Source organism: Phascolarctos cinereus, unplaced genomic scaffold (assembly GCF_003287225.1).
Source record: "Phascolarctos cinereus isolate Bilbo 61053 unplaced genomic scaffold, phaCin_HiC Scaffold_5;HRSCAF=322, whole genome shotgun sequence".
In the NCBI taxonomy this organism is placed as follows: Eukaryota; Metazoa; Chordata; class Mammalia; order Diprotodontia; family Phascolarctidae; genus Phascolarctos; species Phascolarctos cinereus.
In genome coordinates, this window is record NW_027555958.1 from 34,348,143 (window position 1) to 34,417,177 (window position 69,035).

Below are 69,035 nucleotides of genomic sequence, written 5' to 3' on the forward strand. Positions count from 1 at the left end.
ATTTAACCTGCTCCTTTTCTGACTTGGGAGAGATCACCCTTCTTTGGGCAACTTTGTAGCACCTTGTTCCCAGGGACTCACCATGTCAAGGCCAAACTTAGCACTGCATAGCCCGGTGTAGCTCAGAACTCCCAAGCTCAAGAATCCAGCCTCCGGTCGGTAGGATTACAGACACGGCCAATGAGTTTTAAATGCCAATTCCAAGGGCATTTTCTCCTTCTTAATCTTGATCCTTCTTAACCTCCAAGCAGGATTTGACACTATTGATCACCTTTTTTTCTCTAAAGGTTTTTGTGACTCAGCTCATCTTGGTTCTCGTCCTCTCTGTCCAACAACTGCTTCTTGTCCTTTGCTACATCTTCATTCAGGTCATGTCCACTGCGAGTATCCCACAACAGTCTGTCCTGGGTCCCCTTCTTTCCTCTCTCTATTTTATCTCACTTGGTGATTTCATTAGCTCCCATGAGTTCAATTATAATCTCTACACAGATGATTCCCGGCTCTATAGTCAACCCTAGCTTCTCCACTGAGCTAATCATCCATCTCCAACTGGGTCTTAGATATCTTGGGCTGTCCCACAGGTATCTCAAACACAACAAAACCAAAACACAATCCATTTTGTCTCCCCCCTTCTAAATGTCCCCATTACATACACTGAGGCTACCAACAACCTCCCAGTTACCCAGGTCCTCCCTCTCAGTCACCCCACCTATATTATCCATTGCCAAATCTTATTGTTTCTACTTTCATAATATGTAACACACTTCTCTAATATGTCTCCTCTTCACTGACACAGCCACAACTCCAATTTGGGCCCTTACCACCTCCCCTCTGCACTAAAGCAGTAACCTTCTAACTGGTCTCTCTGCCTCAAATCTTTTCCTACTCCAATGCATCCTAACCTGCCAAGGTGATTTTCTTACATTGCAGATAGGAAAATCTGTCATTCCTCTGGTCAATGAGCTTCGTAGCTCACTATTATCTTCAAGAAAAAATATAAAATCTGATATTTAAAGCTCTTTACAACCTGGCTCCTTCCTACCCTTCCAGCCTGTTCCTCCAAGGATTCTAAAATCTAGCAGCTACACTGACCTAATTGTAGTTCCTCAAACAAATCACTCAATTTTCCATCTGTCTCCCCTCTGGGGGGCAGCCTTTGTAATTGCTGTTCCCCAGACCTGGAATGCTGTCTCCTCACCTTTTCCTCCTAGTTTTCTGGTTTCCTTCAAGACGCAGCTCAAATCCCATCTTACAAAGGAGACTTTTCCCAGCCGCCCCAGCTGCTAGAACCTTCTTATTTCAGGTTACCTCTACCTACTCTGTAGTATCTTGTAGTATTAGCATACCTAATTATTTACATGTTGCTTCCCCAAATAGAATGCACACTCCTCGATGGCAGTTTTTCTTTTCTTTGCATCCCCACCACTCAGCACAGTGCCTAGACCATAGTAAGTCCTTCATAAACGTTAACTAACTGGCTGATCTCTCTGGGCTTACTAGTTCCTAACTAGACGAGCCAAGCCAACATCTTGTTGGTACAGTTTCTTGAACGTATCTCCCCTATTAGACTGGGAGTTCCTTGAGGTCAGGGACTAGGGATTTGGGGATTTTTTTGGCCTTTCTTTGTAACCCCAGCACTCGGCACAGCCTGGCACACAGTAGGCGCTTAACTGATGCTGAGCGCTGGGGATGCTGATGGTCACGTACAAACGAGATCAGAGAGGTCTGGGCCTGGCCTCCTGTACCATTTAAAGGTCCCACCCCCCTGCTCCCTGCCCCAGCCCAGCGGTGTGAATAACTTTGGTCAGGGCAGGGACCACGACCCCCGGCTGCTTCGGGGGCTGCCATCCCCGGCACAGACGCTGCGGACGGAGGCTCGGAAACATCGGGCTGGGGAGGCCCCCCCCACCAAGGCGGGCCGACACCTGGGGAGGGGGAGGCAGCCGCTCCCCCTCCCCGCCACGAGGCCCCCTTTCCGGGAAGCCGCCCCCTCCCCGCAGGAGAAGCCAGGCCCGGGCGCCGCCCGCCGCCCCGGGAGGCGCTTCCCCGGCTTCTGGGGGAGGGAGGACCCCCCGAGGACTCAACAAGTGGCGGGCGGAGGCCCGCCCAGCCGAGAAGGCGTGTGTGCGGAGGGGGGGGCGCCCCAGTTGGGAGCCCCGCTCCCCTCAGGCCCCCCGCCCTGCCCCGCTGTCCCACGGCACCCCGGGCCACCCACGTAGCCCCCCCGAACCCCAACCCCGGCCTTACCGAGCCCGCCGCAGCGCCGAGCCTCCGAGGAAAATGGAGTCACCGCTTGGCAGCGCCACCGAAGGCGAGTCCGGGGGCCCCCCACACCGACGTGCCCCCTCCCCGACGCCCGCAGCCGCCGCGACGTCTGAGGTCACTTCCGGCGCGCTGTCACTGAAAGGAGGTGGCCCTCTCCCTCGCCACTGTGTGGGGCGGGGCGGTTCTAGGGGGCTGGAGCAGTAACTAGGACCGCGTCAGGAAAGCGACCTCCGGCGGCCTCCGCGTGGGGGCGGGAGCAGGAGGTCTGCGAGTCCGGTCGTTTCCTCCGGGCGCTCTAGCGAGAGGTAGCATAGAGAGCGGAGGACTGGGGACGCCTCTTCCTCCCGGGCCTGGCTCCGCCCACTGCTTCCGGTTCCGGAGAGGGGGCCGTGTTTCTGTCAGGGCGATGGGGCGGAGGTGTCCGGCGGGGATCGCGGTGGGGCCGCTGCTGCTGTTTGGGGGGTTGCTCGGCCTGGCTGGGGCTTCCGATCTGCCTCTCGTCACTTGCGGCTCTGTCGTGAAGCTCCTCAACACGCGCCACAACGTCCGGTTGCACTCACATGACGTACACTACGGGTCCGGTGAGCCCACAGGGCGGGGCCGGGAAGAGGAAAGAACGGAAAAAGCCCCTTCCCGGGGGCGGGGCTTGGCGTGGGGGAACCCCGAAGGCGGGGCCTGGGCGAGCTCGAGGAGGAAGGGGGAAGGAGGAACCAGTGGGAGGCGGGGCCTGGAACAGTCATAGACCGGAAAAGCACGTGGGAGGAGGAGCCCCGAGCTTCGAGGAATCTTGAGGGGGCAGGAAGAGGGCGGGACGGAGAAGCACCTGGGGGCGGGGCCTGGAGAAGTCGCATGGAGGAGAGGGCAGGAAGGTTTCCGGAATCTGGCCCAGCTGGGGCGGACAGGAAGAGAAGGAAAGGAATGGGAAAGCTCCTGGAGACCGCGTCCTGGAGGGGAAGGGGGGGTGAGGTGGAGTCAGGCCCGGCTCTGAAGACGGCGTCCCAAACGATGGCGGGCAGCCTGACCAGGCTTGTGGGGGAGGAAAGATTTTGGCTTGTCAAGGGCGGGAGGAGGCCGTTTGGCCTGACGTGCAGCCCCAGTGAAGGACTCTTGACTCACTCAGCCTTTCCAAAACCAAACTTACCCCCAACAACTGCCCCCTCCATACTTCCCTCTCTCTCTTGAGAGTCGTGTAGTCTGAAGATCTTGAGAAGTGCAGATTTAAACCTGGAAAGGACTTTAGAGGTCGTCCATTTCAACTTTTTCATTTTACAGAGGAGAAAACAATGTCTTTCTGGCCATCTGCTCATTTGCCAAATGCTGTCGATTCTACCCCCACAGTATCTCTTGCATCTCTCTTCTCTCCATCACCTTTGTTCAGGCGACCGTTGCTGTAAGCTTGTAACTGTTCTTTCTGAGCATCAATCCCGTTTTCTCCCCTTTCTCACTCATCCTGTCCACACAGCTATCAAATTAATCTTTTTCTTTTTTAATATTTATTTTTTCCGATTACATGTAATTACAATTTTTGACATTCTTTAAAAAAATTTTGAAAGTGAGCAGAACCAGGAGAATGTCGTACACAGCAACAGCCTCGTTGTGCAATAACTAACATTGACAGACTTAACACTTCTCAGCAATACAAGGATCTAAGACATCTCTAGAAGCCTCCCACCCTGGACAACGCTATCCACATCCAGAGAAAGAACTATGCAGTTTGAATGCAGATGGAAGCAGACTATTTGCTTTTTTTTTCCTTCTGTTGTGTTTTGTTTCCTCTTTCTGGTGGTTCCTCCTATTGACTCTTACATCACTAATGTGAAAATATGTTTAATAGGAAAGTATATGTATAGCCTATATCAGATTGTTCGCCCTCTTGGGGAGTGAGGGGGAGAAAAATTTAAAACTCAAAAGCTTAAGGAAGTGATTGTTGATAAATCAAAATAAATTAATTAAAAAAAATTTTGAGTTCCAAATTCTCTCCTCTCCTTGAGAAGGCAAGCAATTCGATATAAATTATACATATCAAAATAATGTTAAAGAACAGGCATGACCATGCTACTCCCCAGCTCAAAAAATTTCAGGGATTCTAAATTTTTCTTTAAGGTAAAATGACTAGTTCTTTGTTTTAGCATTACCTTGTGTCCCAGCACTTAAGAGAGTAGCTGGCACTGGTAAATGCTTATCACTCTGTTTATTGCTTGATTTACAGTCTGGCTCCAGCCTATCTTTCCAGACTGATTTCAGATGACTCCCACTCCTGCCCTCTTTTTAGCCAGTCTGGCTTACTTGTTCCTCCTACAGGCCGTTCCACTTCCAGCCTTGGAACTAACTCTCCCTCTCCCTCCTCTCCTCCTCGCCTCTGTTCCCCTCCCCTTCTAGCTTCCCCTTCTGGCTCTGGCCTCTACCTCTTGGAATCCCCAGCACTCTTCCAGGGTCAGTTTAAGTGGTTCCTCATAAAGGAAGGTTTTCTCTGTTTCTCCAGTCATTAGTATCCTCCGCAGCTACTAGGTATATAATTTGTGTTTACCTTTCTTTGTACATTTCTCCCCCCCACGTAAGACCTTTGAGGCCAGAGACTTGTTTAATTTCTGTCTTTATATCTCCAGCACATAATAGATAGTAAATACCCTGAATACCTGTTCAGTGGAGTTGGCATGACACTGTGGAAAGAGCACTGGCTCTGGAGGTGGAGGACCCAGGTTCTAATTGTGCCTTGGACGCTTACTACATATGTAACCTGGGGGACAAGCCAGTTAACCTTCCTGAGCCTTGGTTTCCTGTCTGTAAAATGAAGCGGTTTGCCTTAGAGAATCTTTGAGGTCCCTTCTAACTTGTTCAGTCTCTGATGATAAGAACTGAATTTCTGTGGAGACTAACACTGTGATTCCTTGGCCACCCAGGTTCACCATCTGAGAGTCAACTGTTACCAGCCAGTCATTTGCTGACTTCATGATTCTGCCTCCACCAGCTCTTATTTCTGTCCTCTTCTTTCCACTCACTGCTAACACTCTAGTTCCTGACCTCCTTTCCTCTCTCATAGACTTTTGCTGCAGCCTTCTTGGCCCCCTTGCTTCCTGTCTCTTCCTTCAGCTGACTGCCAAATTAGCATTCCTGAAACACAGGCTAACCTTGTCACTCCCCTACTTCCAAATCTTCCATGACTCCCTATTGTCTCTAAGGCTGAAATGCAAACACCTCAGCATGGCCTTTAAAAACTTTCATAGTCTGGCTCTCACCATCTTTCTAGTCTTATCTTTTTTTAATCACTTCTGTTTAGATGCTTTAAATCAGTGGGGTCAAATTCAAAGAGAAATGGAACCTTCCTTGAGGGCACATTGACTTAGAAAACCACACATGTAGCATGTAGTATTGTATTTTTATGGTTTTTGTTCACATTTCCCAATTATTCTTCGCTGTGGCTCTGGTGACGAGTTTGCTTCAGAGTTTGACCCCTCTGGACTAGTCGATCATCAAGTTCCCTTCTAGCTGTAAGTCAGTGAGCCTAGAACATCTTCCTTTTTTCCAGGCAGTGGGCAGCAGTCAGTGACAGGGGTATCAGATGTGGATGACAGCAACAGTTACTGGCGGATCCGAGGAAAGACCTCTACAGTGTGTGAGAGAGGAACCCCGGTGAGATGTGGCCAGGCCATCAGGCTGACTCATGTCAACACTGGGCGCAATCTTCACAGTCACCACTTCTCTTCACCCTTGTCTGGCAACCAGGTAAGCCCGGGGCCGGAGGAGCCTCACACGTGGGGGTTGTTTGGTGTCTGGCTTGTCAGACCTGTTTGCTCTCTTTTTTGCTCATTAGGAGAAATTTATCTATATATGAAAGAAAACCGGTTCTGGACAAGAGGGAGGCTTGCTTGGCTCCCCAAGGAGTTGGAATCATGGAGTAGAAAGGAGAGTGAGAACCAGACATCATCTCAGTAAAGGATCAAAAAGGATTGAGAGGTTTCTTCTTAATCTGATGAATTAGAAAAACACGATGTCATGCGAGTGAAATAAAGTGAAACTTTGCAGTGTTTTTACTCCTTACTCCCCAACGTGGACTTTTCCATCCAGTGACACTGGCTTCCTGGGCTGTGGCCAGGAACGTGACCCTCCATCTCTTGGCTCCGGGCATTTTCTCTGACTGTTCTCCATGCCGGGAATGCTTTCCCTCCTCATCTCCAGCTGGCTTCCCAGGCTTCCTTCAAGTCCCAACTAAAACCTTGCCTTCTACAGGAAGCCTTTCCCATCCCCTCTTAATTTTTGTGCTTTCCCTCTCAATTATTTCTGATTTGCTTGTTCTCTCCCCTATTAGAGTGTAAGCTCCTAGAAGGCAGGGTCTTTTTGTATCCCCAGTGCTTAGCACAGGGCCTGCCTGACAGGTGGTAGTTTTACCACCAGTCTTTCCCTTCTCTTGTCCATTCTTCACATGCTGCCAAAGTAGTCTTTCTTTCTAATGCACAAGCCAAACCGTCACTGTCTCCCCAGTATTTACAGAATTATATACAAACTCTTGGACCTGATCTTCAAGGCCTTCACATTTTGGCTTGATCCTAATATTCTGACCCTATTTCACAGTATACTCTTACCAAACATACTACTCACTGTTACCTTCCCCCATTTTGTCCTTTCCTTGTATCTGCCCAACCTGTCACCTGTTCCTGATGACACCCCCCTGCTCTCTTCCATCTCTAGGTATTAAAATCCTTTTCTTCTTTCAAGCTCCCCCTCCACTGCTACCTCTTTCCCCACTGACAACAAACTGGAAGTGATCTCTTCTGTGAATCTCTCCCACTCCTCTATTTGACCTCTCTTAACATTTAATCCCACGGTAAATTGTATTATGGCTCTTTGACTATTTCTGTACGTTTTGCTGTCACTTTCCCAACTAAACTATGAACTCTTTGAGAACAAGGATGAGGGACTTGATCATCTCCCCTTTCTTGTAAATGGGTGTGCTAAGCAGGTGTTTGTTGACTTGTATTAGCTCATTTGTATTCTTTTGGGGGCCGTTCTTTGGTATTTTCTGAGGTGGGACAGGGAGCGGGATTTGTTTCATGATTGTTCCCCTCCCCCCTTTTCAGCCAAGTTCCTCCCGTGGAAGTGCTCCCCATTTTCTACTTTATCCCCTCATCTCTCCTCCTGTCACTCTTACCCACTTCTCAGATCTGTTATGGGGGTCATGCTAATTCTTCTGCTCTCTGTTGTTTCCAGGAAGTGAGTGCATTTGGGGAAGAAGGTGAAGGGGACCATCTGGATGACTGGACAGTCCTCTGCAGTGGCTCACACTGGGTGAGGGACGATGAGGTTCGGTTCAAACATGCTTCTACTGATGTGCTGCTGTCTGTCACGGGAGAGCAGTATGGACGGCCCATCAGTGGCCAAAGAGAGGTGCATGGCATGGCCCAGCAGAGCCAGAACAACTATTGGAGAGCCATGGAAGGCATCTTTATGAAGCCCAGTGAGCTGCTTCGGACTGAAGCCCATCATGCTGAACTGTGAGGGCCCATCAGCTCTCCTCTCCGCCTTGCCTCACCACACAGTGTTGAGTTATACCCACTGTTTTCCCCATTGGAACAGCATAGGCTTCATCATCCTTGGGGTGAGGATCCAACGTGGGAAATTTCCAAGGTTCCTTAAGAGCAGCAACTCCCTCCCTGCCAATATGCATCTCTCCTTATCCTGGATTTGGCTTCACCTCCTAAATGTGGGAGTTATTGCCAGTGGTGGGACTGATCTTTTCATCCATTTAGAAGAAATGGAGGTGGAAGAAACAATAAACATCTCTTGGAGACGGGAGATTCCCCTCATTCGAGTGCTTTGTCATGATAATCCGTTAATAAGTGGAGGAGTACAGTCTCCAATACATACATTTTCTCAGGAGTAATAAAAAGAATTTGACTCTCAGTCTTTAAGTGGTCATTTAATTAGGAGTCACATTGGTAGGTCTGCTTAATCATGTAAGCCTTTTGAAATTACCAGGAACTCAGCTGTTCACCTTGCAAGGTCTTCTCTTTCCTTAACTTCAAACTCATGCCCTTTGGCTAGAAGTCCAAATCCTTCTGGATGAAAACCTTCAATTGGTTTGCCTTAATGGTGTGATATGTAAAAACTTCAGGAGACATAGTTTGTGGGTAATTAATAAAAGGGGTCAGTAGTGCTCGAGAATGCCAAAGACCCCTCATGGAACTCACTCAATGCTTATATGCCCTTGGAAGAGTGGGTGTTCCTGAGGGTGGCAATCAACTCCAATTGGTTAACAATTAATGAGAAGAATGAGTATTCTAATGAGAGGTGGACTCATTTCTCTAGAGGGCCTAGGGATCACTTGCTCCCAGACCACCCCCAGCCTCAGGCAATCTAGACAAAGGATCTACGGTCTACCTAAGCCTGAGTAGAACACTATGGGCCAGAATTCACCTAGGATTAAATTCTTTGTAAGGTTTTCTAGCTGGGTGGGGCTACAATTCCAAGATTTCATCTCATCATCTGCCCTGCCCTTCAGAGAACTAAGCTTTAACCTAACCTCCAAATGAGGAAGGGAAAAAATCCTGGATCTCCTCAATATTAATAATGAGTTACTTAATAATCATTTCTCTCAATGGTCAGTGAATTGCTGCAGCCTGGACCCATGATTGTTGATGAGGAGATGAGTCCAGTAGACATACATTTATCTACTTCCTTGGCCAAACCGGGCAAATGAGGCCAAGTATATGAAGGTGAGCATACAACTTTTTTCGATGGAGAGAAATAGTCACTTCTTTTCTTCAGCCTCCCCCATACTCCCAAAGCAGGTGGATTCTGGGATGTTGGACTTCTGCATTCCAAAGTGTGATGGGGGCAGGAAGGGAGGTGGCTGCCATCTGCTGGGATTCCAGGGGATATATAGCAAGACTCACTTTCTTTTACGATGGCTTTTTTCCACTCACTTATTTTGCAGCCTTTACATTTTGCTTGGAGAATATCAACTGCATGCCAGCCCCCTGTCCTAGATGTTAAGATTAGGTCTCTGTTCCAGTGACACGATCCAAATAAGATGTCATAGTGAGAGATGTGTTCCAACTCCAGTAGCCCTGACTGCCAGAAAATCTTCCTGTTTCTCTAGTTTAACTGCTCAGGTCCTCTGAGAAGAAAAGCCTCGAAAGAGAAGGGCCAGATGTAACAGGATATTCTAGAGAAGAGACAGGAACAAACCGAAGACAAGGAAACCAAAGGAATGATCGGAGGAAAAGAAGCAAGGGTGGACTGAAAAAGCAAAGGCAGAGCTAACTAAACAAGTTCCACTGAATTGAGGAAGTGCAAAATGAGGATCTTAGTGACCAGCTGGCTGGAAGAAGAAGGGGAGGGAGTAGATTACAAGTGAGAAGGCAAAGTGCCAGAAAAGCGGGGAGGGCTCAGGACAGCTGAGCTGCTTCTGCCTGGCTTACCAGGAATCAGTAAGAGGATATACAACTTGTTAGAGGGCTGATAATAGAAGAGGAGAACAAATTATTAGGGGAAACTACCAGAGGGAAATGGTTTTGGATAAGACAGTGGATGTTTAAAGAAAACTGGCTGGTCTATAAAACTGTGTCCCCAACATGCTCCTCTTTTGAGCTGTCAGGCACTTGAATATGTGTTTCCCCAGGAGTTACACTTGGCCTATTTCATTTATGTCTATCACAATTTCTCAGAGTGATTCCTGAAGGGCAGGAACCAGACCTCCTACTTTGTAGCCCCCAAACTTGCATGATGCCATACTATGCACAAGGATGCTTATTATTTTTGTGAGTAAACAGAATTTAAAGAATTCACTGTGTACAGCAGGGTGTTGGGCACCTGGTTCAATCAACAGCTGGCCAAAATAAGATACTCCCAACAGTAAATGAATTAAATGCAGTGTTTTCTATCTCTATTTTGATACTTTGACTCATGGCTTCATCAGTGTGTTTCTTTCAAAGTGCAGACCACAATCCATGCTTTCTCATCTTGTATGTCCATGTTTTACTATAAATTCTCCACAACTGATTAACAGATCCATCCAGTATGTTACAAACTGTCCTGGGCAACTAGGTGGCCAAGTGGGTAGAGTGCTAGACTAGGAGACAGAAAGATCCGAGTGCAAATCTAGCTTCAGATACTTACTGTGTGACCCTGGGCAAGTCATTTAACTTTTGTTTCTCTGCAATATGGGGGTAACAATAGCACCTACCTTGTTGTTGTGAGGACCAAAGAGTTAACCTAAGTAAGATGCAAACCTTAAAGCACTATGTAAATAAATGTCATTTGCTATTATTATCTTGTAGGGGTTTTTTGGTGGGGCCTTTTTGGGGGGGGGTTAATTAGTGATAACTAGTGTTATCAGTTGGGCTGTCCAGCTATTTTCTCTTATTTCTTTTTCTTTGGATGGGAAAAAGATGATGAGACTGTTGCTCTTCTATTTACCTAATTAGGATCACAGAGTCCTCAAAGACCGCAGAGTCCACTTCCCTGCTCCTGCCGTCACAGAGCTTGGATCCAGAGCACTTTGCTTTCTGTGCCTCTGAAGCAGGACGCAGCAGATCCTAGGTCGGTTCTCACCCCTGTGCTTTAGAACGGGGGAGCTGCCCTCCCAAGGTCCCTTCCGGCATGGGCATTCGTGGCACAGCCCCTCCAACGTTAACCCAGAATCCCCCTAGGGGGCCCCAAGGGAGCCCAGACACCGGCTCCCCGCCGAGTAATGAGATCCCCTTGGGCTTGGATGGGGAAACCCGGGAAGGCTTCTCTCCCTGACGGCCCCAGGACGAGGGAGGGAATGACAAGTCCCCTCTTCCGACATCCAGGGACTTGCCCGAGGGCCCAAGTCGCGAAGGGCTAGCGTGGGGCCGGCCTGGAAGCTGGAGGGCCTGGCTTCCAGGCTCGCTACCCGAGTGACCTTGGGCAAGTCTCTTCCCTCTCCCCCGGCTGGCCAAAGAGAGGGGCTGAGCCTAAGGTCCTCCGGGCTCCGTTGGGACCCCACTTCTTAAGACTCGTCCTCGGGCTCGGGGAGGGTGTCCCACGATAATTCGTCGAGTGGCAGCCAGAGACTCGCCCGCCCCCCGGGAGACAAACGCCGCCCGAGGTGGAGGTCGGCCAGCTGGCTCGGCCGGAGGGGGTTGGGGTGGAGGAAGGGGCGGGGACAGGGGCGGGACCAGCAGCGTGCCTAGCTCCTCCCTCCGCACTGGGGCTGCTGCGGGGCGGGGGCGGGGCTAGGGAGGAGGGACGTGTCTCCTCTTTGCTCGGGCCCTGGAGCCTGGAGAGGGGAGGCCGAGGCTGAGAGGGAGGGCGGGGCGAGGAAGAGGAACGTGTTCTGTCTCCTCCCCCTTCCGCCCTCCCTCGCTCGCTCGTGCGCGGGCGCCGCGGCGGGGTAGGGGGGGCCGCCGGGCCTGGCCTGGGCGGGGCTCGCCGCGTCTCCTGCTCGCGCCGTCCCCCGCGCAGGCGGCTAGTCGGCCCTCGGAGGCTCGGCACGGAACTAGCGGGGGCAGGGGCCGGGCCGGGGCCGTGGGGCCGCGATGCCTCTGCTCTTGGCCGCGCTGCTGTCCTTGCTCCTGGCTGCGCTCTGCGCCCTCTTCTTGTGCCGGTGAGGGGCCGCCGGGGCCAGAGAGAGGGGCGAGGGGGCGCTCGGGAGCGCGCGGGGAGGGAGGGGCGGAGCAGCGGGGGCGCGCGGGGAGGGGGGGCGGCGCGGGGCGCGCGGAGAGGGAGGGGCGGAGCAGCGGGGGCGCGCTGGCCGGGGTGGGGCTCAAGGGAAAGGGGAGGGCCTGTGGGCTGTGGGAGGGGAGCCCCGCGAGTGGGTGGGTGGGGGTTGCCCCGGAGCCCCTTGTTTGGTGCTCTTGGTTCCGGGTGACCTTGGACAAGTCCCGTACTTCTACAGACCTGCCGTGCCCGGGCACTGCCCTCCTCCTCCATTGCCTCAGTTTCCTCTGCTGTACAGGTGTCCCTGGGCCCCCTGCCCACCTCCTGGGCTCCTTCTCGGGGGGGGGAGTACTCGGCAATCCTGGAGAAGGGGGGCTCTATCTAGCCCTTGCCTGGCCCCGACCGCCCCCAGGAGACCCTTGGGCGACCCCAGAGCGGCGAGGTTCTCCCCTCCAGTGAGGCTGGAGTCCGTTTTCCTGCGTGGAGCCCGAGGCTTCTGATAGTGGCGGGGAAGCTCCCCGACACAGCTCGGAGGGCTGGGATGAGATCTGGGAAGCGAGGGATCCCTGGTTTCTCCTCGGGGATGGGAGCAGGAGGGGGGCCGTCACCTAGACTCTGGGTCTGGAGTCCGGACCCCTGGGGCGGAGGGAAGCGGTAGCTCCGGAGCCAGAAGTCTCATTTTACAGGCTAGGAAACTGAGGCTTAGAGAGGGGTACAGATAGTGGCAGAGCAGGGAGCAGTGAGTCCCCTTCCTTTTACTGAGGCACACCCAGGGTTGCCCCAACAGTCAGTGCCTGAAGCAGGGGGCCCTTTCCACTGGGCCCATCAGGAGGAGCGAAGAGGAAAATAAAAACTTGCCGAGGAGTCTCATCCATAGATTAGAGCCCTCCTCATGAAAGTCTTGTACGGGCAGAGCTCACCAGCATCTCTTGGCAGGTGGCTTCTGGTCCGCTTGGCCACCAAGTGGTGTCATCGCAGGCTCCAAGCGGAGCTCAAGATCGGCTCCTTCGGCTTCTTCTGGATCCAGAATGTTAGTCTGAAGTTTGAGCAGCACCAGCAAACCGTGGTGAGTATGAGGGAGTTCCCTGAAAGGGGAGGTGGAGGGGAAACCCAGCTGAAATCAGCAGTAGCTAAGAATGTTTTCTCTTCTCCACGACAGTGCTCTGTTGTTTCCTACAGTTTTAATGGTTTTCAAAATATTTAAATTGTCAGTACTTTTGAAATTTGCTGTGGTGTGACATAAGAGGCATCATGATAGAGGGTTAGCTTCGGTGTTAGGAAGACCTGGGATCAAATCTTGCTTTTAACATACTGGACGTATGATCCTGAGCAGGTCACTGTACCCCAAGCAAATCTCTAAGACTACACATTGTAGATGACTTTCCAGTCTGCATGGGTGAAGACAATTTCCCCATGAAATCACAGGGCCAAACCAGAAAAGCCCAGTAGGAGATGGGGCTCTTACCCAGTTGTTATTTTGGCCTGTCAGGATCCATTTTCCTGGCAGTTTTTATTGAAAAACATGTCGTTTTTCATGTTTTATGGTCACTCACTCTGTGCCTCAGTTCCTCATTTGAAAAATGGGAGAAGTGGTCAAGTGTGACCTGAGAGGCCCATTCCAGCTCTGAACCTGTGATTCTGCCAGCACAGTTCTGGTATATTCCTTTGGTTCCATGTTCTCTATTTTATTCCATTGATCTATTTTCGTACTTTAAAAAACAAAAACAACCCAAACCAGACAATTTTGATATTGACCACTACTTTGAGAGATCTTTTATTTCCCCCATAGTTTCCCTTGGTAGTGTCGTTACTGATAAATTTTAATCACAGTCCCATGAAGTAGCTCTTTGGTCTTTTGATTGGGATTGCATGAAATCCATAATTTAATTTGTCTAGTACTGCCATCTTTGCTATGTTGCATTAACCTTATCACAAGCATTGAGTAGCTCTTTGGTTGTTTGATAATCCAACTGTTTATCAATCATGGTTTCTTCATTCTTGAATGTTAGGTGGTTTTCCCAGTTAATCACTTCTTTGATCTAACCTGAGAAGACCAGGTTTAGGGCAAGTCAGTTGGTCTATCAGGAACAGTTATTGAGCACTGACAGTGGCCCTGCTTGAGCTCTGTGGAAGGCTGTAAGAGAAATAGCTTACAGTGTAATGGGAGAAATGGGCCAATACACCCAAAGAAGAGACTTCTCAAGTAATTATAATCATTATGACTTGGACCCACATGCTGAGAGAAAATGCAGCGATTGCTGTGCGTTCACACTGCCTGACTTCCACTCCTGGAAGTTACTCCCTGCTCATCTCTGTTCTTCAGATGCCCTCCAGCATTGTGGAAAGGGCATTGGAAAGACCTGGATTTCAATCCTGGCGCAGTTACTGGTGTGGCCCATCCCTCTGGGCCCCGCCTGCCTCAAGTGAGATGCCCGAGTTTCCTTCCAGCTCCCAATCTAGTACCTCTCGATTTCTCTGAGCCTCTGTCTCTTCAGCTGTGGATTGGCAATAATAGTATTTCTCTAAAATGAAATCATATGTGTGAAGGCTGGTTCAGATCTTACAAGTGCTATGTGTGCATATGAGTTGCAGGATAACAATACTAATGATACTGTTATCTTCCTTCACAGCTCAGCTCAGGTGGTGCCTCTTTTTAGCCTTCCTTATACCCTCAGCTGTTAGCAGTTGCTCCTTCAACCATGCCTAGAGCATGTTATCCTTTGCCCCCTTCCCTCCCAACTTTGTATGATGTTTATCTGTGCACTGTCATAGTGTCTTCCCACCATTCCCTTCCCCACAAGTAGACTAGAATCATCTTGAGGGCAGGGACTATTTTTGTCTTAGCACAGTGCTTTGCATATAGTTGGTGCTTAAGTGTCTGTGGAGCTGAACTGATCTGGGTGGGTTTAGCGTGGGCCTATGGACCACCTTCCTCCCCTGCTGTTCCTCTGCTCCCGCCTCTGACCCCAGTGTCCCAGTGACCCATGTGTCTGCTGTGGAGACTGTCGGATTGCCTGGGCCTTAGCTGGCAGCAGCCGCACAAAGCCTTTTCCCATACTATTCCAGGAAATTGATAGTGTGTGGATTTCCAGCAAACTCCTGAGCCATGAGCTGCCGTGAGTATCTCATCTTACCTTTTCCAGAAGGGAGATTTGTAGTGTGGGGTTGAGTGTTGTTGGATGGGATCTGATTGATGAGAAGCCTTTCAGCCTGAAGAGAGAGCTGGCCCTTGCCTCCTCAGAGCCTCCGTATGGGTCTGTATACTGTGAACTTGTAAGACAAGTGTTGACATGTGCCGCCATGCTAACTTCCTGGACCAAAACCTACCCTCAGGGAAGCTGGGAGGTTGGAGGGAAGGAATGGTTCTCTGGCTGATGACACTGATGGCAGTCAGGTCTCTCTCCTGGGGGCAGGCACTACGTGGCACTGTGTTTCGGGGAGGTGCGGATCAGAACCGATCTACAGAAGATGTCTGGCCTGCCTACCTCTTTCTCCAAGACCACTGGGATGGAGCACAGGGAGATGCCTCTCAGCCCCTCCTTGCTGAGGATCGCTTGCCAGGTGAGACTTGTCCCCATTTCTTGGACACTGTGACCCAGGATGGGCAGGCCCGTGCTTCAAGCTGGCTTTCCCCTCACATCCCTCGTCTGAGGAAGGTTTTTTCAGAGGTGTCAGCAGCTGTCTTTCGAGGTCCTGGGTTGCATTACCTATGGAATGGGAAGTGTGTCTCCTCTTCATCTGAAGACCTAAGGAAAGAGGGCAAATGGTGGCCTACTCCTGACTATTGTTTGTGCCAACTTCTTCCCCTCAGCTTTTCTCTATCCATGTGGATTCTATCAACATCATGGTTCTCAAGGTAGCTACCTCCGAGTCCCTGTGGCACATTCAGATCAGCAGGAGCCGATTCCTTCTGGATAGTGATGGGAAGAGGTAAGCGCTGGGTGGGTAGAATCCAGATGGCAGCATCTAAACCAACTGTTCCCATTTTTGGCACCAGGGAGTGGAAGCCAAGGCAAGGCTAGCTGGCAGAGTGGCTGAGCTCCAGCTCCATAGATGGAGCTCCCACCACCCAAGTTAGGGCAGTTACACTGCCTGGTTTGAGCTGGGCACAAGGTCAGGTCTACCCAGCTTCTCTTCCTGCAAGCAAGATGGAGGATCGGCCGGGGGTGGGGGAAACCACTGACCGAGGATTTTGACTTTTTCCTCCCTCGCAGAATCGACTGTGAGGTGAGCCTAAGCCAGGTGAACAGCAAAGTACTAAAGAGTGGCCAGTCGGTGAGTATGTCACAGGGTCACGTGCTCACTCCATCCCGGCTTCCATTCTGGGTGTGAGCTCAGGAACACTGGGGCCCTCTTAATTATTTCCTATACCAGTGGGGATCCCTTGGGACCTGTCATGGCTTCCATTCACTGTCTTTTTGACCAGAGCCTTCTGGATGTGAGAGGTTGACAGGTTGTCTGTCTCACTGACCTGTGTAGGAGGACACTTGCCTGGCAGAGCTCTCCCTAGCCATGGACCTGTGTGTGGAGATGGGTTTAAGCAGTCTGCAGCTGAAGGCCATCACCCTAGATGTGTGGACCCTCCATGCTGAGCTGCATGAAGGCCTCTTCCATGGCCAGCTGCTGCACCCGAGCCTGGTGCCTACCTTGAGGCCAGGTAAAATGCCAGATAAAGATAGATGTGTTGATTCTCTTGACTTAAGATATGTAGAAACCAAGTTCTGGGTCTTGCAATTCACCTGGCATGTTGTTAGTTATCATTGGTATAGGCTGTTGGCAAACAAGCCTTGACCTTGAGAATTGGTGGACCTGGAGTAAGAATGGGACTCCCTCAGATGACCTGGTCTCTTTCTTGGACTGGGAGAGGGAAGGAACAGCAGAATTCTGCGTCCTGGAACATTTGCCTGGTGGTGGCATCTTGGGGATGTTTGCCTTGGGGTTTTAGTGGACTGCAGACTCAATAGGAGTCAGCCATTCAACGTAATACAGCACCCCCAAAAGCCCACAGCCTTAGACTACATTGAGAGGCCCATAGCGTCCCAGCACAAAAGAGGTCATGGTCGGACTTTACTCTGTTGTGGTGTGTCTACATCTGGAATCCTGGGGGTGTTCGGTTCTGTGTGCCTCATTTTAGAAAGGATGTTGACACGTTGGACGTTGTCTGTAGGAAGGACAACCAGGAGATTGAGGGGCCTAGGAATAATGCTGCACGTGGAACCTTTGAAGGAATGGGGTTTTTAACTGAAGAAGAGAAGGCCAGGGTGGGGGGCAGGGATTACACACGAATGTTCAAGCATTTGAAGAGCAATCATACGGAGAAGGGAGCAGGCTTGCTCTGCTAGTTCCAGAAGCAAAACCAGGTACTTTGGACGGCAGTATCTGTAAGATACTGGTTTCATGTAAGGGAAGACTTTCTCATTATTAGAGCTGTTTCAGAGTGGAACAGGCCGCCTTGGGGGAGTAGTGAGTTTCCTGTCCACTTGAGATGGTCTGGCAAAGTCTGGGGCCCTGCTCCTTGGGGACATTGTAGATGGCCTCTGAGGTCCCTGTGATCCCTACAGTACTGGAGTGGTCAGGGAAGAGGGACCAAGCTGACTTTATCTGAAAGGAAAAGGTATTTGAGAAGAACCCGCGGGTCTTTTCTTGGAGATGGATCTGTGGATGCGCAGCCTCTATTTTCTCATTTGCAGAGGTGACAGAAGACATGACTGAGCCAACCATTCCTGGCTTGAACCTCCTTCAGCTGCTCCCAGGGAAAGTGAAAATAGAGATGGAGAACACCAGTGTGGTGCTGTCCATGAACAGCCAGAAGAGGTGAGGGCCAGTGGGTGTTCGGCGCTGAGCCTGCCTGGGTGGGGCAAGCTTCGGGACGGTGAGGGAGGGCGTGGGGGCTGAGCCCACCTCCGTTCTCGGCTAGGCACCTCAACTGGACACTGAAGCTGCTGAAGTTTAATTACCATCGTGAGGAGGACCAGCTGCCGCTTCGAAGTTTCACAGCCAATTCAGACATGGCCCAGATGAGCACTGAGCTGCTGCTAGAAGGTGGGTGGTTGGGATGCCTGGGGCCCAAGGGACCTCAAGAGGAGGAAGTGCAGTGGGTCCCATTTACTCTAAATTGGGATTAACGGGGGTGGGGAAGAAGCTGAAAGGAAAAAGTCTCTAAAGTCATGGGGGATTGCCGAGGGGAGGAGCTGGCAATCTGCTTCTCTCCCTCTGAGCTCCCTGACGGCCCTTTTGCTTCCTGCAGATGGGCTGTTGCTTTCCCAGAGCCGTCAGCGTATCATCTGCCTAAATTCCCTAAAAGCCAGCGTGCAGGTGAGAGCCTCAGCCCTTTTCTGGCCTTAGCGGACCGTTAGTGCTCCCTGAACTCGTAGCTGGTCCCCTTCCCAAATGGAGAGACCAGGCCCCACGCCCCCACCTCCTTCTCCTCCTCCTCCTCCTTTTCCTCTTCCTCCTCTTCCTTCTCCTCCTCCTCCTTCTCCTCCTCAGCCTCATACCTTTCTCTAGGTGACCACCATTGATCTTTCTGCCTCTCTGGTGCTCAGCACATGCATCGTCCACTACCGGCACCAGGAATTCTCTCACTGGCTGCACATGTTGGTACGAGAAAGGCACGGGCCTAGACGGGCCATCTCCCACCCCAGGAAAACCAGGTGAGATCAACCATGTCCCAGTGTTCCACTTTCTGCCTTGGTTCCTTAGGACACTGCTGACATGTTCCAAATGGGCTTCCTTCCTGTGTAAGCACATTGTGGGCACTCAGTCATGCCTGCTGTTTGGTTGATCTCGTCTCTTGGCCTTCCCTGGAGAGCTCCTGAGTAGTAGGAGCAGCATCATGCTCTCGCGTGGCTTTTGTAGCCAGGGCTCAAGGGCTGAATTTGTTTTTTGATGATCATGGTTGTAGCTTTTTGGGGTTTTGGGTTTCTTAGCTAATTTTTGTAGATACTAGAGGGAGCAGAGCATTTAGTGTATGTTCAGTTCTTCAGTGTTATTCCTGCTGTTTTCTGTCTCCTCTTCTGAGGATCATAGCAAGGCTTGGATTCTCTGCTCTCACCTGAGAGCAAGCAAGAACCTGTCTCCAGATAGGGAGCTGATCCTTTCTTTCCTTCCCTTACGGTGGTGTTTTCTCCCTATACAGAAACTTCCCTCAGATTCTGGCCCCCATCATCCTTAGCACTTCTATCTCCAATGTCAATGTTTCCATTCAGCTCGGAGATACGCCACCCTTTGCGCTGGGCTTCAATTCCATTTCTCTGGGTAAGGTTCCTGGGCAACAAGCAGTGAGTGTGTCCATTTTAGGGGGACCGAGCCAGCTTACCAGTCGTGATGGTCTTGGTTTGAGTGTAGCTAGCTGAAGACACCACATCATGCCTTGCCACCATCTTCCCTACAGATTACCAGCACCTGAGGCCCCAAAGCATCCATCAGCGGGGCGTCCTGGCCGTGGACCACTTGTGCTGGCGTGTGGGAAATGACTCTCACATCCAACGGCGCCCCATCCGCCCAACATGCATGTCTGGGGTGAGGCCCTTGTCCTCGATTCCTTCACCCTACAGGTAGGTGAGGAGACCCTGGCCCTTGTGGCTTCTGCTGGGCATCCATGGAGCCCTTCACAGATCCCTTCTTGACTCAGCTGTGAAATGATGATGAGCATGTCATAATGAGTCATAGGGCTGTTGTAGGGCTGGGGGGGAGCAGCCTACATCTGGACATCTCTGTTCCCTTTCTAGGGCAGCTATAACCAGCCCCTGGGGCTGAGCAGCACTCAGTCGGACACCCTCTTCCTGGACTGTACCATCCGCGGTCTGCAGGTGGAGGCATCAGACACCTGTGCTGAATGTCTCTCCCGCATCCTGTCCCTGTTGGGTTTTTGGTCCAGGAGGCCAGCCCCGCCCAGGGAGCTTCCTTCTGGGGAATCTCCAGTGCTCCTGTGGAAAGTGGACTTGAAAGTGGAGGACATGAACCTGTTCACCCTTTCTAGCCTGGTGGGTAAGTGAGGGCCCAGTGCTGCAGCCAGAAGCCACATGCAGAATTGGCAGCCTTGAGCCCACACTGGAGAACAAGGACCTTCCCTTACTAAATCAGCTGCTACTGGTCTGCTTCATTCTCCAGGGGCTGGCCTGCTGATCAGCCTGGTTTTCTTAAACAGCTCCAAGTTAACGGACCAGGGGGGTGGAAGTGGCGCCTCATGCAGGGACTGATCTTAATTTTAAACCCTCCTGAGGGGTTAGATGTTCATTGCACTTAGATATTGGGGTCTGTGCTCTCATTCGTGGTCTTCACTGCACAGGTTGAGAACATACGGAAGGATTCAGATCTGTTCACACCACATTTTTCCGTGTCTTTCCAACCTGTCTCTCTGTAATTCTTCCATTGAGGCTCCACCCATGCTGTGGAGCTGCTGTTTCCCTGTAGCAGATGAGCACATGAGACGTATAGATCTAGGCCATTTTCTCTTTCTTTCTTTCTTTATTGAATAACATAGAGTGGCTGGGAGTGTGGTGGGGATAGAGTGAGAGGTTGTCAATATCTCTTGTGAAGCCTAATCTAGACGGGCCTCTTGGTACGAGATGAACTCAGAGGTGACCTTGGGCTGAAGAATGGGAGGATAGAATGGGTTGACCGGTAGGAGAGAAGAGAGTTGGAGTGAAGAGAATGGCTGGAAGGGGAGAGGAGGAACTGTAGCTGCCATTTGTGAGTGAAGAGCAGCAGGCTAACTGGGTGTCTGGGATTCTAGGAGCCTCGGAGGTCCGACTGGACACCCTGACTGTCCTAGGCAGTGCAGAGAGTTCCACAGTGGGTATCCAGGGACTCGTGCTGGCCCTGGTGAAGACAGTCACAGAGAAGATGCAGCCATGTTGCAAGGCCCCCGACATCCCCACCCCTGTCCTCAGCCTTTCCATGCTCTCCGTCACCTACCACAGTAGCATCCGTTCTCTAGAGGTAAGGCCTGGGCTCAGCAGCCCCTTAACTTGTGGTTTGAATCCTGGTCCCATGGAAAACAAGCTGCAGCATTGGCTTTTCAGGCTGCTGTCCCTCTGACCTCACTGGAGCTTTCTGGACTCCCGTGACTAGGCAAACCTTGAAAAGCTTTCCTAAAGGGTATTGAAATAGAACCTTTGTATTGGGGACTGTGGGGGAGGGAAGGGCTGTATTCCTCCCTCTGGGACGTCACTGTCCTTAGAAGAAACCAAGAGGTTCCTTTTCCATCCTGGAATTTGGTTTCCAGTAGCCTGCCAGACAGTCTGCTTACTTTCTGTTTCCTCTGTCTCGTGATGGTTCCCTTCATAATACTCCTCACCTTAAGACCGTTTGGGAAAGCCTAATGCCTTCCCAATTTAAGCTTTACTTTTCATATTAATTTTTAAGGTCAGTCAAGGACGAAGCTAATGTACTGCCTGTTTTCCCATTAGTTGTCTTCTCATCGTGGCTGTGGCGTGCCAGGATGTGGCCATTGTATAAAGGTAGCTCCTGGCAACAATGAGCGTGGTAATAGTGGTGTGCATTGAGATGCATAAATTAGTCACATCTTTCCTTCACTTACAGATCTGCAGTGGTTCCCAATAGTCAGCTTGTCAATATAGCCACTTTGGCCTGGCACTCAGGGCTTTCCACAGTCAGGTGTCACCCTGCATTTCTTTTTTTTTTCCCCCTCCCTCACCCCCATGTAATCTTCCCTTATACCAGACCAAACAATTAAGCAAAACAAGTCAACACATCTTCTGTGTCTGAAAATGTTGGCCTCATTGCACACCTGTTATCCCCAAAGCCTTTCTCTGCCAAGGGCAGGAGACATGCTTCGTCCTCAAGTTTTCTGAAGGCCTGATTGGCCACTGTGTCAGTCATAGTTCTGAAGTCATTCCATGTTGTTTTCTGTTATATTGCTTGCTCATTTTGTTTGTTTTCCTGGTTTCTGTTACTTTACTTTGTCAATTCATACAAGTCTATCCAAATTTCTCTGAATTCTTCATATTCCTCATTTCCTAGGGCACAATAAAATTCCGTCACGTTTATATATCCTGGTTCAGCAGTACCACAGTCTATGGGCGCCTTCTTTCCTTCGAGTTCTTTGCTGCCTTAGATATCTTTGTATGTAGAATGGGACCTCTTGCTCAGTCATTGACCTTCTTGGGGTGTGCTGAGTAGTGGTATTTTTGAGTAGTACATCAAAGGACTACGCACCACATAGTGACTTTAAATGGAATTCCTCACAGTTTTTCTTGAACGGTGGGCCCGCTGTGTGATCCCCTGACAGTGCACAGTGCATTAGGGGCCTCTCTTATCATTCTCCCTCTGTCATTTACCAGCTTTATCTTTTGTCATCCTTGGCGGTGTGATGATGGGCAGATCCTGAAGCCTCTGAATTGTTTAACTTGGTATTTCTTTTATTGTTGGTGATTTGGAGTATTCGTTCACATGACTGCTTTTCCTGTTTTGAAGACTGCCTGCTCATATCCTATCCTTTGACCACTTATCTATTGGGAAATGAGTCTTGTACTGATGAGGACAAGAACCTCATGTGTCATATGAGGACTTGTTAAAGGAACTGGGAGTGTCAGCCTAGAGGAGAGAAGACCCTGGTGGAGGTGGGGGATGGAACCTGAGTGTTGTAAAGCCTGTGACATGCAGGGCGGGGATTCAGCTTGTACAGTGTGGCTCCAGAAGCAGAACCAGTAGTAGTGGGTAGAAGCTGGAAAGAGACCAATTTAGATGATGAAGAAACAACTTCATAACTGTAAGAGCTGTTCCAAGGTAGAATGGAGAGGTTTTCTCTCCGTAGTGGTCTCGAGCTCCAAGTGACTGGATGGCATTCTGTGCTAGATACCCTTTGTGTGTGCCTTGGACAGGGTGGCGACTGAGCTTCCTTCCAGCTGTCAAATGCGATGATATTTGCTTGTGTCAATTCTCTGTATATCTTAAATAGACATACCTTTATCAGGATACAATAGACCGTCACCAGATATCTGCTGTAAGGTTCCCTCAATTTACTCCCTCTCTTCTAAACATCAGTTTGATTTGTATAATAGCTTTTCAGTTTATACAATCAAAATCATCCCCTTAATCTTTTGTGACCACCTTTACCTCTTATTTAGTTGAATTCTTTCAGTAGCAATAGTTGTGCAAGGTACTTCCATTCTCTCTCTCTTTTTTTTTAATGGTATGACCTTTTATATTTAGGCCATGTATCCATAAAGAGCTTATTAGTAGGATTATTATATGTAGGATTATTAGTCTAAACCTCATTTTCTGCCAAACTGCTTCCTTATCTCAGTAGCTGGTATTTTTAGGTTTATTAAACAACTGGGTCTTCCTTATCTAGTGTATACCACTGATTAGTTTTTTTGTTTTTAAACCAGTACCAGATAGCTTATGTGATTAGTGTTTTCTAGTATAGTTTAAGATCTGGTAATGGTAGACTCCTTTGTCCTGACTGTTTTCGTTATTTTCTTTGACCTTTTGTTCCTCTAGATAAATTTTATTATTACATTATCTAGTTTTATAAAGGGAAGGCCGGTACAAGTCCTTGGATAGCCTCGGATATAAGACTTGGATATAGCACCTATTATGTGTTAGGCACTCTGCTAAACACTTTACAATTTATTGTAAAATTAATTGTAGTTAGTAAATATTTAGTAAGCACCTGTTGTGTGCCAAGCACTGTGCTAAGTCCTGGGGATACAAAAAAAGAGGCAAAAGACAGTCCCTGTCCTCAAGCAGTTTATAATCTAGTGAAAGAAACAACATGCTGACAAATATATGCAGGCTATGTATAAAATATGTATGTTATATGTATGCACACACATAATACATTTATAATATACCTGTATCCACATAAATATAAAGCAGGCTTTGTACAAGATAGATTGGAAATAATTAACATAGAGAAAGCACTGGAATTAAGAGGGGTTAGGGAAGGTTTCCTGTAGGAGGTGAGATTTCAGTTGGAACTTGAAGGAAGCCAGGGAGGTCACTAGTCAGAAATGAGGAGGTAGGGTGTTCTAGGCATGGGAGACCTCCAGACAAGATACCGGGGCAGAGAGATGGAGAATCTCATTCCTGGAGCAGCCAGGTGGCCGATATCACTGCATCAAAGAGCATGTGTTGGGGAATAAGGTCTAAGAAGACTGGAGGGGATGGGTAGATTGTGAAAGGCTTTGAATGCCAAGCGGAGCATTTTGTATTTGATCCCAGATGTGATAGGAAGCCACTGGAGTTTACTGAGTAGGAGAGTTTCATGGTTGGACCTGTAGAATCGCTTTGCTGGCTTAATGGAAGCTGGGCTGGAGTGGAGAGAGACTTGAGGCAGGCAGACCCACCAGCAGACTGTTGGAATGATCTAGGTATGAGGTGATAAGGGCCTGCACCAGGTGGGGACTGTGTTAGAGGAGAGAAAGGGGTGTCTCATTTAATCTTCACAACAACCCTGCAGAGTAGGTGCTGGTATCATCTCTATTGTGCAGAAGAGAAAACCGAGGCAAACAGTAGTTAAGTGACTTGCCCAAAGTCATACACCTAGTGTGTGGTTTGAACTCAGCTCTTCCTCTTGACTGCAGACTCAATAATACTCAATCCACTGCCTCGGCGCCACTTAGAAGCCAGTAAAGTAGTCTGTTGGTAGTTTGATTGGCATGATACTCAGTCTGTAAGTTTATTGCCATTTTTGTAATATTGGCAACACCCGACCATAAACAATGAATATCCCTCCAATTATTTAAATTTTCTTTTATTTTTGTGAGGCGTATGTTTGTCATTGCCTTCCTCATGTACTATGTGTTCTAGCCAAACTGGACTCCACAGACAGCCCTGTAAACATTCCCTATATCTTCCTGCCTATATAACCATGCTTAATGTTGTTCCCTGTGCCTGGAATGTCCTCCTTTCTCTCCGCCTTTAGAATTCCCACCCACCCTTGAAAGTTCGACTCAGAAGCCACATTCTTGATAACGCTGTCCCTCGTGTCCACACCCACTCCTCCCCAGTGGGGACAGCCTTCATTCTTGGCCTTCGCATAGCAGCACTTTGCCCTGCAAAGCTCTGAAATGCTTCTGAGTCACATTGTATGTGTTAGTTGGTCAAGCTGGGTTTGTGTCTTGTCTTTTGATTATACCATAAACTCTGTTAGGTCAGGGATGGTATCTTGTCTATACTTCCTGTCTCACAGAAGGTATTTAATAAAGGTTTGTTGAATGCTGTTTAGTGATTTACAAAGGACTTTCCTCACAAAAGCTCCATGGAGTAGATGGTGCTGATATTATCCTTATTTGACAGATGAGGAAACTGAGGCACAGAGAAATGGTTAAGTGACTTGGCCACAGTCACACAGCCAGAAAATGATAGGGCTGGGATTAGAAATCAGGTATTCTGATTATGAGCCCAGTGCTTCTAAGAGGACACATTCAGCTTTTCACTGAGGGCAGCACTAGACCAGCTACTCTAGGGAATGCCCAAGGAACCACTGTGGCTTGCCTTTGGGGAGCTTACAGTCTCCCTGAGAAGACCACATACAGACATGAAACAAATAGAAAACGTGTGTTGATACAAGACAATATAAAACTGACTTCGGTATGTTTGTTCTGAAGAAAAGCAAAGCGAGGGAGCAAGGAGGATAGTTAGAAAAATTTCTGGGTGGAGATGAGTCCTACACCGGGTCTGCAATGTTCATAGAATGTTGGCCTCTGTCATCCTTCCATTGTTCTGGATAACAGTATTTGATAGGCTTCAACAAAGAGAGTAACCTCTGCCATTGATTTCCCCTACAGGTGCAGTGTGGTGCAGGGCTGATGGTACTCTGGAGCCCCCCAGACCACATGTACCTGTACCAGCATGTCCTGGCCACGCTCCAGTGCCGAGACCTCCTCAGAGCCCCAGAGGAGCCGGGAAGCCCCGCTGCAACCGAGGTCAGCCCCCGTGAACCAGCCCCTCCAAAGCGGCTCTTGAACCTGACCTTGGAAGTGAGCACAGCCAAACTGACGGCCTTTGTGGCTGAGGACAAGTTCATCACCCTGGTGGCAGAGAGCGTGTCCTTGAGTCGCCACGGCGGCTCCCTCCAGATCTACTGCCCGGAACTGGCTGCCGGCTTCGACGGCAACAGCATCTTCAGCTTCAAGGAAGTGGAGGTGCAGCTGCTGTCCGAGCTGGAAGAGATGATCTTGCACCGCAACCCCTTCCCCTCCCTGGAGACCCTGCGTAACCGGGTCTGGCTTTTCTCCCTGGGCTCAGTGTTGGTGGAGTTTCCTTACCAGTATGACTTCTCTCGGACCCTGGACGAGGCCGTGGGGGTGCAGAAGTGGCTGAAGGGGCTGCACCGGGGGGTCCAGGCTGGGGAGCCCCCAGAGCCGGCTCCACTCCCCCCTGACTTGCTAATTAAGGTGCAGCACTTCTCTTGGGTCTTCCTGGATGACATCTTTGAGGTGAAGCTGCGGGACAACTACGAGCTGATGAAGGACGAAAGCAAGGAAAGCGCCAAGCGGCTGCAGCTGCTGGATGCCAAAGTGGCTGCGCTCCGCAAGCAGCACGGGGAACTGCTCCCGGCCCGCAAGATCGAAGAGCTCTACGCCTCCCTGGAGCGCAAGAACATCGAGATCTACATCCAGCGCTCACGCCGCCTCTACGGGAACACGCCCATGCGCCGGGCCCTGCTCACCTGGAGCCTGGCGGGGCTGGAGCTGGTGGCCCTGGCGGATGCCTCCTTCCACGGGCCTGAGCGGGTGCTGATGCAGATGCGGGAGCTGGACCCTGGCAGCCCTTTCCCCGGCGAGGGCCTCGAACTTGCCATTCAGTGGTGTCGTATGCTCAAATGCAACGTTAAGACCTTCCTGGGTGAGTGGTGGTCCCCCTGCCGAGCCTCTTGTCTGGCTGGCTGACTTCTGCAAAGCTCTGGGTGTAGTCTCTGCTAGGAAAACCCCACCCCCCTCGCGTTTGGAACCCCACGTGGCTTAAGGTGGATGTGAGCCTTTCTGGGCTGGAGGCGCCCCTCGGGGCAGGTCTTTCCTCCTGTGCTGGAGGGTGGTCTGTGCCCTTCCCCATGCCTTACTCCGTGGTTTTACCACCCCAGCGGGGCATCCGAGGTCCTGCCTTGAGCTGAGTGGGTGAATGAGAGAAATCAGGGGAAAGGACGTGGCTCCTGAGCATCCCTCCTGTGTTGTCTCTCCACGCAGTGCGGATCCGTGATTACCCTCGCTACCTGTTCGAGATTCGTGACTGGAGGCTGCTAGGCCGACTGGTGGGCGCAGAGCAGATGGGACAGCCCTGCTCCCGACGGCGACAGACCCTGCGTCTGGGTCTCCCTTGGAGTGATGTGGTCGTGGAAAGGAACATGCCCCCACTCAAGTTCTACCATGATTTTCGTTGTGAGTGGGTGTGGGGACTACAGAGAGCTGGGGAGTTTGGTGTAGAGGGAACATATCTGTGGTGAAGAGGGTGGGCAGTGAGATGAAGCTCATGTCCAAGCCGGGAGGAACCCGGGCCTGTGGTAGAATGTCTGTACATGACTGCCCAATATTCCTTCCAGCGGAGGTCTTCCAGTACACAGTGGTGTGGGGGCCGTGCTGGGACCCCGCCTGGACATTAATTGGCCAGTCCGTGGACCTCTTGACGAAGCCCTCAGCCGACCCCAGTGCGCCCTTGCCCTGGTGGGACAAGAGCCGCTTGCTTTTCCATGGGGACTGGCACATGGACATTGAACAGGCCAACCTCCATCAGCTGGCTACAGAGGTGAGCAGGGGGGCAGGGAGCCTGCTGATTTCATTCTCATCCCATGTGATTGTAACCATGGATGGTTGGGGCTCGGTGCTAGAGGACATGTGTGGGGGTGGGGTGGTCCCTTCCGTGAAACCTTGTTAAGTCCTTGAGATGCTTACAGGATCCCTATAATACAACTGAAAATATGCATTGGGAGTGGAGCCACCTGTTTTTTCACTGGAAACCAGGCCAGTTTGTGTTCAAGGGGGACTTGGATGTCAATGTGAGGACAGCCTCCAAGTGAGTTGAATGCTGGGTGTGGCCTTGTTGGGGGGGGGCAAGGGGAAGGGATGAGTTGGGGGATCAGGGGACGGGGCACTGAGAGCCAGGGGCTCCTTTGTGAGGCAGATATGACGACTGCTGCTTCCTACACTTGCCTGACCTCTGTATGACCCTGGACCTGCAGTGGTTGTGCCATGGCAACCCCCACGACCACCATAGTGTCATCCTTCGAGCACCAGAGTTCTTGCCTGAAGTGTCCCTCGGCCAGCTCCATGACTCTTACCGGGCCTTCAGATCTGAGAACCTCAACCTCTCTATCAAGATGGACCTGACCCGGCACAGCGGGAGTAAGGCTGGGAGCAGGGGGTTACGAGGCGTGGGTTGGGACCCTGGCAAACGAGAGAAAACAGGGGGATTTGGTTTGGCACATGTTGTCTCGGGCCTTTGGTCCCTCGTTGCCAGGGTGGTTCCAATTGTGTTGCTGCATCCCCCTGAAGTGAGGCTTCCGGCTGAGGCCTTCCCCTTCCCTGCATCTGCAGCAGTGTCCCAGCCCCGGATTCTGCTGTATAGCAGTACCCTTCGATGGATGCAGAACTTCTGGGCGACGTGGACCAGCGTGACCCGGCCCATCTGTCGAGGAAAGCTCTTCAGTAATATGAAGCCTAGCAAGAAGAAGCTGGGCCAGCATTACAAGCAGCTCTCCTACACGGCTCTCTTCCCCCAGCTGCAGGTCAGAGCCGGACTTCCCTGCAGCTTCTCCAGCAGAGCCTCTGGCCCCTCTAGGCTCGTCTGGGCCTTGCCTTACGTTGTTGCAGGCTGTCTGCCAACCCTACATCTTAGTTCCTTGCTGTGGGCCTCAGAGTCTGTCCTTCCCATCCCTCGTCACCCCCTGGCTCATCTTTTCTCAATCTCATGTTGTCTTTCTTTTTTTCCTGCTTTTTAAAATTAATTTAGTATTTTATTTTTCTGCCGTTACAGGTAAAAACAATTTTTAACATTAGTTTTTAAACCTTTGAGTTCCAAATTCTCTCCCTTCCTCTCTCCCCACACCCTCCCCCCATTGAGAAGGCAAGCAATTCAATATAGGTTATACATGTGTAGTCACGCAAAACGTGTCCGTAATAGTCATGTTGTCAAAGAAAACATAGACCAAAAAAACTCAAGAAAAGAAGAAAGTAAAAAAAAAGTTTGCTTCGTTCTGTATTTAGACACTTTCAGTTCTTTCTATGGGGTCAGATAGCATTTTTTGTCACAAGTCTTTCAGAATTGTCTTGGATCATTGTATCGCTGAGAATAGCTAAGTCATTCACAGCTGATTGTCTTACAATATTGCTGTTACTTTGTACACAGTACATTTCACTTTGCATCAGCCCATGCAAGTCTTTCCAGGTTTTTCTGACAGCATTTTGCTCATCATTTCTTAGAGTACAATAGTATTCCATCATAATCACATAACCACAACTTGGTCAGCAATTCCCCAGTTGATGGACATTCCCTCAATTTCTAATTCTTTGCTCCTAGAAGAGAGCTGCTGTAAATGTTTTTGCACAGATAGCTCCTTTTCCTTTTTGTTTTTTATCTCTTTTGGGATACAGACCTAGTAATGGTATTGCTAGGTCAAAGGGTATGCCTGGTTTTATAGTCCTTTGGGCATAGTTCCAAGTTGCTCTACTGAATGGTTGAATCAGCTCACAGCTCCACCAACAGTACATTAATGTCTCATTTTCCCCACATCCCCTCCAACATTTGTCATTTACCTTTTCTGTCCTATTAGCCAATCTAATAGGTATGAGGTAGTACCTCAGAATTGTTTTGATTTGCATTTCTCCAATCAATAGTGAGTTAGAGTATTTTTTTCATAAGGCTGTAGATAGCTTTGATTACTTTATCTGAAAACTTATATCTTTTGTATTGTATTTCTTTAGGTGCATTACTGGGCCTCATTTGCTCAGCAACGGGGCATTCAGGTTGAGTGCAACCAGGGCCATGTCTTCACTCGGGGAACCCAGCGACTTATACCTCAAGGTTTGGCCAGTTGCCCCTTGGTCTGTCTCTTCCTGCCTTCTTTCCTTTTCTCCACATCTTCCTGCGTCTGCCCATTCACCCATGCACCTTTCTGCCTCCCCAAGCCCGTCCCAGTACGCTTGCCAGCCAATCGTCTGAGTGCCCATCTCCCACCTCACAGCGGGCACCGTGATGCGACGCCTCATCTCTGAATGGAGCGTGACACAGATGGTGAGCGACCTGAGTCAGGTGACAGTGCATCTGATGGCTTCTCCCAGTGACGAGAGCTCTGACCACCGCCTTGATCTGCTAGTCACAAAGACCCACCTCCTGAGCCTGTCCTCCCTCACCTACCAGCGGCATAGCAACCGTGCTGCCGAAGAGGTATCCTCTTGGCTCTGAGAGCTCCTTCTCCACCCTTTGGGGAGAAGAGGCGCCCTAGCTCTATCTGAATTCCTAGTTGGAGTCTGAGATTTCTCCCAGTCCCACAGATGAGTGGAGTATAGATCCCGGTTTCTCCATCACTCCTTTGTCTGGAAGTGTTTTTCCATCTGGATTGGGTTTTTATGTTGAATCATTTAAAAGTACATTCTCTGTCTTGAGGTCTAATGTCCAAGTATATAATTTAGTCAGTAAACGCAGCCTTTCAGTCCCCTCTCTCTACATCTTTCCTGTTTGCCCCAAGCAGATTTCATTTTCAGTTATGCTATTCTCTGTGCTCTTGCATGCCTACAGCCCCAAGTGGGACTCCTAGGCCCCCACATGACCTGTCTTCATTCAGCTGTTCCTCTTTCCTCAGGAGCTCTCCTCCCGAGATGGGGACCCTGCCTTTCACACCCACCAATTGCACTTAGTGGACCTGCGGGCTTCCTGGACCACCACCAACAGAGACATTGCCTTTGGCCTCTATGATGGCTATAAAAAGGCAGCTGTGCTTAAACGAAACCTTTCCACTGAGGCCCTGAAGGGGTTAAAGATTGATCCTCAGCTGCCAGCCAAAAAGCCGAAGCGGGGTGTCTTGCCTAACCCTCCAACCCCTCCTCGGGTCAATACTCCCAGTCTCAGTAGAGGGCCTGAAAAGGGCTCCTCAGGAGGTGAGCTGGAGGGGGTGAGATGCCAGTGGGCGTGACAAGGCTGATTATATCTAAGATCACAGGGGTGAGAGGGGTGAGACCCTAGAGGTCGCCTGGCACTGCTCCTTCATTTTCTTATTTTTATCGATTTTCAGTTTTATTGCCTCTTGTTTTCACACCACAGTCGTTTCTTCTTAGATCACCCTCACCTCCTCGAATGTAGGACAAAGAAAAACATACAGAACTGGGGGCAGCTAGGTGGCGCAGTGGATAGAGCGCCAGCCCTGAAGTAAGGAGGACCTGAGTTCAAATTCGGCCTCAGACCAAACACTTGACACTTACTAGCTGTGTGACCCTGGGCGAGTCACTTAACCTCAATTGCCCAAAACCAGAAAAAAACCAAAACATACAGAACCAACCAGCACTGTCCACTCCCTGGTTGTGAAATACTTCCTAAAGTCTGTTCACATTTTCTGGTTTCTTACCTTTATATTTTCTTACGGTACAATAAGATTCCGTTACATTCATACGTCACCGTTGGTTCAGACGCTCCTCATTTAATGGCACCCCTCTGCTCAGGAAACCTCAGTGGCTCCTGTGTACCTCCAGAATCAAGTCCTCTGCTTCCCAGTTGAATCTCTTTGCGAGTTCTTGCCTTCCAGGCATCTTACTTTACTCCACTAACTCTGTAGGCTGGTGTGTGTAGTTTGCTGTTCCTGGAACGTGTCCCCTGGCTCCCCTCTCTCTGCCTTTGTAACGACTCTCATCCTTGAGCTGAATGCTCCTTGTCTTCACCTCTGCCTTTGAGTTTCCTTGGCTTCCTTCATGATATAGCTTAGACCCCACCTTCTTCAAGCCTTTCCTGGCCTTCCCAGACCCCAGCTGCTGATGCCTTCATCCTCAAGACGACTTTCCATCAGATCTGTGTATGAATCTTGTATGGGCCTGGTTTTTTCCATGTGTGTCTCTTCCTTTGGAATGTGAGCTCCTTGAGGGCAGGGACAGTTTTTAATCTTTCTTGGTAACTCCTGTGCTTCTTCTAGAGCCTGGCACATAGTAAGCATTTCATAAAGGTTGACTGACTGTCACAAAGAAGAGTTGCTTTGAATATTTTGGTATCTGCCCAGGAGTGCATCTTTCTCATTTTATAGATGAGGAAGTTGAGACCAACAGAAGTTGTCTGCTGCCTTTACTTGGCAGCACTCAATTTCAAATGAGGAGAGGCCTGGAGTCTAATCTGCCTCTTACCCTCTGTGTTCGGGCCATCCTGTCACATCTGTGAGCCTTAGTGCCCTCAGCTGGATGATGGATATGTATGGCTAGTGCCTGCCTAAGAGAATTGGTGAGGGTCTAATGTATATGAGATGCTCTCTAGACCAGAAGCAAATGGAAGAGCCAGAGGGGAAGGGACCACGTCTGCATTAGCCTGGAAGGAAGCAGTGGACCCCGCTGGAGGGCGATGTTTGACTCTTCTGATTGCAGGCACCGCTCTCCCTGGCCTGGACTCAGGAAGGCAGCTAGCCTGGTGGCCTCTTGATCTTGCTGTCTTATCCGGAGTCTCAGCCCTGCTAGTCATTGTCTGTTCCTCCTTTTCCAGCTCAAAGATCATTCGCATAGGCAGAGAAACAAAATGAGATGGGAGTGGCGCAGCTCCAGTAGCTTCCCCTCCCCCCACCATGCTGCCCTGGTCATCTTCCAGGCTCACTTCCCTTGTTGGAGCTGGGAGAAGGCCCCCTGCTGTTGTCCCTCCCTCTTTTTGCCAGTCTCAGCTGGTGCTGAGCATTAGCTCTGGTGGCACCCGGCCTAGGGGGCGGGGCCATCCCTACGTTTGTACTTACCCTCCGTGAGCCTGCCTGCCTTCCATCTTCCGTGCACGTCTCTTTAGAGTCCGAGTGCATTGGGTATTTCCTTGGGTGTCCGCATGGATCTCTTTAGGCAACTCTTCTTCTTCCTCTTCCTTAGAATTGTTCCTGTGCCTTCATCACTGTTATTGGACTTCCCGTCTCGGCCAGCCCAACTGCCTGTGTCCATGAATCCTACTTCTCCTTTCTCTAGACCTTTGAAATGTGCTCTCTGCGTGTCAGACTGCTCGACTTTCTTCTCCTTCCCTGCCACACATTCTAAGATGAAGTAGTCACTTAGGGCAGATCACTGTTGTTTCCGTCCCAGCCACCAGTGCCTCCTTGCTAGTGAAGAGCGAGCCAGGAGAGAATTTTGCCTTGTTAGTACCTTCTTTCTGTTTGTTCTGTCAGCTCATTTTTCTAGGCTGAACTAGTTCCATTTCATACCTCAAGGACTGCAGCATTGAAGGGCCCAAAACAGAGACCTCAAGGAAAGTTCTAGGATGTGGGGAGAGAGGGGGTTAGCTTAAGGAGGATGATTGGCCTGGGGGCATCAGGGAGAGAAGGGGAGAAGAGAATTGCGTGTGCTTTCTGGTTCAGCAGTCTGGGATTAAATGTGATTCCTTCCTCCTCTGACCGTGGCCCTCTCCTTCCTTGTCAGGTGCCCACATGTTGCGGAAGCTGATTGAGGAGACAGATAAATTTGTGGTGTTCACAGAAGAGGAGTCGGGAATCAGTGAGCAGCTGTGTGGCATTGCTGCCTGTCAGACGGACGATATTTTCAACCGCAACTGCCTCATTGAGCTGGTCAACTGCCAGGTACCATCGCTGTCCCCCAGCAGCTCCCAAGAGGAAGGGGTCGGAGAGAATGCTCCATCTAATTGGGAGCCTGCTTGGCACCGGGCTGGGAAGGCCTTTCAGATGTTAAAATAAGATACATAGGCTTACAGAGGAAACCAGTTATGTCGACAGACAGCTACCAGATTATTGTTTGAAAAAACTTACGGACCCCAGTTTGAGAATCCCTGGTCCGCCAGGAAGAGGCCACTGTGCTAACAGACATTGCCGTCTTTGAAGGCCAGAGAGGTTGAGGTACTTGGCCCTTCCTGGTGCTGCTTCTTGGGGCCTGTTGTGAGTTCTGGGGATGGGCACAGGGAGGCATTGCAGGAAACTGGCGGGCAGGGCCAGCGGTGCTCTGGGGGTGGGGAGCCAGAGACATGGACTGGCCATAGGATTTGGTATAAATGTTTTTTTTTTTTTATTTTTTATTCATTTTAAATTTAAATACAAAATGAGAAAAGAAAAAGAGCGTTTCCACATACACAGTAGAGCACACAGTGAGAGAAGATTCAATATCAAACAACAAATGTCCATTTCAAGAAAACCTATGTGATATATAGACACACTGTTTTCAAAGCTGCTCAGCTTTTCTGTGCTTCCTTCTAGGTTTTCTTTTGTTCGCCGCTGTGCATGTTTTTTCTCCCTTCCCATCCCTCCCCTTGCCCTAGGGAAAGCTACAATTAAACGTGACTGTATGTATATACATATCTATCTGTCTATGTCTATGTATGTATGTATGTATGTATACATGTGTACATATGTGTGACACCACACTGTCCGTATTTCTGTTGGCCAGTTCTTTCTCTGGAGGCAGATAGCATCTTCTTTCATAGGTCCGAGTGTTTCTGTGTTTTTCTAAATAACCAGCTCATCATTTCTTTTATCACAGTTGTCTTTGATCATAATCATGTTCCACAGCCTGTTTAGTCATTCCCCAGTGGAAGGGCATCGATTATTTTAGCTAACTACAAACTTTTGTAGCTGGTCAGCTGCCATGGGGGGGGGGTGTCTTCTTTGGCCTTATTTCCCCTCTTCCTCAGTGGTCCTGGTGTCCTGACAGCTTCTTTTCTTTGTTCATAGATGGTTCTTCGAGGTGCAGAGACAGAGGGCTGTGTCATTGTGTCTGCGGCCAAAGCCCAGCTGTTGCAGTGCCAACACCACCCAGCCTGGTATGGCGATACCCTGAAGCAAAAGACATCCTGGACGTGTCTCCTGGATGGCATGCAGTACTTTGCTACCACTGAGAGCAGCCCTGCTGAGCGTGATGACCGGCAGCTCTGGCTGGAGGTCAGTGCACCCCCATGTAGCAGAACCAGGCAATGTCTTTCCTGTTACCAGAGGTCAGTCCTGGCTCCCTCTTGCCTCTGGGATCAAATATATACAAAATTTCCTCTTTGGTTCTTCAAACCCTTTGCCCTCTGACCTCAGGCTGCCTTTCCAGGCTTCTTGTGTGTACATCCTATCAGGGGAGAGCTTGCTCTCCTCCCACTTCTGCGTCTTTGGATACCTAGATGGCGTACCCACTCACACCCACTTCCCCTCCACCTCCCATGGGAAGACTGTCCAGACCATCCCTCCCCTCTCACCAGGGCCCTCTCTGCAAAAATTACTTTGCATGTATTTGTGCTTAATAGTTTATGTTCCTAGTGTTTCCCTTAGTAGAATGTAAGTTTCTTGAGGGCAGCCACTCTTTCATTTGTTTCTGTATCCCCAGGCACCCAGTGCCTGGCACACATTAGGGACTTCATCAACTTGTGCTGAATGAGTGAAATGAATCCTCAGTGTTTGCAGTGGTCAGCACAGTTGGGGAAGTTCTTCCCACTGCCTGTTGCTTCTGGCCAAGTGTAGTGATGATGGCAGGGGCTCCGAGCTTGCAGAGCCTCAATGCCTTTTAGCTTCTCCTGCACCTTCTGTCCTCATACCCTCGGCACGCAGTACAGAGCTTGCCAGGCTTTTGACACCTGCTTGGTGGATTGCCCGCACACCATGGTGGGGAGCCAGAGCAGGTGCTGAGGCCTAGGAGCTTCTGCCGTTCTGAGAAATGTTGTCAGCTGGGTCTGACCTCTGTGATCACTGTGTGTTGGGTGAGAGCAGGTCTGATTTTAGGGCTCATCTGCAGGGAGCTCAGAATGTGCTCCCATCATGCAGATGCTCTGTTTGCTCAGGCCTGTCAGAGGCTGTGCTGTGGAGAATAGAGAGGGAGTGAGCTGGGAGTAGAGCCATGGGAAATGGTACCACCCTGTCCTTGTTCTTAACCTTTTACACAAGCCACCTGGAGGCTGTAGCAGCAGGAGACCCAGCTCTCAGGAGGGGAGAGTGATGGCAGGACACCTGCAAGCTCCCACAGCCAATAGTGGACGTTAGTGCCATTAGTTATGAGCAAGGACAGCCAAAGAAGGGAATTCTGCCGCCCTCCCCAAGCCCCATTCCCTGATAAACACCAAAGCAAAAGTCATACTTGTTAGTCTGTCCTCTGGGGCTAAAGCTGATCCCTCTTCCCTTGCTCCGGCTGAGGCATCTCATTGCCTTGACAGTGGAGCCCCATGTAGGCAACATCCAGCCTAACTGTGCAAGAATTAAGAAACTGTCCAATCCAATGTTCCGCTAGATGGATGGGCGGGTTGGTGGCACCAGGAAGAGGACGTTGAGCTGGTCTGTAGTGGTAGTGGTCCGAGCCAACAGTGCCTCTGGCAGCAAACGGATGCAGAGAGTACCTGTTCTCCCTGCTGCAGTGGTCCCAGGGAGCTGGAGAGTAGCAGCCTGGCTTTTGTGTCTGTCTCAGGCACGCTGAGCCTTGTACTGAAGTCCACTTTCTCAGGAGGCGGCCGCCGCAGCCTCCAGGGATGATGCCCTTTGGGACGCTGTCCCCAGGCTGCTGAGAGGGGTGCATGATGGCACCTTTTTCACAGAACTGATCCTCGGTGAGTCAGTCAGTGGATTTGATGGCTCCATGTTGTTTTCCCTTTTTCCGGTGATGACTCTGCATCTTGCCTGGCAGATTTAAGTGAATGTCAGCTTCAGTTTCACCAGCCCACCTCACCATTATTAGTGTCCACAGAGAACAGTGGGACTGTGAACAGAGAAGGTTCGGGTTTGGTGAAAGTTCGCACTGTCCAAAATCTGATGTCTGATTTTATTTTTAGGCCTCAGGTCTGGGGATCTGGCATTCTGTGCCTATTTGGTCTAAAGGCATCCTTAGCCAAACATGTTTCCCAGCTGTCTTTGCCAACAGGGAATTTGGGGAAGGAGGGTCTGCGATCATAGCTAATGTCCTGGCAAGGCTCAAGGCCAGGCTTGAAGGACTGACGGCATTCAAAACCATGAAGGGAAGAGTTTGACTTCTCCCTTGGGGGCTTCTGTAGAGATCCGGGAGTCAGAGGACTGTGGGATAAGTGCTGCCTGCTCTTGGCTTGGGGTCGGAGCCTTTTTGCCCAGGAAACGTGTGACTGTCGTGGCTGAAGATGCCCGTCTCGTCCTCACCAGGTGAAGAACATTGAGGAGCATCGGGAGCGCAGTCTGGACTCGGTGCAGGAGCTGATGGAAAGCGGGCAGGCTGTGGGGGGCATGGTCAGCACCACCACAGGTTGGTCCTGGGGCCTGATAGTGTTAGAAAGAGGTCAGACTGCAGTTTCTGGATTTCTGGTAGTGTTCCTGGAGTCTTTTGGGCTTGCATAGCTAGAAGCAAAGGTTCTTAGGCCTGGCTCTTCAGATGTAAGTCAGAGGGATGGCCTCTATGGAGAGCTGGCCTTAAGCAGGTCTTCTCCCCTGTCCAGACTGGAACCAGCCAGCGGAGGCCCAGCAAGCCCAGCAGGTGCAGCGGATCATCTCCCGGTGCAGCTGCCGGATGTACTACATCAGCTACAGCCATGACATTGACCCCGAGCTGGCCACTCAGATCAAGCCACCTGAGGTCCACGAGCAGCAGGAAGAAAAGGAGGACCTGCTGAAGAAACAGGAGGGTGTGCAAGAGCTTATGGGCGTCTCAGAGTGGGGAGGGTCCCTGGAGTAGTCACCCTTGCTGGGGCCTGAGACTTGTATGTTAGCCAAGGTCTCAGCTGATCATCACCCCCCCCCCCCGGGCTAGCCTCAGGGTATTAGTGCCTCTGGCTTTATATTTCTGCCTTAGAAACAGCATTAGTTTTAAAGAGGGCCCTATTCACGGCCTGGATACAACCAGAGTGGGATATTTCTGACTCTATGCAGTCTCTGTGAGGCTTTGGGGGTAGAGAGGATTTTCAGGGAGGGTCCCGGACTTCCTACTAAAATCCCAGCTAATGTCAACAGGGGCTGTGGACACCTTCACCCTCATCCACCATGAACTGGAGATCTCTACCAACCCAGCCCAGTATGCCATGATCTTGGACATTGTCAACAACTTGTTGCTGCATGTGGAGCCTAAGCGGAAGGTGAGCCTGGCTTCTTTATCGCAGGCCAAGCCTCACTGGGGCCCTGAGGTCCCGTGCTTCTTTTGAGAGTGCATGGTTGGGCTGCAGGCTGCAGTGCTGCACTTTGGCCCTGAGGTGGAAAAGCTCTCCACAGGTTAGCAGCAGCGGACCCTCAATCATCTTGCAGAGGTTTTAGCCTTCCTCTTCCAAAACCAACAGCAGGACTGGATTTCTTAGTCCTGTCCCCAGTCACCATTGAATGCCACTGTAAAACCTCCGTGGACCTGATCTGTGGCAGCGATCAGGAGATCCCTGCTCCAAGGTCCCTTCTCTCTCACTTCCTCTCAGGAAGCTTCTGAGAGGAGAGAAGCTGTCACCCGAGGCCCACACGCACCCACACATGCCCGCACGCCCCCGCACACACCCACAGGTTTCGTTCTGGCCCCTCTCTCTTAGGAGCACAGTGAGAAAAAGCAGCGGGTACGCTTCCAGCTGGAGATCTCCAGCAACCCCGAGGAGCAACGCAGCAGCATCCTGCATTTACAGGAGGCTGTGCGGCAGCACGTGGCTCAGATTCGGCAGCTTGAGAAACAGATGTACTCCATCATGAAGGTCAGGCACAGAGCACAGAGAGCCCTGAGCTGGAGGGGGCTCCTGGCCACGGGAGGGATCTCCTGCTTACTCTTGTCCACTCTGCTTCCCTAGTCTCTGCAGGATGACAGCAAGAATGAAAACCTGCTTGACCTGAACCAGAAGCTGAGCCAGGAGAAGGCTGACCTGCAGCTGGAGAGTGAGGAGCTGAATATCCTCATCAGGTGTGCCAGCCAGGGCGCTCCTCTGCCCTTGTTTCACGCCAGCCTCCAGGGCAGGGAGCCTTCTGACAAGCAGAAGCAGTAGGCTTGGGTTTTTTCCTGGCCGTCACCCCTGGGAGGGCCCAGGCAGGCCTCTGGTTGGGAGCTGATAACTGGAATTGGCTTCCTCCCCTCCCTTTGGCTCCCAAGCAGGTTGTATCCAGGGACAGATGGTTCTGAGGGAGGCACACAGGGATATTTGGGGAAGAGCCAAGTCCCATCTGGCTGGGAGCCTTGAAACCATGGCTCTTCCCCTGAAACTCTATCTTGAGTTTGCTCAGCAGTAGAGTGTGGTTGCCACTTAAATATTGGCATTGGTCACAGAGAGAGAGCTTGTGGCTTCTTGATAGACCAGAGTTGAGAAACAGGATTGGGATTCGTGCAGCCCTGTGGGTGGGGCACTGAGTCCAGGGCCGGGGGACGGTCTCAGACTGGAGGGTGAATCTATCTGGAGTGTGGGATACCCTAACGCACACGCTTGACCGAGCTGGTTCTGGCTCTGTCTGTTGTCTCCTTACCTTGCTGCCACTCCATCAGGTGTTTTAAAGACTTCCAGCTCCAACGGGCCAACAAGATGGAACTTCGAAAGCAGCAGGAGGATGTGAGCGTGGCCCGCCGCACGGAGTTCTACTTTGCCCAGGCACGGTGGCGCCTCACCGAGGAAGATGGGCAGCTGGGCATTGCCGAACTGGAGCTCCAGCGATTCCTCTATAGCAAGGTAGTGCCAAGGCCAACAGTCTGGAGAGGGCCTCTGGCAAAGCCCTGGGAGAAGCTTGTTGCAGGGGGACGTGTCTGTCTTAACAGGTGAACAAGTCTGATGACACAGCCGAACATCTCCTGGAGCTGGGCTGGTTCACGATGAACAACCTCCTGCCCAACGCAGTCTACAAGGCAAGTGTCCTTCCTGCTGCCCCGCCTGCAGAGAGCAGGGAGAGAGTGTGCTGCAAGCCTCTCACCTGGCTCTCCCTACAAAGTAGGTGCCAAAGGGTGCTGGGTGGATCTTCAGTTTGACCCTTCACACCCCACAGGTGGTGCTGCGGCCCCAGAGCTCCTGCCAGTCTGGGCGGCAGCTGGCCCTGCGCCTGTTCAGCAAAGTCCGGCCTCCTGTCGGGGGCATCTCCGTCAAGGAGCACTTTGAGGTGAGGTAAACCTGGCTCCTGGAGAATCTAAGGGGGAGTGAAAGACAGGGCTCTTTCTACAGCAGGGTTTGGCTAAGGGAGAGCAACCACTCTGTTTTTCATGTGCCTTTTTTTAAAATAAATTTTTATTAATATTTTTATTTTTGTATAATTTATATTTCCCACTGTATTCCTCTCCCCACTGCCTCCCAGAGAAAGATCCCCTATAATGTGAAAAAAGGAAGAAAAACAAAACTAATCAACACATCGATGTTATAAGCAGTAGCCCACTCCCATTGTCCCCCACTCCTTCCAGGGGGCATTCTCATATCTCCTCTTTGGGGCCAAGTTGACTATTTCATTTCCCCTGCATTTAGTTCTGATTATTTTGTTGTTCTTTCATTCCCATTACTGTAGTCAGTGTGTGTGTTGTTTTCCTGGTTGTGTGGACTTCACTGTGCATCAGCTCATGTATGTCTTCCAGGCTTCTCTGTGTCCTTTCCATTCACGTCCCAGTTTGTTTAACCATTCCCGGGTCAATGGACATCTGCTTTGTTTCCAGCTCTTTGCTGCTATGAATATTTTGGTGTGTTTGACGCCTCTCTTTTTGTCTTGTCATTGACCTTTTTGGGGACCTCTTTACCTAGCAGTAAAATATATGGGTCAAAGTGACATTTTAGTCACTTTCTTTACATAATTCCAGATTGCTTTCCAGAAAGATTGGACCAATTTGCAATTCCGTCAGCACTTCATTAGCGTGCATTACTCTGCATAAGACCTCCAAAGTTGACTATTTCCATATTTTGTCATCTTCTCCAATTTGTTTATGTTGAGTGTGACATGAAACCCCAGAGTTGTTTTGATTTAAATTTCTCAATATTAGGGATTTGGAGCATTCTGTAACATGACTATTAGTAATTTGCAGTTCTTTTGAGAAACGTTTTTCTTATCTATTGACCACTTATCAGAGTATGATTTTTTGATTTTGTATATATAAGAAACTGACTTTATTTTTGTTTTCGGTGAACAAAATCCAACTTCTCTTTTCTATCTTCCCTGAACCACCCAAAAAAAAAAAGAGAGAAAGAAAAACCAAACCGTTCTATCAAATATACACAGTGAAGCAAAAGAAACTCCCACGTTGGCCGAGTCTAAAGAGCATGTCTCAGTTTGCACCCTCCATCCGTCACCTTTGTGAAGAGGTGGAAACTTGGTTAACCATGGGTCCTCTGGAGCGGTTCTGACTTCTTTGGAGGGACTGACAGACATTAAAGCATCCTGCTGCCTACATTTCTTGCAGGTCAACGTGGTTCCCCTTACCATCCAGCTGACACACCAGTTCTTCCATAGAATGATGGGCTTTTTCTTTCCTGGTCGTAGCATGGAGGATGAGGAAGTCGGCGATGAGGAGGACAAGTCCAAACTTGTGACTACGGGTGAGGGCCTCAGGATGGGGCTCCAGCAGAGCGGGGCGGCAGCCCCAGGAAGGAGCCGCGGCCGTGGAGAGGGGGTGATGGCTGGCCTGCTTGCTCTTTTGTAGGGATGCCAGTGGTGAAGCCGCGGCAGCTGATCACAGCAGATGATGCAGTGTCTCTGGGCCCCGGAAAGGGTGTGGCCCAGGGCCTGAATCGTGGCTCTGGGGTCAGGAGGTCATTCCGCAGAGCACCTGAGGTACTCTGCGGTGGGATGGTGGGAAGGCCCCTCAGGGTAATCTCTCCCTGCTTCCTTTGGGATAGATGTGAGGGCAGAGGGAGGGGCACGTGAGCGACACTCCCGCTCACTCATGACTCCTGGATGGTTCTCGTTTCCTCTGCCTTCCTCAGCACCCCGTGGATGACATTGACAAAATGAAAGAACGGGCAGCCATGAACAACTCCTTCATCTACATCAAGATCCCACAGGTTCCACTTTGTGTCAGCTACAAGGTCTGGAGCTCCCCTGGGCATCCTGGGGCTGGTGGGGGGAGCTCTGCTCCCTTGGGAGCTGGTTGAGAATCCGTGAGCCAGAATGCCTGGTGAGCTCTGGAGCACTCTCTCCTAAGCAGCTATGGGGCCTGCTTCTGTTGTGTCCGGAGGGGCGGTCAGCGTCAGAGGTCTCTGCAGAGTGCTGGTGGGCGGGCTGCTCCTTGATGGGCGCATGAGTCTTCTCTGTGTTTCTCCCCTCCCCGCTAGGGTGAGAAGAACAGTGTGGATTGGGGTGACCTTAATCTCGTGCTGCCATGTCTAGAGTATCATAACAACACATGGACGTGGCTGGACTTCGCCATGGCTGTCAAGAGGGATAGCCGCAAAGCCCTGGTTGCCCAGGTGTGTGGCTGGGCTTGCTAGGTCAGTGGGGCCTGGGGGTCTGTGGCAAGCTCGTGGACAGCCCAGCACCGAGGCACAGACTTGGGCAAGGTTAGAGGTTCCTTTGCTTGTCGCTTCCAGTCCCTCTCCCCTTTCCCCTGTGACTGTGTTTAGATGACTCATTAATTCATTCAGCAGATAACCTGCTGAATATTTCTACTCTGTTCATAGCACTGAGGGAACAGAATGGTTAGGTGGAAAGACTGGGAGTCAGAATACTCAGGTTCAAGTCTCTGCTCCAACACACTCCAACTCAGTGTTCTTGTCTATAAAGACAATTTTTTAAATTCTATAAAGGCCCTTCTTACAGGGTCGGTATAAAGAAAGCAAACTTTGTTAGACTTTAGAGTGTAAAATTGTATATTTATTAATACCTTCCGCACAGGATTGTTGTAAGAAAAACTTCTTATAAGCTGTTAAACAGCCGTATGAACATGAGCCTTTAGAACAAGGTGCTGATGGGGGGAGCTTCAGGTAGGCCACTCCAGCTACCTCCTGATTCGTGTCAATAATTAAACCCCTGATGAGGTAGCATTATTTGATTTCACTCTGCATATTTCCACATTTCATATACATATTTTATATGATTATATCTTCAAATAGTGAAAATTTGAATACATGCAACTATGTCAGGGGAGTCCTTCCTCCTACTCATTAGGGACCTGGCTGTGGATTATAAACTTGAAGGCAGGGCAGCCGCCATAAAGCCAAGCCCAGTGAATGGTATCTCTAAGCAGACTTAAATGTTTTCTGTCAGACTCACTGACCCTCGACCCCCTTTCTCCCAATCCTCCCAGGTAATCAAGGAGAAGCTAAGGTTGAAGCCAGCTGCAGGGTCTGAGACCCGAGGAAAGCTTGAAACAAAGTCAGACCTGAACGTGCAGCAGCAGGAGGAAGACGAGAAAGCCCGGCTCCTCATTGGGCTGAGTGTGGGCGACAAGAACCCTAGCAAAAAGTCAATTTTCAGCAGGAGAAAATGAGCAGGGAAAGCCCCCATGGGGCAGAACCGGACTCTGGCCCTAGGCTCCAGGGTCCAAGTGACTCAGGGCAGGGGCAGGGGGTGGAACTCTCCCTTGCTCCCTGGGGATTCGTGGGGGCCTTAGGGAATGATACCCCTGGTGGGCTGTGAGGAGGAGGCAGCGCCGCTCCCCTTGGAGGGCCTAGTGGCTGATGCCACCGTGCCGCCAATTCCTGTGTGAAGCAGGCTCAGGATCAGAGGCATCAGGGTCAAAGCCCAGAGCAGGGATATAGGCACTGGACCCTTCCCCTGGGGCCGGAGGAGAATGGGGAAGGGGTAGCAGATGCAGAGCCGAAGTGTTACATTTTTATAAATAGATATAAATCTTTCTATGTGTAACCTCTCCCCATGTGCCAGGGGAAGGAAGCTGTGGGGTTCGTGATCCCCTCTGAGCCCCTTTACCCCCTATAGCCTTGTACAGAAAGGGGTTTTTGTGTGCTCGAGGGGGGACCACCCTCCCATCCTACCCAGTCCTTGTGCCAAGCTCTGCTGGGAGGATGACACTGAGTGCCAGAGCTGGCCATGGGTCCCTTACCCTCTCCCTTTGGGCAAGCCCTGAGTGGTGGTGGTGGTGGTGGTAACAAAATGGGATTTAAGGAGAAAGAAAGAAAGATGATTTTAAATTTGATGCTGTCTGGTGCTTCTGTCCAATGCGTGGACCTCCCTTTGTGTGCTCACTGTTGGTAGTCCCAGCCCCAGCTACATAGCTGTGGCCTGGGGAAAGATGCTCTGCCCATCCCTTGTGTCCCTGGGCATTCCTCTGACAGAACTTGCTACATCTGTGCTGCCTAGAATCATTGCTCCCTTTCAGTGATGAGGAAGCAGCAGGCCTGCATTTTAAACACTAATTCCTAAGTGGGGGGGCATTTCTCCTCTCGAAGAATGAGTACCCATAAGTCTAAGTAGAACTGGAGGCAGGCACCATGCATAATGGAGCTGGGGGTGGGGCTCATGAATGATGCATCACAAAGGGGTGGGCCTGCTTATGTAACTGGGACACAGGGGTCTGGCAGCTGGGGAGCCACTGGCGGGATGGGAGTAGCAGGCAGCCAGCAGACCCTTCCCCACAAGGTAAGTGGCCAGAGCTGCACCAGCCCACAGTTAGGGGCAGCTTTGACTTTATGCCAAGGGTGGGGGAAGTGTTGGGGCTTGGGGGGTGGGGAGTATAGTAAGGATGGCCAGGATGAGAGCCATGAAAAAACCAGAAGGGAGAGGGCTTGAGTGGTCCCAGCAGAGGATGTGCAGAAGGGGTTTGTGCAGGAGCCACGAGAGTGAGAACCTGGCTTTGTGCCCAGTACTAGACAATGCCAAGCTGTGTTTGATGAACAGAGAATACAGCCTGGTACACAGAGCTGACTGCACTGTGCTGAGTGGCCCCCCACGTGGGGCTGGCACCTGCTGAAAAAAGCAGGCTGGGCAGGCGGAGGGAGCTCAGTGTAGCTCACCTTGGCTCTCAGCAGGATGACAGCATCCCCCCCATCCAGGGCCCCTGGGTTCGGGGCTGGAAGAGACTCTTGTCAGGTGTGGGGACCACCCTGTCAGGCCTGGACCGGCTGTGGGGACAGCGGAAGCACCAGTACCCCCATCTGGGGTCCCTGGAGCCAGCCCTGCTGCCAGCAGAGAAGCCTCTGTCTGAGTGGCCAGTGCCGAAGCTCATCTCGCTTTTCCTGCCCGAGTTCCCTATCCGGCCTCCCCAGGGGCAGCAGCAGCTGAAGGTGGGTCACTAGGTCCCCAGCAAAGACTACCTGTGGCATCCCCGTGGAAGGCTGGGAACCTCAGAACTCAGCTTTCCTCTTCATTTCTCTGTAGGTCCTGGGGTTTGTGGCCAAGGGCTCCTTTGGGACTGTCCTCAAGGTTCTGGACTGTGGCCTGGGGGCCTTGTTGGCCGTGAAGGTAAAGGCCTTTATTGCTGTCTCCTCCTCACTGCCTTCCTCTAGCTGTCCTGTCCCCAGGGTGAGGGAACAGGAGGTGGGGGAGGTTTCAGGTGCCTTTTTGCCTCTGCCCTCCCACTACAGGTGGTCCCCAAGGTAGAAGTCCTTCAGCGAGACAGTTTGAGGCAATGTAAGGAGGAGGTCAGCATTCAGGTAGGTACCGAGCACCCCAGGAGGACTCAGAACTGAGGGCTGGAGGCAGAGCCCTCGCGCTGGGAGGGCTCCCTCCTGGCCCAACCCTGTGGATTGTAGAGGCCTTCCTGGCTGTGCCTCTGTTCTCATACGAGCTCATAGACATAGCACTCCTGGCTAACAGTTCCAGCTCAGCGTTGTGGTTTAGGCACTGACCAGACATCCCCTCATCTCTGCCAGGTTGTACCCTGCCTGGGAGCCCTTTGGCCCTCCTTGTGCCAAGCTGGGGTAGGGGTCAGTTGGCAGGGCCAGGAATTGCACATGTATATCTCAGCTGAGGGATGAGCCAGACAGTCTCTCTGTGCGCAGCCAGGTGGTGCCTGGCTCATCCCCTTCTTCCATTAACAAGGACTTCCTTTGACCTGACCACCTGTTCTCTTCATCCCCAGCGCCAGATCCGCCACCCCTTTGTGAGTGGCTTGGGAGGCAGCTGGCAGGGACAGCGGCACCTCTTCACCAGTGAGCCTTCCTCCCTGCTCTCTTTGCTTTCAGCCCTCCTGCCCAAAGTCTCCATACTGACACTGTCACCCGTGGGAGGGGAGTCCCCCACTTCCCTACCCGTCTCTGGGGATGTAAGACCATCTCCCTTCAGCCCTGGAGAAAAGGGGGGTGCCGTTTTGGGCAGGAAGAGCTTGGTACCCTGGGCCCCAGGCAAAGCAAGACCCTGACCCCGGGCTCCTTTGCAGTGTACAACTACTATAGCACAGGAGACCTGCACTCTCTCTGGACCACAGTTGGCTGCTTTTCTGAGGCTTCCATCCGCCTCTTTGCTGCTGAGCTGGCCCTGGGTGTGGGTAAGTGGAGCACAAGGGGAATGGGCCCTAAAAGCATGTTGGGGGAGCTCTCATCCCCATGTGGGATGGAGAGGCCAGGCCCAGTGAGGCTTCAGGATGAATGGGTGCTGACAGGGCCTGGCTAGGACAGAGGCATGAGGCGGTCCATGAGGAAGTTGGAAAGGGTAGGACCTGGCAAGGGGGGAAGTAGGGGGGAGGAGAACATTTCAAGCATGTTCTCTTCCTCAGGCTACCTACATGACCTGGGCATTGTGCATCGAGACCTAAAGGTAGAGTGCATGTTCCGTCCTGCTGCATGGACAGCCTGCATGGGAAGGGGAGGCTAGAATTCCACCCAAGTACCCAGAACCACCTTTGAACTACTCATGGCCTTAGTATTAGTGTGATCAAGCTGGACAAAGCCAACTCTGCCCTGCCGCCCCCCCCCCCCGATGTTCTTAGGACAGATCAAAAAAATGGAAAGGGACATGGAGTTGGGTACCCTTTTTAGGTAGGGGTTAGGAAGACATCAAGATGGGAAAGGGTACATTTGGATGTTTTATTTATAACCTTTCAGATGGAGAACATTTTACTGGATGAAAGAGGTAAATCTCTTTAATTCCTGTATATTAGAGAGAGAGAGAGAGAGAGAGAGAGAGAGAGAGAGAGAGAGAGAGAGAGAGAGAGAGTGTGTGTGTGTGGTGTTAATGACCACCTTTTCCCTCAAAGGCCACCTAAAGCTCACAGACTTTGGCCTATCGAGACATCTGCCCCAAGGTGGGCGAGCTTATACCATCTGCGGGACGCTCCAGTACATGGGTGAGACAAGAGACAGGACTGGGTGGTCAGGGTGGGTAGCAGTGGCCCCCGGGGTCTTCTCTCTTGCTCCTCTGCACTGACAAAGGATGACCTTTGCCTGGGCCATTCCCCATGTCTGGGATGAATTCAGTGCTCGCCTCTGCCTTCCCAAATCACAGAAGTACCACTTTCTTCATGGAGCCTCTCTTCCAAGTTACCTTTCTGTTTAACTCTTCTGTGTTTGTTTACATCTGTTCTCTTTATGTTTATTTGGGATGTACTTACATGTGCATTTATTGTCTCCCCCGTTAGAATGGAAAGTCCTGGCCCGTAGAGATCGTTTCTCTCTTGGGTCTGTATGTGCCCGGCTCCCAGCAGAGTAGTTTCTGGCACATAGTAGGCGCTTGATGAATGCTGGCTGCTCGGCTCATTGGTTGATTGGGACTTCTTCTCCTTGCAGCCCCAGAAGTCCTGAGTGGCGGGCCCTACAACCATGTTGTTGACTGGTGGTCCCTGGGCATCTTACTTTTTGCCCTGGCAGCTGGAAAGGTAAGAATTGGAGGGGTGGATGGAGGAGGAAATCTTTCGTAGGGAAAGAGAGGGGAAATTATATCCCCCATCATTTAACCTAGATTTTGCCCTGCGAGTAGAGGTCAGCAGTGGAGATGGGAGGAAGAAAGGCTCTGTAACAGGCGGCCTGTTCCAGCCCCATTCTTTCTTGTCCTAGTTCCCGTTGCAGGCTGAGAAGGATCACGTGGCCATGTTGGCAAGTGTCACTCGCTGGGACTATGAGGTCCCAGCCTCTCTTAGCCAGGGGCTTTCTCTTCTGCTCCAGGAGGTAAGAGCAGCCCTGTCTTGACTCTTTCCTGATCACCAGCTTCTGAATCCCACCTTCCATGTGCACTTGAGAAATTTCACTTCTTTACATTTTACAGCCTAGGTTCCAGCTCTGCTTGGCTTGCCTCACTTCTTTTCTCACTCCCTTTGATCTTTATTCCTTCCAGCTCCTGATTGGCTCTGCTTGTCTCCCCAGACGCTTCCTTCCCTCCTTAGGCCATCGTGAAATTCCCTACCCCACGCAGATTGGGCTCAGACCACTGCTGCTCCCTTCTCTGGGAGAGAACCCAACATCCTCATGGCGTGCTTCCCACTGGCCTCCAGGCAGATTTCATTTTGCCTGAAACTTAGGCTCTTCCTATGCCCCAAATGCCTCAATCTCATTGGCTTCTCTCAGCTCTTGGGCTGCTGCTTCTCCCAGTCACACAGAATCCCAGTATCCCAGAGAAGGGCCCTCAGAGGCCATCGGTTCTGGCCTGTAGCTAACAGGAATCGCCTCTGGTCCCTGACTGACAAATGGTCATTCCCCGCCTTCTTGCCCCCATCTTCTTCCCCACATCCCTGGGCTTTGGCCTCCTAGCTCACACAGCCCCTCGCACTTTGTCTCCCTTCAGCTCCTGTGCCACAACCCCTCCCAGCGCCTGCGCTACCTGTATCACTTCCAGGTCCATCCTTTCTTTCGGGGCATGGCCTTTGACCCTGAGCTCCTACAGAAGCAGCCAGTATCCTTTGTCCTGGAGGCGAGAGCTGCCCTTCCTGCCCCGGCGGAGGCTGCACCATTCCAGGATTTTGACTGTGATTTGATGTCTCTCTCGACCCATCCCTGCCCTGCCTGAGCTCCAGGCCCCTCCCCGCCCCCTCAAGCTGGCTTGTAGCTGCCAGCCTCAGGATCTTCTCCATCGCCAACTCAGGAAGACTACCCAAATGTACCATGTTGTCTCTGGCCACATGCTTGTCCCTTGTTCTTTGTAGCAGAATCCCCTCCCGTTTTGTAACTTAAAACATTTTACAACTGAAACTGATCCTGTGGGGCTCAGGCCCTCTAATGGGCTGTCGTCTCCCCTGGGGGAGAGGCCAGAGTCCGTTCCTGGGCATCCTGTTATGGGCATTTCATTGCACCTTCTTGCCTCCCCTGCTCCTCCTCATTCAGTAGGTGAGACTAGGCCTCCCCGTTTGCTCTTCTCCACGTCTCCCAGCCTCAGGCTCCTAGCCAGGGTTCTCCAGTCCACTTCTCCCTTACTCTTATGACACGTTTCCTTTCTCCAGCAATACTGAGCTCTGCACTGACACACATCGATTCCTCAAGGTGCTTGACAAACTTAGCCAGCCTGTTCTTTTCAGAAGCAATAATTGTTTTTTTGTAAGGATACAGATCACCCTTGCCCCAACAATTTACATTTTCAGTTGTGATCTAAGGATTCAAGGCCTGATTGTGCAATATATTAAATAAAGAAAATAAAACTGAGACTTTCACAGCCTATTGTGTGGAGGCGGCGGGACAGCTGAGACACACAGGTAGGTCTGGGTAACCCTGCAGGGCTATACCTGGGAAAGCCTAGGGTTAACTCTCCAGTTCTGTAGGGAAAGTAATCATCTCCCAGGACCTAAGAACTGCCATGCTGGATAGGTCCACCATCCATCCTCCAAGATTCGTTTTCTAATAGGGCCGCTATAGGACACTTGTGGAAAAGGGTGGTTCTCCTCCCAAACACAATTTAAGAGTCTAGGGTTGACTCTTAAAACATGAAAGTTGCAGTCGGCCATGACTCTATCTAACCCCTTTCCAAGTCTTTGTTTTTAGTGTATAATCTCTCCTCAGGGAGTGAACTTTGCTTCCTTAATGTTAGGGTTTTTTGGTGCTGCAATTGTCAAGTCTTTTTTCAAGTTCCCACCCTCTGTTTTTTTACTATCTCCTGTTATATAGACAAGCAAACATACTTTTGTCTTCTTAAGATAGAACCGAGGGCTCCAGGACTTATTCCTAAAATGAGATGCTCCATAACGGTGGGAGGTTTCCATTAGAAAAGACAGGGACCAAGAAGGAAGAGCTAAGTGACCATTTGAAGGGAAATCAGGGTGAGACCTGGATAATATCTCTCGATTCATTGAGGCTCCTTTCAGCTGTGGCTTTGTGCTGGGAGAACCCTTTTGGAGTGGCTTGGCCTGAGAGTCAGCGCTGGCTGCTAGTAAACTTGTACTCTTGTCATCTGAACTGTTTATGGAGGGGGGAGTGGGCAGAGACGGGAGTAGGGATGCCATCTGATCAAGCCCAGAGCCTCAGCTCAATTCAGCCACAACGATTAAGGCTTTCCTGTGTGTAGAACACACTGTGAGATAGAAAGTTTAGGTAAGACATGGTCCCTGCCCTCCCTCAGTCTGGTCAGGTTATAGTCTAGGAAACTCAAAGGGATAGAATCCATACCTAAGGACTTTTAGTACATAAATGCATAAGACAGGTGCACATAGGGTGTTTGAGGTCTGAGGAGGGAAAGATCCTCATTGACTAGAAATACCTAGGAAGGCTTTGTGGAAGAGGTGACTTCTGAGTTGTATTTTAAAGAATGGTAGGATGAGACAGGCACAGAAGCAGAAAAGAGATGTTTACAGGTTATGGTGAATAGTCCAGTTTGGCTGGAGCATAAGAGTACACGGGAGTGAGTAATATGGGAATGCTTAAGAGGAAAGAGGGAGGTGCCACATTAAAGAAGGCCTCCAATACCAGGGTCAGGAGTTTGAATTTTACTTGATAAACATTAAAGACCTGCTAAAGGGTTTAAAGCCAAGGAATATACATAAGGGATGGATTGGAGGGATCAGAGATGGTAGCAGTAAAACTTGTTAGAAAGTTAATAAAGTGGTGTAGGTAGAGCTCCAGACCTGGAGTCAGGAGGACCTGAGTTCAAATCTAACGTCAGACACTAGCTGTGACTGGATAAGTCACTTAACCCTGTTTGCTTCAATTTCCTCATCTGTCAAATGAGCTGGAGAAGGAAATGGCCAACCACTCCAGTAACTCTGCCAAGAAAACCCCAAAGGGGGTCAGGAATAGTCAGACATGACTGAAACGACATCAACAAGAACAAGAATGGTGTAGGCAGATGCTAAGGGTCTATACTAGGGTGAAGGTGGAGAGAGGAGGAAGAAGAGGACGGGTGCAAGGCATAGCAAGCTAATAAAGTTTAATTTGCATTATTAACATTTTCTTCGCTTTAGTCTACTAGAGCCAGTCAACAAAACAATATATCAGACTGTTGTTTGTAGCGCTTGCTGATGTCTGAGGTGTGGCTCACATTGAAATTTTTTTTTCTATTTTTTATTTGTTATTTTTTTTAAGATAAATTTATTTATTTTTAGCTTTCAGCATTCACTCCCACAAGTTTTTGAATTCCAAATTTCCACCCTCCCCTCCCCCACCCCCAACATGCATGAAGATGGCATGCATTCTGAATACCCTTCCCCTAGTCTGTCCTCTCTTCTATCTCTCTCCCCTTCTCTTATCCCCTTCCCCTTCTATTTTCCTGTAGGGCAGGATAGACTTCTGTACCCCATTTCCTGTATTTCTTATTTCCCAGTAGCATGTGAAAAAAATTTTTTTAAACATATGTTTTTAAAACTGTAGGTTTCAAATTTTCTCTCTTCCTCCCCAACCCACCTCATTGAAAAGGCAAGCAACTCAATATAGGTTGTACATGTGCAGTTATGCAAAACATATCCATAGTAGACATGTGAAAAAATAACTCTATTTCCCTTAATACTATCCTGCCCTCCCATTTATTCTGTTCTTTCTTTTGATACTTCTGATTACTCCCTTTCCCAATCTGCCCTCCTCTCTATCATCCCCCTGCTCTCTTGTCCCCTTCTCCCCCTATTTTCCTGTAGGGTAAGACAGATTTCCATACCCAATTGAATGTGTATGTTATTCCTCCTTAAGCCAAATCCTATGAGAATAAGATTCCTCATTCCCTCTCACCTTCCCCGTTTCCCCTCCACTGTAAGAGACTTTTCTGTTTTTTTTTTTGTGAGATAATTTACCCCATTCTACCTCTCCCTTTCTTCTTCTCCGAGTATCATCCTCTCTCATCCCTTAATTTTATTCTCCAGATATGACCCCTTAATCTTCAACTCACCCTGTGCCCTCTATCTATCTATCTACATATACATACATATAATTTTTTTCCTCCAACTACCCTAATACTGACAAAGGTCTCATGAGTTATAAATATTGTCTTTCCATGCAGGAATGTAAACAGTTCAATCTTAATAAGTCCCTTATGATTTCTCTTTCTTGTTTGCCTCTTCATGTTCCACTGAGTCCTGTATTTGAAAGTCAAATTTTCTATTCAGCTCTGGTCTTTTCATCAAGAATGCTTGAAAGTCCTCTATTTCACTGAATGACCATTTTTTCCCCTGAAGGATTATACTCAGTTTTGCTGGGTAGGTGATTCTTGGTTGTAATCCTATCTCCTTTGCCCTCTGGAATATTATATTCCATGCCCTGCGTCCTTTAATGTAGAAGCTGCTAAATCTTGTGTTATCCTGATTGTGTTTCCACAGTACTTGAAATATTTCCTTCTGGCAGCTTGTAATATTTTCTACTTGACCTGGGAACTCTGGAATTTGGCTACAATATTCCTAGGAGTTTTCCTTTGGGGATCTCTTTCAGGAGGAGATCTGTGGATTCTTTCAATTTCTATTTTGCCCTCTGGTTCTAATATATCAGGGCAGTTTTCCTTGATAATTTCTTGAAAGATGATGTCTAGGCTCTTTTTTTGATCATGGCTTTCAGATAGTCCAATAATTTTTAAATTCTCTCTCCTGGATCTATTTTCCAGGTCAGTTGTTTTTCCAATGAGATATTTCACATTGTTTTCTAATTTTTCATTCTTTTGGATTTGTTTTACAGTGTCTTGATTTCTCATAAAGTCACTATCTTCCAATTGCTCTATTCTAATTTTTAAGGAAGTATTTTCTTCAGTAATCTTTTGGACTTCCTTTTCCATTTGGCCAATTTTTCTTTTTAGGGCATTTTTCTCCTCATTGGCTTTTTGGACCTCTTTTGCCATTTGGGTTAGGCTATTTTTTAAGGTGTTATTTTCTTCAGTATTTTTTGGGTCTCCTTTAGCAAGCTGTTGACTTGTTTTTCATGATTTTCTTGCATCACTCTCAGTTTTTCCTCTACTTCCTTACTTGCTTCTCAAAATCCCTTTTGAGCTCTTCCAAGGCCTGGGACTGATTCATATTTTTCTTGGAGGCTTTGGATGTAGGAGCTTTGACTTTGTTGTCTTCTTCTGGTTGTATATTTTGATCTTCTTTTTCACCAAAGTAAGATAATATAGTCTGACTCTTTTTGTGCTGCTTGCTCATGATCCCAGCCAATTACTTGAGTTTTAAACTCTTTGTTAAGGTAAGAGTCTGCTTCCAATGTGGAGAATGTACTGTCCCAAGCTTCAGGGGTTTGTATAGCTGTTTTCAGAGATACTTGTAGGGACCTGTAAATTTTCAGTTCTTCCAAGGTGGTATGATAAGGGGCGAGGTGTTTACTCCTTTCCTGGCCTGTGACCACAAGTATTCCTTTCTGTCCTGTAACTGTGAGGAGGGTTCCTCTCCACAGCCACTCAAGCTACCATGCCAGCGTCCTCCTCACCCCAGCACGCCGCCCAGAACTGTGACCCAGATCCAAACAGGGGCAAAGCAAGAGATTCCTACCTCAGCACTGGCAAAGAGATCCCTGCAGTCCCTCTCTGATCAGCCACTGGATTCCCCCTCAGTCTGTGGGCTGGAAGCTCGGGAAGCAGCTGCCCCCCCCGGGCCACGCTCTTGGGGAATGGAGCTGAAACCCCACCTTCCTGTCTCAGCACCGACAGAAACAGACTTTTCCCACTAACCTTCTAAGTTGTCTTTGGCATTCATGGATTGAGGAGTCTGGAAACCTCCATAGCTGCCCTTGATTCACTCCTCTGAGGCCTGCTCCAGGTTCTCTGCGGTCTGCGTGCCCACACTGCGCTGTGCTGCGCTCCCAGCCCAGCGCAATACACCTTTCTGATCAATCATCCAGGTTGTCTTGGGCTGGAAATTTGTTTCACTCTGTCTTTTTGTGGGTTCTGCTGCTTCAGAATTTGTTTAGAGACATTTTTTATGCGTATTTGGAGGGGTTTGGGGGAGAGCTCAAGCAAGTCACTGCTTTCACTCTGCCATCTTGGCTCTGCCCCCCCCACTGAAATTGTCTAGCTTTTTATTTGTAACATTTTTAAAAATTTTGAGTTCCAAATTCTCTCTCTCCCTCAACCCATCCATTAATAAGGCAAGCAATATATCAGTTATGTATGTGAAGTTATGCAAAATATATTTCCACATTAGCTATGTTGCAAAAAAAAAAAGGCAAGAATAATAAAGAAAATGAAAAAGTATGCCTCAGTCAGCAGAGTTCATCACTCCCTGAAGGTTGATAGTATTTTTCATCATGAGTCCATTGGAACTGACATAGATCATTGTATTGATCAAAGTAGCTAAGTCTTTCACAGTTGATCGTCATTACAATACTGCTATTACTGTGTACAATATTCTTCTGGTTCTGCTCACTTCACTTTGTATCAGTTCGTATAAGTCTTCCCAGGTTTTCCTGAAACCATCCTGCTTGTCATTTCTTCTAGCACAATAGTATTCCATCACAATCATATACCACAGTTTGTTCAGCCATTTCCCAATTGATGGGCATCACTTCAATTTCCAATTCTTTGCTACCATACAAAGAGCTGCTATAAATATTTTTGTACATACAGGTTCTTTTCCTTTTCCTTCTATCTCTTTGGGATGCAAAGCTAGTTGTATTGATGGGTCAAAGGGCAATTGTCCTCCAGAATGATTAGACCCCTCCGAACCTCCACAGTGTTAGTGTCCCACATCCCCTTCAGCATTTGTCATTTTCTTTCGCTGTCAGGTTAGCCAGTCCGATAGGTGTGAGGTGATACCTCAGAGTTTACGGTGAAAATCTGACAATCAGCACTAACTTTGGTTCAGCCATTTCCCAGTTGATGGGCATCATTTCAATTTGGTTCATGCTGGCTCCAGCACAGCCCCTAGATAAAAGAATCATGAAAAGACAATCAACAGGACTTGATGACTGATTGAATGCAAGAGGAGAGAGAGTGAGAAGAGCTTGGAACAATTCCAGAGTTTCACGCCAAGGGAGACTGGATGTGAAGTAGCACCGTTGATGAGATCTGTGAGATGGAAAAGTCAGAAGCTATAGCAGATGTGTTAGCTTCATATGGTATATTCTGAGTTTGAGTATTTTGAGATGTGGCTGTGGACTTTGCAGGAAGGTCTGAGCTGGATAGATCTGATCTAGGAGTCATCATAAAGGTGTGGGAGAAAACCCAGCTAGACCTGAGGAGAGAAGAGATCCGGAGGTGAAATTTGGAGAAATACTCATTTTAAGGAGTCAGTAAGATAATGAGGAAGCTGAGAAGGTGAGATGAGGTAGGATCAGACTCCTGCATCACCTTTCCCTGCACAATGACATAATGGGCCATATGTAGGAATGAATTAGATTCTGTGTTTTAGGGCTTATCTCAAAATTGGTTCTGATGGATGGGCAGAAAGAAAAGTGAAGCTACTGCATGGAATTTTCAGAAGAGGTCATTTGATTAATCTGCAAAGAAATCAGAGTTTGGTCCAAAGACCAAATGAATGGAAGGACCAGAACTTTAGGATCAGTTATTCATCTTTGGGTCACTGAAAGTCTCTTTTTTTTTTCTCTTAATTTATTTTGATTTATCAACAATCACTTCCATAAGCTTTTGAGTTTTTAATTTTTCTCCAACTCCCTCCCCACCTCTCTTCCCAAGGTGGTGCACAATCTGATATAGGCTATACTTAAACATATTTTCATGTTAGTGATGTCGTAAGTAAGAATTAGAACCAATAGGAGGAACCATCAGAAAGAGGAAACAAAACACAACAGAAGAAAAAAATAGCAAATAGTATGCTTTGGTCTGCATTCACACTCCATAGTTCTTTCTTTGAATGTGGATAGTATTTTCCATCATGAGGCCTTTGGAGATGTCTTAGATCCTTGTATTGCTGAGAAAGGTTAAGTCTATCAATATTAGTCATTGCACAATGTGGCTCTTACAGTGTACATCATTCTCCTGGTTCTGCTCACTTCACTCAGCATCAGACCAGACAAGTCTTTCTAGGTTTTTCTGAAGTCTGCCTGTTCATCATTTCTTATAGCACAATAGTATTCCATTACATTGATATACTATGACTTGTTCAGCCATTCCGCAATTGATGGGCATTCTCTTAATTTCCAATTCTTTGCCACCACAAAAAGCTGTTATAAATATTTTTGTACATGTGAGTCCCTTTCCCATTTGTATTATCTCTTTAGGATACAGCCCTAGAAATGCTATTGCTGGGTCAAAGGGTATGCAGATTTTATAGCCCTTTGGGCATAGTTCCAAATTGTTCTCCAAAATGGTTGCATCATTTCACAACTCCACCAACAATGCATTAGTGTTCCAATTTTCCCACATCTTCTCCAACATTTATCATTTTCCTGTTTTGTCATGCTGGCCGATCTGATAGGTGTGATGTGGCACCTCAGAGTTGTTTTGATTTGCATTTCTCTAATCAATAGTGATTTAGAGCTTTTTTTCATATGACTATAGATGGCTTTAATTTCTTAATCTGAGAACTGCCTGCTCGTATCTTTTGACCATTTATCAATTGGGGAATGACTTGTATTCTTATAAATTTGACTTAATTCTCCATATAGTTTAGAAATGAGGCCCTTATCAGAGACACTGGTTGTAAAAATTCTTTCCCAATTTTCTGCTTTCCTTCTACACTTGTTTGCATTGGCTTTGTTTGTGCAAAAACTTTTCAATTTAATATAACCAAAGTTATCCATTTTGCCTGTAACTCCCTGAACTTCTCCTCTAAGAATTTGGATGCTATACCATTTGGTGCATATATGTTTAGTAATGATATTACTTCATTGTGTATGGTGCCTTTTAGCAGGATGTAGTTTCCTTCTTTATCTCTTTTGATAAGATCTATTTTTGCTTTTGCTTTGTCTGAGATCAGGATTGCTACCCCTGCTTTTTTTCCTTCAGCTGAAGCATAGTGTATTCTGCTCCAGCCTTTGACCTTTACCCTGTGGGTGTCCCTCTGTTTCAAATGTGTTTCCTGTAAAGAACATATTGTAGGATTATGATTTTTAATCCATTCTGCTATCTGCTTCTTTTTTATGGGAGAGTTCATCACATTCACATTCACAGTTGTGATTACTATCTGTGTCTTTCTCTCCATCCTCCCCCCCCATTTATGCTTTTCTTTCTCCTCCTTTTCCCTTCTCACTAGTGTTTTACTTTTGACTACTGCCTCCCTCAGTCCCACCTCCCTTCTATTAGCCCCCTACCCTTTCTTTCTCTTTACCCTTACTACTTCTTCCCTCCCTTCTATCTCCCCTCCCTTTTCCCTTTTCCTTCCTACTGCCTATGGGGCCAGTTAGATTTCTCTACCTAACTGATTATGTTATTCCCTTCTTCAGCCAAATCTGAGGAGAGTGAGGTTCAAACAATGCTCATCTCCCTCCCTTCTTTCCCTCTGCTGTAATAGGTTTTTGTGCCTTTTCTTATAATGTAATTTACCCTTGTCTGCCTCCTCCTTTCCTTTTCTCTCAGTACATTTTCTTAGATCAGATTAATCCACTTACTTGGATCCATTTAACCCACTTGATTAGATTTTTTTTATTTACATCAAAGTCAATTTATACCCATCCCCTTTATGTATACCTCTTTAACATGGTATAATAACAATACAGTTCTCAAGAGTTACAAGTGTCATCTTCCCTTGTAAGGATGTAAACAGTTTGTGCTTATTAATAACGTGTTGTTTCTTTCTGTCCTGTTTACCTTTTTGTGTCTCTCTTGAGTCTTGTATTTGAGGATCAAATTTTCTGTTGAGCTCTGGTTTTTCTATCAGAAAGGTTTGGAAGTGTCCTATTTTGTTGAATATCCATCTCCTCCCCTAAAAGATCATGCTCATTTTCACTGGGTAGTTGATCCTTGGTTGTAATCCAAGCTCCTTTACCTTACAGAATATCATATTTCACACCCTATGATCTTTTAATATCTAAGCTGCAAGGTCCTGTGCAATCCTGACTGTGGTTCCATGATATTTAATTTATTTCTTTCTGTCTGCTTGCAATATTTTCTCTTTGACCTGGTAATTTTGGAATTTGGCTACCATATTCCTTGGCATTTTCAATTTGGGATCTCTTTCAGGAAATGGTCGGTGGATTCTTTCTATGTCTATTTTATCCTCTGGTTCTGGGACCTCAGGGCAGTTTTCCTTTATGATTTCCTGAAAGATACTGCCCAGGCTCTTTTTTTCATCATGCTTTTCAGGTAGATCAATAATTTTAAAATTATCTCCCGTGGATTGATTTTCAAGGTCAGTTGTTTTCCCAGTGAAGTATTTTACATTTTTGTCTATTTTTTTTTCATTCTTTTGTTTCTGTTTGACTGATTCTTGCCTTCTCATAGAGTCATTAGCTTCCATTTGCCCAATTCTAATTTTTAACAAATTGTTTTCTTCTATTAGATTTTGTATCTCCTTCCCCATTTGGCTAATTGTATTTTTTAGGGACTTGTTTTCTTCAGTGTACTTTTTTTCCATTTGGCCAATTGTATTTTTTAAGGACTTGTTTTCTACAGTTCTTTTTTGTCCTTCCTTTTCTAAGCTATTGACTCTTTCTTGTGTACCTCTCATTTCTTTTCCCTTCTTTTCTTCTGACTCTCTAATTTGACTTTTAAAATCCTTCTTGAGCTCTTCTAAGAAGGCTTTTTGGGCTTCAGACCAGTTCATATTCCCTTTTGAGGTTCCAGATGTGGGTTTGTTGACAATGTTGTCCTCTTTAGAATTTCTGCCTTGATCTTCACTCTTCCCATAATAAGAATCTATTGTATGTTTCTTTTTGCTCAGTGTTTGCTTATTTCCTGGCCTTTAAAGAGACTGAGCTTTCCCGCTGGGGAGCAGAAGGCACTGACCCAAGCTTCTTGTGTTGGGAGCCTAGGGGCCTGGTCACTGGCTTTGTGTGCTGGGAACTCTGATGTTGGCAGTTGGAGGCTGTAGGGTTCTGGCAGCTTACCTGGTGTTGGGCTGGAATTAGCAACACTGGAACTCTAGGGATAGGATTGGGTAGTGTGGCCCCTGGAGATTTCCTGCTTACCCAGGCCTTTCCTTCCTTTTGCTTTCTTCAGCTCCTTTCAGATGGATATTGCAGGATGTTTATACACCTGTGACCCCTTGGAGTGCTGCTTCCCTTAGTTTTGCTGAGGCACTGGGAGAGCCCTGGTTGCTGTAGAATGCCGGGGCACCTGATGGTTTTCCAAGCTGGTTTTCACTGGTTACTCCACTCTTATTGAGGCAATGGGGGTCCAGGTGTTGGTGTTTGCTTGCTCTACCACCTGGGTTTCAGGATCTCCTTCTCGTACACCGAGCTGGGGCTTTTTGCTAGCTTGCTGAGACGCCTCCCTGTCTGTACTGCTCCCCTTTTTACAGGGCAAAAGGGGGCCTTTCCTGTTAATCCCTCAAGCTACCTGGGATACTGGACTGCTGCATCCTGTCTTTCTTCTAGTTCAGCTGTTCCAGGGTTTTTCCTGGAGTGATATTCTCTGGGCTTTTCCTGAAAGTCTTTTAAGACCAAATAATGTAACCTAAGTCAGTTTCCCATTAGAAAATCCGAAATTTCCATAGTAAACTCACCAGATTGAGGAGAATCAAATTTTGAGTTGCTGAGGTGGCTTTCATTTTGTTTCATTTAGTTGGATTAATTTTATTTTCCATTATTGTCATGGTTTTATTATATTATAGCCAGTCTGGCAGGAGTCAGTTTCCTATTGTTGTGAACTCTAATGGGTTAATGATGCATTTATTGTTTCTTCAGAACAGACATAGTGTTTGTGAAAATTTTCCATTTGGTAGAGAGACAGAATTTAATAAGAAGACTTTGAGGGGCAGTAAGTTTTTATCTTGGGCTGTTTATACAAAGCTACTGACTCAAATGTTCTGGTCAGAAATGATGGATTTTTGTTTTATTTGGTGCCTACCCCATAACAGCAATAAAATGTGTTGTCGAAAGAGAAAAAAAGGGAGGTTAAAAAATAGGACAGTGTGATGTCCCAGAAACCTAAGGAGACAAAGATCTAGGAAAAGGGTTCTTAACCTTTTCTGTGTCATGAACTGTTGGTAGTCTAAGGAATCCTATGGACCCCTTCTTAGAATAATGTCTTTTAAATATGTAAAATGAAAAACTTACAAAGAAAACCAAGTATATTGAAATATAGCTGTCAAAATATTTTAAAAAATTTTTGTGATATAGTAATACATGTGCCTAACATTAAATAACAAGACACTATTTTAAAAATATAGGCAAAGTTAAATTTTATTTTTTGAAGACATTGTTCAGGCTGTTGGTGCTTAGAATGAATAAGAACATTGAACTATAGGGTAGTCCTGACAAGGCAACATTTTGTCATGTTGGATATCCAGTTGATTTCAATTTTTTGTTTTGATGGTTACAAGTGCTGAAAATACTGACTCACAAAGATATGTTGTTGCAAACTTTCATAAATGTTTATTATAACTAGAGTAATTTTGAAGTAGCAGTGATTGTAAATATTTTGAGATGTCTGCAACAACTATAATCTGATATGATAAATTCTACCATTTCTGTTGGTGACAAGGACACAGGTATCGTTAATGCTCTGCTGGTTTGTTGCCTACATTCATAATTGAAGGAAATGCTGGATTTCAATTAGTGGTTAGTGAACATTAAAGATGTATTTTTTTTCCCATCCAAGTTCACAGACCTGCTAAAGGCTATCCACAGACCCTGAAGAATCCCTAGATCTACAAGAGGGGGTGCTCACCAATGTCGGATACTATAGAAACGTCCAAAAGGATAGCCTTTGTCTTTGACAACTAAAAGGTCATTGGTGACCTCTAAGAAAACAGTTTTATTATAGTGACAGTGCTGTAAACCAGATTAGGAGAGAGAGGCAGACGACTGGAAGTCTGAAAGGATTTTTTAGGATTCAGAAGCCATGAGTGTAATTGTAGACACATGGAAAGGAGTCCATAGAGAGGAAGAGACTGGGGATACATGAGAGAAGGTTGAAATCCCAGCTGGGCCACTTATTATTTGTGTGACCTTATCTAAGTCCTTTAACCTCTATGTGCCTTAATTTCTGTAAAATGAGAACATTAGACTAGATGGCTTTTAAAGTCCCTTTAAACTCTATAGCTATGATCCTATTTTATTTTAGCAACTGGATGGGGTCATGTAAATAACTCTTTACATTCGGGATAGATACAAAGTAATTAAAAGCTAAACTCTGAGGGGAGGCTAGCTCTGGGGGTTGGGAGGTCAGACCCTGTAGAAAGGGAGATTGGAATTGAGTTTTAAAGGAAATGGGGGAGTTATAAAAGGATTGACTTCCATAAGGGCTCAGTTAAGATTATGTACATAAAATTGTGGATTCAAGGTTGTACATTTGGATGGTCAGGATTGGGGGATCTGTATGATAGAAGTATTATTAGGGGAGCAAGTTAGCAGAAAATAAATGAAGCAGCACATTGGGTTAATGTCTTCAGGGAATTATTCCCAAATCATTTCCTAGGCTATAACGGATGAACTGTGGCCCGTAATCCTATTCAGGGGTGGGGAACCTGCAGCTTGAAGGTACATGTAGCCCTCTAGGTCCTCAAGTGCTTTGACTGTCAAAGAGCCACGCCTGAGGACCTAGACAGCCCCATGTGGCCTCAAGGCTGCAGGTTCCCCACCCCTGGAGGTTGTACTTGCCCACAGTGAAATTCATTTGCCACTTTCTGCCCAATATGTCACTTAGATGTCCTCATCTCCTAGAATTGCACTGCTCCTTCCCTCTCTCCTCCAGTGAACCTACTTAACCTAACCCTACTTTCACTGTCCTCCCTGACATTGGCTTTACTAGCGTCCATGCCCATCCTTGACTCCACAATATGTCCCTTTAATGTTTTCCTAGAATCCTTTTCCCCTCATGCCTCTCCCATCCTGCCATTCTCAACTTTGGACTCATCATCTGACTTCTCTCCTGCTCCAGGGCTGCTGAAGGCCTCTAGAGAAAAATCATAAATCCTAGCCGACCTGGTTCCTCCCAGCCACACTTCCCTTACCACCTTATTTTATTCCCCACAATGACTTCTCCAAACCTTTTCTTCTCTCCTCCTAACCACCACCTATATCCTTCATACACACAGAAGATAACCTTACCTTATCTGGCATGAATTCTCCAACTGCTTCCAGGTAATCTCCATTCAGATGTTTCTCTCTCAAGCTCAAATCCAAACAGTTCATTATCTTTTCCCCTACACCTGCTTCTTCCAGTTATTGCTTCTTTCTGTGGAACCACCATTCACTTGGAGTTATCTTGGACTCTTCTGTAGTTCAGCCAATTCTATCTTCACAATCAACAAGCACTTATTCTTTCAAATTAAATTTTTTTTCAAGGAATAAAAAAAATCTGTTTTCCATTTCTTTCCCCTCCCTCACTGAATAAAAAAAAAAAGAAGGAAGAACAAAACCACTGCAACACATGTGCATAGTAAAGGAAAATACATTCTAACGTTGGCCATGTCCAAAATATATTTGTCTGATTCTGTGCCCTGACTCCATCACCTCTCTGTCCGATGGTTCTCTTTAATAATGGCTGGTCATTACGTTGATCAAAGTTTTTAATTCTTTCAGAGTTGCTTGCCTTTACAATGTCTTATTTCCCTATTATAAAAAAGTTCCTCTAGGAAAAAAGACCATGCCATCTAAATTTTCTATCTTCCTTACTGCCTAGCATGGAAAAAACTTCAATGTTTGTTGTATTGTCATAAAGTTAATGTAGCTATGTCACTGATGGCACTTTCTAAGACCTTCCCTGTTTTCCTGAGTGTACCTAGTGACAGTCAGAAATTATGGGACACTGACGTGGGAGAGTTAACTGTGTACTTCCTTCTATAACTCATTGTAAGGAGTACAATGATCTTGGCACTGGTGGCAAGTAGGGCAAATGTTACTAGCTCCACCAGCCCTTCCCTCTTCTTTTTAGTTTCTCTCCTAAGTTAATTTACACGGCAACCAGAAATATCATAGGGGTTAAAAGGAATTAGTCTATCACAGCTTCACTCAGTTTCTTACTAGTATTTTAAAATATTTTTATGTGTCTTACAGTGTTTTACTATAGAATTATTTGAAGGGATCCAGGCTCCCAATCCAGGGGTATAGAAGGAGTTAAAAGATATGTTCAAGGGGCAGCTAGGTGGTGCAGTGGATAGAGCTCCATCCAGCCTTGGAGTCAGGAAGACCCGAGTTCAAATGGGGTCTCAGACACTTGACACTTACTGGCTGTGTGACCCCGGGCAAGTCACTTAACTCCATTGCCTAGACAAAACAAAACAAAACAAAAAACCCCCCAAAAAACCCCCAAAACAAAAATAGATGTTCCGACCATAAGTCAAAAAAGAGCTTAAATTGAGCATCTCTTTCAGCCCATTTTCCCCTTCACCTTACTAACCCCTCTCTCCCACAGTGGTAGCAGGAGAAAAGTTTAAAAGGAGGGCTTAAAAATGCCTAAGAATTTCTCCAGCTAATTAGGCTGGCTAGTTAGGTGCAGCTGGCTGGGTTCACCTTCACCAAAAAACTGAAAATGACCCTGGGGCTATGAAGTAAAGAGCTGGGAGCTCCTTCTCCTTAGTGGAGAGAAGTCGCATAGTAGCTGATGACCAGCAGATGGTAGAAGAGAATACCAGTGGTTATTATATTGAGACACCAAGCAATGCATTGTCTCAACAGAGCAGCATAACAGTTACTAGAGGACAGTGGTATCTCGGCTTTTAGAGGTCTGCTTTACCCTGAACGTGTGTTCTCTAGTCATACTGGTTTAAAGACTTCCTGGTCTTTGGACGATGTGAGAATTCTGCCGGCAGGAATGCCCCTCCAAGCAGCTTGTGATGCAGAAAACATTATTATTAATAGTCTCAAGCAGAGCATGTGAGCAGAAAGGCTGACACAGGCCTTGAGGATCAGATCCATGATTAGCATGGCCAATGTCACTCCACAAGCACTTAAGGAGCATCTGATGTGTGCCAAGTACTGTGTTAGCTGCTAAAGATACAAAGAAAAAACAAATTAGACCCTACCCTCAAGGAATTTTCATTCTGTATCAAGGGAAATGATATGCATTTTTATACTATAAATAGTGAGGAACCCCTGATCATTTTGATGACTTCCCTATCCCCAACCTCATCAACTTGATAGAATTACAGTTTATCCCTTCCACATCTTGACTTTCTCCATTGTGGTTTCAATATATCATGGGTCGACATAAGAAATTAAATGAGAATAGGGGTGGTATTTTGTGGAAGCCACCATGCAAAGGCCATCAGGTGACACAGAAAAGGTTTAGAAACTCAGAAATGCATAAAATATATGTATAGTATTGTATAATATCAACATAATTTATCTTTTGTATTGTAAACACCTTGTAAAAGAAAAAGAAAAAATTCAGATTTCTCTTATTTGAAGGTAGGGCCAAAAAATTTTATGTGGATTTTCCAGATCATGGGCACTCCCAACCCCTGAGATGTGGAAGGGACAATTGTAGGGTGTGGCATCAGAGGTGGACTTATCCACTGATACTTCATTGGTTGGGCTTCAGAGATTAGTGCTCTCTCCTGACGTTTGATTGAGGCTCAGGGTGATACTCTTACTCAAAGAGAAACCCTTTGGGTGCTGGTTAAGATATGCCCCTTAAATCTCAAAGCAGTGATAGAGAATTGAGGTAGAGACTTATAGGAGATTCATGGAAAGCCCCAGGGAACCCATTTTTGAGCTTGCACATTTCCTAAAAGTGCAACTTCTCAAGACCACACTGCCTGAAGAAACTCGGTAGACAACTTGGCGGTGTGAGCATGTGTCCTGTTTACTAATGCCTTCCAATGTGAAGGAAAGAAATGTCTTGTCTTATGTTTGAGGGACTGCTTCAGAGGCTTCTGAGAGACTGCTTCAGAGGCTTCTGGGAAAGGTTCCATGATGACTGTAGAGGAGATTCACAGGGTCAGATTGGCCCACCCAAGTAGCCAGGGGGTTGATTTATGATGAGGCTCTTCTGGGGTGGGAGTACCTGACAATGACTAAACAGTAAGGACAGTCTCTCTCTCTCTCTGTCTCTCTGTCTCTCTCTCTGTCTTTTGGTGAGGCAATTGGGGTTAAGTGGCTTGCCCAGGGTCACACAGCTAGTAAGTATCATGCGTCTGAGGTCAGGTTTGAACTCAGGTCCTCCCGACTCCAAGGCCAGAGTTCTGTCCACTTCGCCATCTAACTGCCCCAGGACAGTCTCTTAAGAAGGCAGAGTTGCTATGTCTGGTGAAGAAACAGGTGGCAAAGATAGAAGAAAGAGAACAGTAACAGCAAAATTAGTCCTGATCAGCTTCACAGCATCTCTTCATGGATAGGCCACAGACAAAGGCCAAATAAGAGATTGCCCCAGATCACCTAGATTTCACTTAGATGCTCTTGGAAAATCTGCTGTGGAACAGCGGACGGAACTACTCCTTTCAAAACATCCCTCTTCAAGAACAATGCCAGCAGAATGCAGCTAAAAAGATCTAGGTATCTTGTTTTGATGGTCATATTCAGGCTAAATACTCGATAGAGGAGAATCAGAAATTAGTTGATCAAAGGCTGAATTCCACTGAGCTGACATTTGGTTTGGAGACAAGGGCTGATCCAGGACCCAAAGAACCCAAGCCATGCTCTGTCACCCATTTTTTCAAATTCCTTTCTACCTGGCCTCATGGGACTTCACATTGTTATGATCATACAGATGGCAGATGTAGAATGTCCTACTGTATAGAATAGTGGGTCCCAAATGACAATTGTATTACATTTTGTGAAAGCAACTTGTAAAAGTTACTTCTATAGTTTTTTTTTTTGGGGGGGAGGTTAGGCTTCTGTGAACTAAATGAGGATAACCCACTGTGAGCTTGAATTTCCCTAGGGAAGTTGTGGCTGTCAGCAAGGAGCTGGGCACCACTAGAATGTCCAGACATTCTCTGGTATGGCAGCATTAATTGGGACCAACAGCCAGGGTATCACAGTGAGCTGTGGGTTCAGTGCCTGAGCACTTTTCCTCTTCTTCCTTCCTGTGTAGAATTTTATAAGATGCAGCCAGGGATAGCAGGGAGTATCCATGGAGGACTGACTGAGGCCTCTGCCTTACAAGTGGATCTAGAGAAATTCAACTTTGGTGACTTCCAATGCCTAAAGGAATGGAATAATAAGAAAGAAACTACATAAAGGCTACTTGTAGAGAATAACATACACAACCTGTCTTAAAGATTCCAGACCTTTTCAAGAGTGATCTGGGGTGAAATTGCCATTTCAGAGATGGAAGACCTCAGGAACCACTGGAAGGAAATTAGTCAGTAGCATCATCACAGTCATAGGGATTGCTACCTAGGATGATGACTTTGGTGCTATGCAGGAAGCTCACTAGTCCTGGAGCTATCCAGCTTACCTGCCCATCAGTGGTAGTTGGTCAGTGGCTGTTGGTGGTAGTGATAAAGAAGGTGGGATCCTCCAATGGCCTCCTAATATTTCTTAAATGCCTTACCCACAGTGAAGATGACTAGAAAGATCTAAATATGCATTATTACTGTACTTTAAACAAGAGAATGAAATGAAATGGAGACCCCATGCTGCACATTCAAGATGCCCTAGGCTGCCTTTTAGGCACCTACTGATTCTTAAATGACGGGCTTAAAAAATTGAACACCAACAAAAAACAGCAAAGCAAATCTCCACATTGGCCACACTCAAAAATATACGCCTCATTCTGGATTTTAAGTCCATTATCTCTCTGGGTAAGAGGGGAATGGCATGATTCATCTTTAATCCTCTGAACCCATGGATTAGCATTGCATTCATTTGAGTTCTAAAGTCTTTAAAAGTTGTTTTTCTCTACAATGTAGCAATTGTATAAATTATTTGCCTAATTCTGCTCACTCTGTATCAGTTCATAGAGGACATCCTAATTTCTTCTGAAACTATCCATTTCATCATTTCTTTCTTTCTTTCTTTCTTTCTTTCTTTCTTTCTTTCTTTCTTTCTTTCTTTCTTTCTTTCTTTCTTTCTTTCTTTCTTTCTTTCTTTCTTTCTTTCTTTCTTTCTTTCCTAGGCAGTGGGGTTAAGCAACTTGCCCAGGGTCACATAGCTAGTAAGTGTTATGTGACTGAGGCTGGATTTGAACTCAGGTCCTCCTGAATCCAGGGCTAGTGCTTTATCCACTGCGCCACCTAGCTGCCTCCATTTCATCATTTCTTATTCCGTTACATTCCTATACCACAGTTTAGTGATCTGTTCCTCAAGAGGTGGGCACTCCATTAATTTCCAGGTTTCGGTTGCTATGAAAGGAGCTGCTATATTTTTGTGTATATGGGTCCTTTTCTTCTTTCTTTGGTGTCTTTGAGTTTTCAGACCAGTAGCATTTATAGCTGGGTCAAAGTCATGCACGTCTGGGGCACCATTCCAAATTGCTTTCTGAATGGCTGGGCCAATTCGTAGCTCCATCGCCAGTGCATTTTTGTATCTGTTTTCTCACAGTCCCTCTAACATCTGTCATTGCCTTCTTTTGTCATCTTTGCCAAGCCGATGGGTGTTCAGAACAACATCAGAGTTGCTTTAATTTGCATTTCTCTAATTATTAGGGATTTGGAGCATTATTTATATGGTTATTGATAGCTTGAATTTCTTCCTTTGAAAATTCCCTATTTAGATCTTTTGGCCATTTATAGCTTTGAATCAGTTCTTTATATATCTTGTATATGAGACCTTTATTGTTGAAACTCAGTGCAAAGACTTTGTCCCCCAAAGATTTTTTTTACCTTTTTTCTCCTAATTTTAACTGCTTTAGATTTGTCTGTGCAAAAACTTTTATGTAATAAAAATTATCCATTTTATTTTCTATAATCCTCTTTATCACTTGTTTGATCACGAACTCTTCCTTATTTATAGATCTGAATGGTAATTTCCCCCCTTTCCTTCTCTAATTTGGTTATAATGTCACCTATTATGTGTCAGTCATGTATACATTTGATGTCTTTGTTTTTCTTTTTTTTTTTTTTGGCTAGGCAGTGGGGTTAAGTGACTTGCCCAGGGTCACACAGCTAGTAAGTATCAAGTGTCTGAGGCCTGATTTGAACTCAGGTCCTTCTGACTCCAGGGCCCCTCTATTCACTGCGCCACCTAGCTGCCTCCATGTATCCGTTTGGAATTTATCTTGATAAATAGTATGAGATGCTGGTCTATACCCAATTTCTGCCAAACTGCTTTCTAATTTTCCCACCAGTTTTTGTCAAATTGTAAGTTCTTCTCCTGGGAACTGGGGTCTTTGAGTTTATCAAATACCATGTAAGTAATCATTATTTTGGCTCATTCTAATCCCCAGATCACACATAGCACACCCAATCTCCCAGAATAGTGGGTGTCATGAGTGACCACCAAGTCCTCTAGCCCAAAATGGCTCAGATTGTAGACTTTGTCAGTATTTACTAATAGCAGATATTTACGTAGTATTTTAAGTTTATGTTACTGCCTGGAAAAACCTCAGTCTTCCAGCCTAGTCTTTCTCCATCCTTTCCCTCCTGCTCTTCCACTTTTCTTGGACACCCCCCCCCCATCTGAAATCTTTTATGCCTGTAACCTTCTAGTTTCTTGTCTGCATCCCCTCTGCCTGCGACATCAAAGGCAGGGCACCAATGAGATTGACCTGACTGTGGTTCCATCCTTCCCTATAAAACACATGAGACTGTTCAGCTTCCCTGACGTAAGGAGTAAAGATGCACCAGAGAGTCACATCCTTTGAACTGGTGAGAGATTGTTGTAAAGATGAGCCACGTCCTGAGAGTCCTGAGAGCAGTTTCTCTCAAGACCATTAAGGACTCCCTCCTTCTGCCATGGTCTGAAAATTGTTGTGGCCAAGGCTCTCTGGTAACATGCCCCCTTGTATCCCTCACCACTTTGGAGGAGTAAGTCCTGGTCCCAGAGGGAGTAGGGGGAGGGAATCTGAGACCTGCCTTATT

The 69,035-nt window shown here is 48.0% G+C and overlaps 4 protein-coding genes across 5 annotated transcripts in view; 3 read left to right on the top strand and 1 right to left on the bottom strand.

Annotated features, from left to right (window-relative positions):
• The window catches only part of SUPT6H (SPT6 homolog, histone chaperone and transcription elongation factor), a 33,423-nt gene extending 31,017 nt beyond the window's left edge, over positions 1-2,406 (bottom strand). Inside the window, 1 exon segment of the mRNA XM_020963190.2 lies at positions 2,248-2,406. The gene's annotated coding sequence lies outside the window, so the exon portion shown is untranslated.
• A 161-nt stretch (positions 2,407-2,567) lies between these two features.
• SDF2 (stromal cell derived factor 2) lies at positions 2,568-8,163 on the top strand. The gene is made up of 3 exons (XM_020963194.2): positions 2,568-2,846; positions 5,792-5,988; positions 7,471-8,163. The coding sequence occupies exons 1-3, from the start codon at positions 2,672-2,674 to the stop codon at positions 7,756-7,758; spliced, it is 660 nt and encodes a 219-aa protein (XP_020818853.1). The 5' UTR covers positions 2,568-2,671; the 3' UTR covers positions 7,759-8,163.
• Positions 8,164-11,642: 3,479 nt separating this feature from the next.
• BLTP2 (bridge-like lipid transfer protein family member 2) lies at positions 11,643-43,952 on the top strand. The gene is given in 40 exon segments (XM_020963214.2): positions 11,643-11,833; positions 12,823-12,952; positions 14,953-15,002; positions 15,300-15,447; positions 15,698-15,816; positions 16,101-16,161; positions 16,366-16,543; positions 17,577-17,700; positions 17,804-17,928; positions 18,134-18,201; positions 18,394-18,539; positions 19,025-19,143; positions 19,280-19,375; positions 19,378-19,442; positions 19,617-19,875; positions 20,624-20,829; positions 25,647-26,706; positions 27,045-27,236; positions 27,398-27,600; positions 27,749-27,867; positions 27,976-28,196; positions 28,389-28,579; positions 29,775-29,874; positions 30,035-30,237; positions 30,653-30,947; positions 33,429-33,586; positions 34,688-34,894; positions 37,091-37,190; positions 37,381-37,566; positions 37,892-38,013; positions 38,449-38,604; positions 38,698-38,807; positions 39,381-39,561; positions 39,648-39,734; positions 39,872-39,982; positions 41,262-41,397; positions 41,502-41,632; positions 41,785-41,886; positions 42,133-42,267; positions 43,104-43,952. Coding segments are annotated over 40 exon segments (6,651 nt in total). The 5' UTR covers positions 11,643-11,765; the 3' UTR covers positions 43,287-43,952.
• A 105-nt stretch (positions 43,953-44,057) lies between these two features.
• On the top strand, positions 44,058-49,320 carry RSKR (ribosomal protein S6 kinase related). 2 transcript variants are annotated; one of them, XM_020963215.2, is made up of 12 exons: positions 44,058-44,395; positions 44,782-45,039; positions 45,134-45,217; positions 45,340-45,408; positions 45,837-45,906; positions 46,134-46,241; positions 46,470-46,510; positions 46,798-46,825; positions 46,950-47,039; positions 47,479-47,567; positions 47,746-47,856; positions 48,470-49,320. In XM_020963215.2, exons 1-12 carry the CDS (start codon positions 44,255-44,257, stop codon positions 48,689-48,691), a joined length of 1,311 nt encoding a protein of 436 aa, XP_020818874.1. In that variant the 5' UTR covers positions 44,058-44,254; the 3' UTR covers positions 48,692-49,320. The 2 variants fall into 2 exon arrangements, with proteins under 2 accessions (XP_020818874.1, XP_020818875.1); XM_020963216.2 differs by having other exon boundaries at positions 48,521-49,320.
• Positions 49,321-69,035: the final 19,715 nt, after the last annotated feature.

Excerpts from the sequence above, each read along its gene's own strand:
- SDF2 (XM_020963194.2), top strand. The coding sequence starts at position 2,672 with ATGGGGCGGAGGTGTCCGGCGGGGATCGCGGTGGGGCCGCTGCTGCTG. Across the intron at positions 2,847-5,791 it reads TGACGTACACTACGGGTCCG|GCAGTGGGCAGCAGTCAGTG; the intron begins GTGAGCCCACAG and ends CCTTTTTTCCAG. Across the intron at positions 5,989-7,470 it reads CACCCTTGTCTGGCAACCAG|GAAGTGAGTGCATTTGGGGA; the intron begins GTAAGCCCGGGG and ends TGTTGTTTCCAG.
- RSKR (XM_020963215.2), top strand. The coding sequence starts at position 44,255 with ATGGAGCTGGGGGTGGGGCTCATGAATGATGCATCACAAAGGGGTGGG. Across the intron at positions 45,409-45,836 it reads AGGAGGAGGTCAGCATTCAG|CGCCAGATCCGCCACCCCTT; the intron begins GTAGGTACCGAG and ends CTTCATCCCCAG. Across the intron at positions 47,040-47,478 it reads CGGGACGCTCCAGTACATGG|CCCCAGAAGTCCTGAGTGGC; the intron begins GTGAGACAAGAG and ends TTCTCCTTGCAG.